This window comes from Henckelia pumila, chromosome 1 (assembly GCF_033568475.1).
Source record: "Henckelia pumila isolate YLH828 chromosome 1, ASM3356847v2, whole genome shotgun sequence".
Lineage (NCBI taxonomy): Eukaryota > Viridiplantae > Streptophyta > Magnoliopsida > Lamiales > Gesneriaceae > Henckelia > Henckelia pumila.
In genome coordinates, this window is record NC_133120.1 from 180,365,525 (window position 1) to 180,437,613 (window position 72,089).

The 72,089-nt window shown below is 38.5% G+C and overlaps 1 protein-coding gene across 2 annotated transcripts; it reads right to left on the reverse strand.

The window, feature by feature from the left end:
* Positions 1–8,296: 8,296 nt before the first annotated feature.
* On the reverse strand, positions 8,297–27,366 carry LOC140879210 (protein VACUOLELESS1). Of its 2 annotated transcripts, none has more exons than XM_073282885.1 (15): positions 26,461–27,366; positions 25,978–26,268; positions 24,977–25,116; positions 23,421–23,526; positions 23,249–23,341; positions 12,811–12,900; positions 12,223–12,336; positions 11,771–11,878; positions 11,583–11,656; positions 11,428–11,482; positions 11,068–11,249; positions 9,751–9,880; positions 9,452–9,554; positions 8,861–8,958; positions 8,297–8,748 (listed from the first exon to the last, which is right to left on the reverse strand). In XM_073282885.1, the coding sequence occupies exons 1-15, from the start codon at positions 27,235–27,237 to the stop codon at positions 8,584–8,586; spliced, it is 2,526 nt and encodes an 841-aa protein (XP_073138986.1). In that variant the 5' UTR covers positions 27,238–27,366; the 3' UTR covers positions 8,297–8,583. The 2 variants fall into 2 exon arrangements, with proteins under 2 accessions (XP_073138986.1, XP_073138989.1); XM_073282888.1 differs by having other exon boundaries at positions 25,978–26,264; positions 26,461–26,596.
* Positions 27,367–72,089: the final 44,723 nt, after the last annotated feature.

Here is a 72,089-nt window from a genome sequence, read left to right on the forward strand (position 1 = left end):
GTACTGAATAATGCCATCACTGACCGTAAAAAAAATATTGCCCTTAGCCACATCCCTCTGCACCAACCGCTGTAACTCCTCGTCTGTAGGTTGTCCATCTCTGATCCGATCTCGTAGAACTGGCTGCACCGTCAACACTGACAAGCTCGGTGCATGACCACTCGAGTAAAACTCCAAATCAAACCTCTGAATCTCGCTCTGCAGTGGTAACTGCACTGTCAAACACGATACCACTGTCGACTTCCGACTCAAAGCATCGGCCACTACATTAGCCTTACCTGGATGGTAGCTAATGTCGCAGTCGTAATCTTTCACTAACTCCAACCATCTCCGTTGCCTCATTTTTAACTCTTTCTGAGTGAAGAAGTACTTGAGACTCTTATGGTCAGTGAAAATCTTGCACTTCTCGCCATACAGATAGTGCCTCCAGATTTTCAAAGCGAAGATCACTGCTGCTAACTCCAAATCATGTGTCGGGTAGTTCTGCTCGTGAATCTTCAACTGCCTCGACGCATAAGCAATAACCTTACCACACTGCATAAGTACTGTGCCTAAACCTAGCTTAGACGCGTCGGTGTACACCACTAACTCCTCGTGTGGTACTGCCATCGCCAAAATCGATGCGATAGTGAGTGCTTCCTTCAGCTGATCGAAGCTCCTCTAACAGTCTGGACTCCAAATAAACTTCGCATTCTTCTTGGTTAAGGAAGTCAAGGGTACTGCAATAGAGGAAAAACCCTTGATGAACTTCCTATAATATCCTGCCAAACCCAAGAAACTGCGAATCTCCGAAGCATTCCTCGGAATACCCCATTTCTGCACTGCCTCAACCTTCGACTGATCCACTGCAATCCCATCTCTCAAAATAATGTGGCAAAGAAATGCCACCTGCTCAAGCCAAAACTCGCACTTGCTGAACTTGGCAAACAAATGATGCTCCCTCAAAGTCTGCAAGGCTGTCTGTAGATGCCGCCTATGCTCCTCAATGCTCCTAGAGTAGATCAAGATATCATCAATGAAGATTATGATGAACTGATCAAGATACGGCTGAAATACCCGGTTCATGAGATCCATGAAAACCGCTGGAGCATTGGTCATCCCAAATGGCATCACTAAGAACTCGTAATGCCCATAACGTGTCCGAAAAGCAGTCTTGGACACGTCTGCATCTCTAACTCGCAGCTGATGATAACCAGATCGCATATCGATCTTGGAGAACACTGAAGCTCCCTGCAATTGATCAAATAAGTCCTCTATCCTCGGCAGTGGGTACTTATTCTTCACCGTGACTCTGTTGAGCTCTCGATAATCGATGCACAGTCTCATACTGCCATCCTTCTTCTTCACAAATAACACTGGAGCTCCCCATGGAGAAAAGCTAGGACGAAGAAAACCTTTCTCTAATAACTCCTGAATCTGCTCCTTCAACTCTTTCATCTCGGTAGGAGCAAGTCTGTACGGTGCCTTTGAGATAGGCACAGTGTCTGGCAATAAGTCGATACTGAACTCTACCTCTCTCACTGGTGGAATCCCTGCAACATCCTCCAGAAAGACGTTCGGAAAATCACGAACCACCTCTATCTTTGATAATGATCTACTGGCTGGTTCTGAGGCCGTGACAACACTTGCTAGGAAACCTCGGCAACCCCGTTTCAACAGCTTCCTCGCCTGAATAAGAGATATCACCTGAGGAATATCACTGCTCTGAGATGCATGAAAAGTAAACGGGTCGCCTCCCGGCGGTTTCACTGACACTGTCCTCCGACGAAAATCAATCGAAGCTCCATTTTCTGTCAACCAGTCCATACCCAATATCAAATCAAATCCTCTCAACGGCAAAACCACTACATCTGCGCGAATGGAGTGCCCATGTAGCTCCAACTCTAGCTCTCGAATGATGCTAGAGGTAGTAATAATCTGTCCTGACGGCATAGTGACATCATAACCACTGTCGGCAATCTCAGGTGTGATGCCTATCCGTCTGATAAACTCTAGGGAGATAAACAAATGAGTAGCCCCTGAATCTAGCAACGCAAACGTGGAGTTGCCTCCAACTAGAATTCTCCCTGCATGCAGAAGAATCCCAACAACTTCATACCACTACTAAAATTTGCCCCAAAGATGAGTCACTAATAACCCTTAATTCTAATCACAAGTAAAACATGCTTTCTATTCTAACATGCAGATAGGTAACCCAAATAACAAATTACTCCACAAAGAAAAAAAATCAAAATTCTTAACCAAAGGAAGAAATCATAAAATACTAGGGGTAAGATATACCGGTGATCAAGGAGGTATCTGGGTCTGTCTCCTCAGCCTGCATCATGAACACTCTCCCTGTAGTGTTCTTATTCCTCGGGCAATTGGCCATCTGGTGTCCTGGCTCTTTACAATGAAAACAGACGTCTGCTCCTAGAAGACATGGTCCCGGATGCATCTTCTGGCACTTCGGGCAAGTAGGATGTCCTCCAGCATTAGGGGCCCCGCCCCTAGGCTGTTGTCTCTGCTGCTGTGGCTTCTGCTGGTTCGGGCCCTTAGATGGCCCAGTAAACTGCTTCTTCGCAGGAGGCTGCGAAGATGGTCGCTGATATCCAGACTGAAACTGCCTCTTACCCTGCTGCTCTCTGTGGATCTCTCTCCTACCATCCTCCGAACGCAAGGCTCTACTGACTGCCGTCTCATAAGTAAGGACGTCCGCCATACGAACTTCATGCTTGATCTCTGCCCTGAGCCCCTCAATAAACTGTCTCATCTTCTCAGGCGCACTGTCAGCAATCAGCGGCACAAGGTGACAGCCCCTCTCGAACTGTCGGATGTACTCTACAACTGTCTTGTCTCCCTATCAGAGACTCATGAAATCTCGAATCATGCTACTGCGCACGTCTTCAGTGAAATACTTGGAGAAAAACATCCTCCGGAAGTCTGTCCATCGCAAAGTAGTCAGATTCACTCCCCGTGATGCACTCTCCCACCATAAGTCTGCATCACCCTTCAGCATGTACACTGCGCACCTCACCTTGTCTGCATCAGTCAAACCCATGTAAGCAAAGATGCTCTCCAAAGAACGGATCCACCCCTCAGTAATGAGTGGATCTGTGGCACCTGCGAACTCCTTAGGTCCCTTCTTCTGGAACCTCTCCGCCACGTCCTCATCGTGGGACAGTCTCGGACGTGCTGCCTGCTGCTCCAACAGAGCAGTAATCCCGGCCATCATGTTTGCATTGGCCTGTTCCAATGCTGATAGAGGGTTTTGCGGAGGTGGGGATCCTCCACGCCTGTTCACTGGTCTCGGAGGCATTCTGCACCACCACATATTTCTTTACGTAAATCGACATGCATAACTAAGTACTTAAAAAATTTTCTGCTAACATAAATGATTAAGTCTTAAACATGATACTACTAAATCATACTAAAAGCAATTAAAAATTACAGACTGGTAGCGTGGATTTCTGAGCTCGCATAGCAGTGATGACCCCTCCAAGAACGCGGCTCTGATACCAATTGAAACGACCAAATATTCTAAAATAACGTATGCGAATTTTTTTTTTTTTTTATAATACTAAGTAAAATACATGTACATACATGCCCATACATATATGCACAAAATAAACAGATTTAAAAATAACATAAATAAAATGCAACATTTTTTACTTGAACATCTGAGTCAAACTTACTAAAAAGACCGTCAAAACAATTAACTTAGAAGTTTGCATGCAATAAAATTATTTAATGAAAATAATACTAAAATTCACCACTGAAAAGACCTAAAAGTAATAAATAAGAAACAGAGCTTAAAATTCTTGAAATATTCATGATGACTCAGACAACGGCCGCGGGGGATCAATGCATGTCTGCTCATACGTCCTCACCGCCGGTAGGCACTACATCATCCTCTACACACTCACCTGCACCATATAAGTGTAGTGAGCCTAGAGGCCCAACATGCTAACATAACAAGGATTTAAAATAATTTAAATCACTGGAATACTAATACATAACATATACATGAATGGGCATGCTTAAAAATCATGAATCATAACTCAAAATCTTGCTTAAACTTGATCTTAATTATAATCATATAATACATACATAAACAATGTTGAGCATAACTTTTTCTAACATCGCATGGTCATATCCATAGTGTAACCTTAAACTTAAATGGTTCGACTGATCAGTCTCTTAAAACCAACGTACGCGGCGGTGACGAATCACCTCTTACTGGTAGTAAACTACCCTTAACATATGGGGACTTGTCCCCCTTAAATTATCACACTACTTCAACTTCCAACATAAAATTATTTTCTGGCTCAACCTTAACATTAAATCATGCCATAAAAATTATTTCATGAATGCATGTACTTAAATAAAAAGTGTGTCCTTCATATATATTTAATTTAATTTTCATAATAAATAATAAGTACTTGAAATAACTTCCATGCATAAAATAATTAAATATATATTCAGGACACATGCTATTTTTTTTTTCATGGGATTGTACTGAACTGCTGGCCCTAAACACTCAAGCCCATTTACTTAAAAATCTGGCTCATTAACACTGAGACTGGCCCAATAACTCAACTTAACCCCATTAACTTACATTTAAGCCCAAATAATTAATTCAAGCCCAATAAAATATTTCTGGGTAGCCCACTTAATTTAATTACTTAATCAAGCCCAATTAAACACTTAAACTAAATAATAACTTAAAAATAAAAATACCCGAGCCCGACTAACTTAACTCGAACCCACTAGACATGACCCATGACTTATTGTACCCGACCCGTACTCAAGACCCGACCCGACCCGGACCCAACTTAAAAACCATAAACCCAAACCCTTACTTCCTTTTCCCAATTCTGTTCGGTCTTGCGCGCAGCAGCCTTCCATGGCTGTTGCCGCCGTGCTCCGGCCGCCCCTGGCCGGAGCACCACCCCATACACCTAGCCCACCTCAAGATGTTTCCAACAAGGTAAGAACCAGCCCAAACCGTTACCTACAGCCCTCACACGAAGCTCTACACCATGGCTATTCTCTATTCACGCGCAGGTAGGAGCAGTGGCAGAGTTTTCGATCGTGCCACTCACTCCGACCACCAAAAATCGTGAAACCACTTGCAAAACTTAGCCAACATCTAGGGGTTTCCAATGCAATAAACCTTACCCAAAACCATGCCCGGAGGAGGGAGAACGAAGCATTCTCCCACAGCCCCAGAACCTGCGCGAGCCACCCATGACAGAATTTGATTTGTTTCGTTCCAGCCCTTCTCCAACCTTAACCGATCGACTAGCCCAAGTCTAGGGACCCTAGGACATCCATGAATCTTGGCCTAGCAGCCATACACGCCCATGCTAAAATAAAAACGTGAGATGATAAAATAAAACCCAAGCAAACCATGCGCTTACAAACAAAAGTTCGAAAATTCAATCCATGTTTGTGCAAGAATTTGATCGAAAATTCTCCTGATGCAAACACACACATACAAATATACTTACTGAAAAGGTGCGAAATAAAGGAAGGAAACATGCCTTGCACCGTAGAATGAAAAGAAGAAGGCGTAGATGACGATTCTGGGACAACGGGGCGATGACAACCAACTTGGAGCTTGAAAAATCGTTCAACAATGGAGGCTTGGAGCTAAAACCGACTGAAGAAGATGAAGGAGAGGTGGGGTTGGCGGCTGGGAGTTTTGAGCGTAGGATTTTGGGGTAGGTTTAGGGTAATTAGAATAAAATAAGGTTTAGGATAATTAAATTAAATAGAAGATGTTATATATATAAAATATACAACTTAAAACTCCAAATAAAAGTTAAAAAAATCTGATAACTAATTAAAATCCCGAAATATTAATTTTAGGGAATTTTAAAGGTAATTAAAAGTCAATATTTTGGCTAAATTTGGATAAAAACGGACTTCTAAAAATATATAAAATTAAATACTGATAATTTTGAGGAAATAAAACTCAAAATAATATTTTCGGGCTCCTAAAAGACTCATAAAATAATTTGGGTAGAAAGTTGTCATCTCGTCCGTCCACGGTCCCGTCTACGCGATAAAATAATTAAATTTTCATAAATCATGAAAATCACTAATTATGGGTTAAATGCTTAAAAATAACTTAAAACATGCACAATTAATTTCACATAATTATTTAACCCATAATCTAAAATTCTAAATAAATAAAATCCCTAATTATGCATGCGAATTTACGTACTAAAAATATTGGGTGTTACAATAGTATTTTAAATCGAGTCATGACAAACATTTTAAAATTCCGCAATTCTTTATTTATTATTTAATTTTAGAGGGTTAGGGTCGTCTCAGTTGGTATCAGAGCACGGTCTTGGTTTGGGCTGTGCCTACTGCCAGTTGCCAAAACTCAAAGGATCTCCCCTCAAAGTTTGTAAGTTTTAATGAATTTTATATGGTAGTTGTAATTGATTTATTACTTTAAATGTTTTGATGTCACATTCTTTTTTTGAATATTTTCAAAACTAGATGTTTAATTTATTTAAGTGTATAGCTCTGTGTTTATTTTTGTTTAAAATTTTTTTTTAATAGTTTAAAGTGTATCATTCAAATGATTATTTTTATAGCATGCGGCTTCAAGTTAAACGGAATTGGTGTACCAATATTCCTTCCAGTTTTGGACAATACGTGAATGTTGTTTGAGTTATTAGGTAGTGTTAACATTTTTGATGAAATTGTAGGAGTTTGTTGGAAATATTAAACTTGCGTATTAGGAGACATTAATTGATGTGTCCTTGTAGTAATTTATTTTCTTATGGATGGATTTTAGTCGGATACAACTAAGTGTATAGTATGCTTAGAAATTTATAGACATATGTTTTGTCAGTTAAGTTAAGTGATTGAAACTCGTGTGAAGATTTGAGTTACGAACTTGGTTTTATATTATTATGGATAGTTTGAGTTTTTCTTTCGGCTATTTAGGCAAATGTGATTTTATGAAATAGTGAGTCGGTTACTTTGAACCTTTCAATTTTATGAACTATTATTCCGAACATAATTTCCTTATTTTTCATTATGCTTGTATCCATTGCAACATATACTTTTGAGTATCTGAAATTTCTTTACACATCCTTTGTTCATTTATGAATTCGTATGACATCAGTCAACATTGTATTCAACTACTTTGACACCGGTTGAACTTCTTAATAAAATCTTGCTTATATTTCACACTTTTTGAAATTTTTCTTCAGTTCTAGAGTCAAATGTTGATGTGAGTAAGATCCACCTCGACTTTCTTTTTGTGATCTACTTATGTTGTGGTTGACACCTGGATATGTCTTAGAACCGTTGTTTTCCTTGATTATTAACTTGTGTGAACTTCTCTCGACTGAAGTCACACTGACTGTGTTAATTGTGCTTTGATTGTTGAGCATGATTTCATTACCCATGGATGAATGATCACGATATTTGTATCTTGTTGGCTTATATTCATTATTCATGAAGCCTTCATTATTATTCATTCACCCCTAGAATTGAATTACGAGTTAGTTGTTTTCATTTATCTAGATTTTTATTTCCAACTCATTTTGTTAGTAATGCTTGCATCATTCCGTAGTAAGCAACATTACTTGTACGTTTGTTTTCTTTCATGATCCATCATGATGAGAGTATGTGTGGATCATAATTTCAATTATTATTCCAAATTCTTGTGTAAAAAATTGGCTCGTAGCCGCATAGTAAATGTTTAGGCCGATTGAATTTAGTATTATTACTAGATAAAATCCAAAGTTATTGTTGTGATCCTAGGAGTGGCGAATTATCAATTATATCTAATACTAGCGAGTAGACTGCTAGGTAGTAAATTAATTGAATGGGTTGTTTCGATTTTTTTAAAATAGGATCGTTAAGAGTAAACAGGAGATTTTGGTGAGCCAAATGGGTGAACAGTTACGAAATAGAAAATAGAGTTGTCCAAAGAATGCTTTCGAATACTTTACTTTTGCATTCTAAGATTTTGTGATTGTCGATCGGTAAGGCTATTGCACCAACTATAGGTACAAAATGATGAATAGAATATTCAGGTAGTTTTCTGGATAAGTTGTATATTTAGCCATTAGCGAAATACTAAGGTACTAGAGGAATACTGAGGAAGCTTATACAATCGGGTTACGAACTCAGCTAGATGTGTCCAATTGTATACTAAGTTCTTGAAATATATATTCAGATTGTACATATAATAAATTTGGGAATTCTTGGATTTTCAGACTTATTGTTATGTCTAACTAGGGATTTGAGGTATTTCGTCATACTATAGGCAAAAATTATTCGGTACTTGGAGAACTATGATATATGAAAGAAATGGGAAAAATGCATGGCCGAGCGTAGATACAACACAACAAATTTAGTCAATTACGAGATCAACTGCTCCCGTGTAAGGATGCAATGACCCAGAAAATACAAAGACGACGATGAGAAGAGCATAAGAAAGGCTTTTCGCAAATCATGTTACCTAACACGTTAACAAATTGCCCGAGACCCACCAGTTATTCTTTGCATTCTTGAGCACAACACCAACAAATACAACAATAATCGTATTACGGATGGATAGAGCAAACACTAAGAGATGCCTTGGAAGGATAACCGGTCTCTAAGAGTGTCGAAAATTGATGAAGCAGAGGTATTTTGAGAAAAAGTAAGTTTCAAACGGCCGAGCAGTTCGCTATCCTTTGTCTGGGATGCTGCATCTGCTGCTTCCTTGGCCATCCCAATTCTAGCATAAGCCTGTCCAGAATTTATGGAAAATTTAAGCATTTAAACAAGAAAAAAAACATTCCTGCCCACAGAAGATATGAAATAGATATAAATCCAGCAATCAAATAAATTGCTATTTTACCTCGGCTTTCTCTCTGGGATCAGCAAGTTTTGGAATATATTTAAGAGCTTCAGCTTTCTCACCTGCATCGGTACATGCTTCCACAAATGGCCGGTAACCTAAAGATGACAATATAATAGGTAAAAACATGGAAAAAGGAAAAACAATGAAATAATTCTCTCCATGAACTGTCAAAAGTATCTTATGCTCCTGTTTAGTAGAATTATCGCCTGTCCTTTTAAAACATTTAAGAAAAGAAAAATAGGAAGTAAAATAACCATAAACTGCCAAATTATAAGATGACCAAACAAATGGAACTTCAGAGGGCATCTATCATGGTTTCACGGTATGGTGCACAAACAATTCACTTAACAGACACATGGTTTACATGTCAACCCAAGTAAAAAGGTAAAAATGAGAGTCAAGGAAATATAGTAGATTCTGTGCTCGTCGATATATATACATCTCACTCGGATGTTTGGATCAGAAAAGGAAGTTTAAACAAATCAAATGATCATGTTTTCCTGATTTCCCATGTCCCTATGGGCAACTGAAATGTTACTGGAGACAACCAAGTACACAGAAACTTGTCCACAAATATTGAATACTCACCAATAGGAGGCCTTTTCTCTTTTGAAAACTTTTCAAGTGCCTCCCAATCACGGATTGTTGCCAAAGCAAAGACTTTAAGCCAATACCACCTCTTCTCCGAAACCTACTCACGTTCACAATAATTTAAAATTGATCATAAAAAAATGAAAATAGCATAAATCATTGAATAATAATAATAATAATAATAATAATAATAATAATAATAATAATAATAATAAATTTAAAGAATGGTTCGGAGAAACGTCATTCTACATATGTGAATATCTATCAAATAAAAGCAATACTGAAATTTTATGTACCTTAAATTCAGTTTTAACTTTCATGGCAGACCGATGATTTCCCAGGACAATACAAGTGCGAATCGTGTCACTAATACTTGAATCCACAAAAATTGCCTGTTTAGTAGTCACCTCTAATTCATGTTGAATCCTGCAATTGATTGCAAAGGGTCAGAATAGCAGCTAAATAAATGAGAGCACTAGATGCATATTTTATGATAACTCATATTACGTGCAGATTCAAGAAAACCATAACAATGGGATTCTAGGAGAGGGAGGGAGGGAGGGGACAGAGGAAAGAAGAAACAAGATAGAAACCTCACTCTCAAAACATTTTTCAGTAAAACACCAAAGAGAAAAACCATAAAGTATCCGGATTACTTTGAAAATGTGATGAAAATAAGCATACACTGCTGTCAAATAAGCGGTAGATTGGGATGACAGTTTCCAAAACTGTGACTGCTGCAAAGTAGCTACAAAATGGTAAGTAGATGATTTTTTACACTTCACATCTAATCTTTCAGTCATCACCGTAACCGTTCTCAGGAATTGCTAAGCATCCGAGTCCTCGTAGTGTTTGAGGCAGTATTTGGGGCAGTATTGGGCAAGTTAAACCGGTATCAATGTGGATAATGGGTATTCATTTTTCTACACATACGGGTTCGGAATGGGTAGCACGTCCTATAGGACTCCACGCAAATCCATCCTGTTTAACAATTATATTATATAACAAATATATTAATTATTAAGTATGGGTAAAAAATTTATCCATACCCATTCCACATGTAGGATAATAAATCAAACTATATCATTTTTAAAAAATTAAATAAATATTATCCTACATGTGGAATGGCTATGGATAAATTTTTTACCCATACTTAATATATATTTTTTTATCAAAATTAATTTAGTTGTGGTAAATTATTAAGAAAAGTGTCATTTATCAAATGGTCCTGTTGTATTTAATTAAAATGAAGAATCTTATTAAAAACATCAAAGGTCAAACAAAAGCTACTAGCTAGCTAGTTAATTTGATTATATCGGTTTTGTTACAAACAAAGCTTTAATTCAAACTTGATCTAATTCTTGTCATAAATATACCAGTAAAAGAATTTTAAAAAAAAAATTATCAAAAGATATTATAAATATAATTGGCAGAACTAACAAGTCGAAACCATTAAACTTCGAGTACAGATCAAGTGGGAGGTCTGGGTTTAGACTTAAACGGATCGGATGGGCATGTGTCCTTCATAATCTTAACGGATCAGGTAATAGCAATAGGTAAACAGACCATTAATCGAATATTCAATGCTAATAATTAATAGATACAATGAATACCTCAACAATTTTGCATGTTCCTCTGCTGCCTTAGACTCAAATGTGTGTTCCTTTGTTTCTGCAAAAAGATTTTGGGCCTTTTCAATTAATTTAATGCGTGGACCATGAAGAGGGGATCCCTTGCTCGCCATTGGGTTCTTTGCTAGTTCCCAAGACTCTTTCCATAATAGAAAAGCTACATCCTGCAAACTCAAAAACACATTCCGTAATAGTGAGAAGAGAGATGAGAATTTTGTGTATATTAATTTACTGGTTATTAATCCTTTTTTCAAGTAATTATCCAAGTAATATATCTGGAGCAGGCATTAGATATAACTAATACAGGATGAGATCTTATGAAAAAAGTCGATTTGAATTTACCTGGAGTTGCCCCGTGGAAAGAAAAAAATCCTTCAAGAATTCATGCTTATAAAACCTGGAAAAATTTGAGTTAGAACACATGCCACATTATCAAAGGTTATTTTGCAAAAGAACCCAGCATTTTACGTTTTTTGGGAAATGAGCATCATTCCTACCGTGCATAAGTCACGAACAAATCACGTGCAAGTGGTCTGGCTTGTATTGTTCCAAAAAACTCTAGCGGTAGTTTCTGAAAAATCACAAGTGTTAATCAATTATCTATCCTCGATATATTTCACATCAGCCTGCAAAAGATTTCTCTTCCTCAAAAGACTGCAATCATGTAGATTTCATCAACACATACCTTCTGCCACATATGAAACAGGACAAGATAAACAAGATCAGTATCACCACTATCAGTAGCCTTCGTGAGTGCATTATCTTCTTCTCCAATGCTGAGCAACAAAGGAATCTGAAGAGAACATTATTAATCGAACAAATTACTCAAAAAAGAGCCCAAAACTTGTATTACTTCAATTTCAAATAACATCATTAAAGGAATGGAAATCTATCTTATCTTAAAATATAAAAACAAAATGAACCAATGACCAATTCTTCCATACTCCATAGCCTTTCACCACTCAATATTAACCAATTTTATAATTAAATTTCCAATCAATATATAGCTACTAGCCTACTCAAAATTAGTTTGTTGTTTACTTCTCTCATAAAGATGTAACACGGAATACAAATAGCATTCTATTGTCATGCAACGATAAAAGCACAATGGGATGGGGTGAACAAACAAGATGATACCTGTTTGGATGAATGTGGCTCATCTTCAACTAGCATAGCAGCTAACTTTCTACGACCACTTTTGTCGGCATGTGCAGCAACAGCTGCATATGATATGCCTTTGCATATCTTGAGCTGAAATTCCAAAACTAATATCTCAGGTAGGAAGTTAATTATGAAACAGGTGCAAGTAGAAGAGTTTAACCAAGGGATTAATCTATTCACTGGAAATTTTTAACCCAACCAAAATCACAAATGTAATTAGCAGGGGGATTACACTCAGTGTCATCTACAAGAACGAGAATGAGAAATCATTTGATACTGGGATGCTGAAAACTGTAACTGAATGGGTTTTAAAGTGGCAAGCTATTCAAGGGTTAGTTAAAAAAATTCACGATACGTAGTCACTCCACAGTTCATGTCTAGAGACTTAATAGGGGAGATGAATTCTAACAGTATAACCTCTCAACTGATTCAAAAACGATGATATCTAATAACAAACAACAGTCTGGGAAAAATTCAAAACCCAGCAGACCTTACGTGGTCACCTGGAATTGAAATGATTTAAGAGTATGCACAAACCCCTACATGGGATCCATTAAAACTAACCTTGTCAAGTAATATTTGTAGGAGACTCGCATCAGATATCGGTAAAGATGCTGTTATCTTTGTACAGGCCCAATGCATCACAACGACCTCCTATACAGAGCCAGAACAATAACATGACTTCAGTGCAAAATAATGGCGGTAGCAATAAAACCAAGCAAAAAAGTACATGCATTTTCATACTGTTTTTTTATATTAAAGCACATAGAAGTTCAGGAACTGCATCAAATATTTTCATTGAAAAGAACTTAATCTCATTTCCTTCAAGATTATTATAAGCTTGAAAGGAACAGAACTACCTAGCAGCAAATAGAAGTAACATAAAGAACCGCAGCTCATTTTTTTATGAGAACAGACATCTTCCTTCACTATTATTCTACATTTTCTCTAAAATACATCACCCTAGCACTACAATTCCCATGAATAAATAGAGAATGTCAAGCTGCTTTAGGCAGAAGTATCCAGTTGATAACGGCAGCATACTGCACAACAGCAATTCAAAAAAACTTTTTTGAATGACTATGCAAAATATAAGCAGCAAATTGAGGGGGGTAAATCTCCCGCTTTTTAACTAAACATTTTTTTTATAGGAAACTCAAATAGCACTGATTATAAAAGAGAGAATTACAAGGGTGGACCCGAGTTCAAAAGAACAGAAAACGACCAAACACTAAGAACGTAAAAAGCTAACTCAAAATAAGACTCCCATCCCTATACACATCTGAAAACGAAAAAGATTTAAAGTCCGCAGACGACTGCCACGATGCCACCATGGCACCCTAAACTTAATCTTGTCCCATCAACCTTCCACCGAGTCATCTCGATCTTCAAAGATCCTCTTGTTTCTCTCCAACCAAACAGACCAACAAATGCAATGAGCTACTGTATTCCATAAAATCCTACTTTTCCTTCCCGTAACTTGTCCTAGATCCAAATCAAACAGATCCCAACTAGATTTAGGCACAATTCAAACTAGATCTAAATCTACCAAGACGTTGCTCCAAAGCGATCGGACGAAATGACAATGTAAAAGAAAATGAAATTCTACAATCATGCCAGCATAAAATACACCACCTAGGACCGAGGTAACACGAGGGGTTTCTCCTCTATATCACCTCCGAAGTCAGAAGTTTGCCAAGAACAACAATCCATGAGAACACTTTAACCTTAGGATGAATCAGCATATTCCAAATGACATGAAAAAGCGGAAAAGGGGGAAAAGAAGAAGCTGGGAAAAAAGACTCGAAAAGAGATTTTAACTGAAAAAGAACTGAAGAATACAACACCAAGATCTATAATCTGCAGCCCCTTGAACCAAAGAAACTCTCTCCAAGAAACCTAACAGCACGATCAGCTCATTTATTTCCTCGTACCTAAGAACCCTACGAAAATGCAAATCCCAATAAGATGGACCGGAAAACATAGCTGAAGAAACAAATGAAGAGATTGGCTTCTATGAGCCACCGAAATTTGTTATAAAGAACGGAAAAGGTTCTGAAAAAGAAAAAAACCCCACCAACAATCCTTCCATCTTTTTTAACTAAACATCAAATGACTTCCTTATCGAAAAGGAAACTTAGATTTCATCCTTTAGTACACATATGCAGGGTTAACATGCATAATAGACCTAACTCACCCCAAAAGCTAACTCAAGGGGGGAGTGTTGTCCTTGTCTATATAAGAAACTCCCAGGAACTCTATCCTAACGAAGTGAGACATATTTCAACACAACACACGCCCAGGAATGAACATCTGGAGCGTGGAGATATTAACGGGTGACCCAACTATGAGCAGACCAATTATGGGCGGTCCAACACCAAAAGGTGGGTCTGGGCTCTGATACCATGTTAAGAAATGGACTTTGGACCTAACTCAACCCCAAAAGCTAGCTCAAGGGAGGAGGGTTGTCCAAGACCACATATTGAACTCCCAGGAACTCTGCCCAACTGTGGGCAACCCAAATTACGGGCAGTCCAACACATAGGGCGGGTCTGGGCTCTGATACCATGTTAAGAAATTGACTTTGGACTTAACTCAACACCAAAAGCCAGCTCAAGGGAGGAGGGTTGTCCAAGACCATATATTAAACTCCCAGAAACTCTATCCTACCGATGTGAGACATATTTCAACATTATGAAAAGCACATGTATGTAACCTAAATAGAAGGAGATATCTAGCAAAAGAAGATTCGTGTAATCCCAGTCATCATTAGAAAATTTGACTAGTTGCAGCCAGTAGGCTGCACTCATAACCCAATTGCATTCTTCCTATTTTTGTTAGAATTTAAACAACTGGCTTGAGAAGACGAAAATTAATCAATAAATAACTGTCATTCCCCATTACAAGAATATCTTATGTGTCCACATGCTTTGTTATAGCCATTTATTGAACAATATTTTACCAATTTCTTGACAGAGTCATGAAAGCAAGAAGTACAGATCAGTACCTTTCTTTTTGTAAGAAACAAGATTTATTAATAATAATTAATAAATTAATAGAAAAACATAATTGGAATAGGGCATCTTTCAGACCAATGGCTGACAACCCAATTAGAAATGTAAAATTGAAGTGAAACAAACTTAGATTATGGCATACTCCCGACTTCTGGATCTGGTTATGGGGTAATGTGCGACTGAATCGCAACTTTTCTCTTTGTTTTTATGTTTCCTCCCTTGGCGACCTATAGCGTCTTTAGGACTGAGGCTCGAATTAATGAGAGAGCCTCGGATCTCTTTAACCACTTAGTTAGAAAAAATATATATATATATTGTGCTGCTGCCTTTGTTCATTCATATTAATTCTGCTTTATAAATAATGGAGCTTACAAAATTAAATCGAAATTTAAACCCAATCCAAGAGATTTGAATAATTCAAATCTTCTATTCATCTAAAATAAGGAAAACCATGAGCCCCTATAGAATTAGTATTTTGTTAAACTTTTCCGTAACATCTTTCCCTCGATGGTCTTGCTTGCCCAGTTGTCCTCTGTTATGGCTTGGTAAAGGATCTAGTTAAAGGCCGATGGTTTGATTGTTCAAAACGCTGATTTGTTTGTGGGTTTTTCCACCTTTCCACCTATTTTTGGATGAATTAAATTCAGAGGCTCGTTTTCTCAAGGGATCCTCACGATCTTGTTACTCAAGAATTTGGAATATTACTCTGATATTTTATTACACTTATTTTCTCTCTTGAATACAAATAGGATACTATTTCAATAAGGAAACCACGGCTAATCATTCTACAAAATAAGAGAGCACAAAAAATTAGGAAACTAGAATCCTATAGTTCTAAAGCTGATTGAAATTTTTATTCCTTAACTAAAGCTCGATGACGTCATTAATTGTTCCCTTGGTTATCCCTTGACTGAAGCTGGTTGATATCCTCATTGTCAGGCCTCCTTTGTTAGGCTGTCAGTTTGGGTTGTTATTGTGAGAAGTTATTTATGTATATAATTATGATATAATGAAGTTATTTATGTATATAATTATGATATAATTATTCATATATTCTAGTCATAGTCAATAGGTAAGTTTCTTTTTTTTTAGAGGATCTTAGAATCTCAGGGAATTATTATTGATTTCTATTGTTGTATATATATGTTGTCCTTGTGGCCTAATGACTTATTCAGAATTGTTGAGCATCAATTCTTTTATGGTGAGAAAAACGGTCATTCCACTGTAGCCTCAAGACAAGCTCTAGGAGACATGACTCCATCTCTAGTCATTACTACTAACAAGTTGCACGGATTGAATTTTCTGCAATGGTCTCAATCTGTGAAACTGTTTCCTCCAAGGCAAAGGAAAGTTCGGCTATCTTACAGGTGACAATCCGATGCCCGAACCCACTGCTGCTACGTTTAAGACATGGGAAGCCGAAAATTCAATGGTCATGGCTTGGCTTATTAACTCTATGGATCCAGCCATTATGAAATCCTATTTGTTTCTTCCATCTGCTCAAGATTTGTGGGACTCGGTCAAGGCGACATACTCCGATGTCGGGAACGCCTCACAGATGTTCGAACTAAAAACCCAGATCCGCCAGACGAAGCAGGGATCCCGATCTGTCACAGAGTTTTACAATCAGTTGGTGGGATTGTGGCACGAGAGTGATCTCTACGTTGACTTCGAATGGCACTTTGCTACTGACCAGCTCCACTTCCAGCAACTTCAGAATATTGAGCAGGTCTTCAACTTCCTTTCAGGCCTCTCTAAGGACCTCGATGATGTTAAAGGTCGTGTCCTTGGCCAATCTCCCATTCCAAACATTCGAGAGGTGTTTGCTGAAGTCCGTCGAGAGGAAAGCCGGAGAAAGATCATGTTAAACAATGTTGTTGCCCCTCACATTTCAGAAACATCTGCGTTGGTTTCCCGGTTTGAAGATCAGCCTCGTCGCGCTGGTCGGTCCTGGTGTGACCATTGCAAGCGTCCGGGTCATACCAAGGACACCTGCTGGAAATTGCATGGTCATCCTCTTGATCACAAAACATCTCGTCCTCCGAGAGACAGCAAAGCTCTCCACACCGTTGCTGCCTCCAGTCCCAGTAACGAATCATTGCCAAATGAATCTCCTCTCTCCAACAGAGAACTTCTGGAGCAAGTATACAAACTCCTGTCTGCCTCTCAGCCCATTAATCACTCCTCATCCACGTCCTGCGTACAACAAGGTAATCACCCGGTTGCTCTAAATGTCAATCAAGGAAATTTCAATCCTTGGATTATTGACTCTGGAGCTTCCGATCATATGACCTATGACTCCCATATGTTTTCAACCTATGTTCCTAGTTCGGGTAATCTTAGGGTCATCTTAGCCGATGGTACACCATCCACTATCGCAGGTAAAGGTTCCATAGTTATATCTCAATGTTTAACCCTACAATCTGTACTCCATGTTCCCAAATTATCCTGCAATCTCATTTTTGTAACCAAGCTAACAGCTGATCACAATTGTGTAGCTAAATTTCTTCCTAATCTGTGTGAAATTCAGGAACAGGGCTCGGGGAGGACGATTGGCAGTGCTGAAAGACATGGGGGACTTTATTACTTCAAGAGACCTAATCTTCTAGATGGACAAGCTTTGCAAATTAGTAGTTGCCCTTTTTCTTTCTCTTGTGACTCTGAAATAATGTTGTGGCATCAAAGATTAGGTCACCCGAGTTTTGGTTATTTAAAACACATGTTTCCCTCTATTTTAATTAATAAAAATTCATCTATGTTTCAATGCGAAGTGTGTCAAATGGCTAAACATCACCGATCTTCTTTTCCATCTCACGTGTATACCAAGCATCTAAGCCTTTTCTCACTCATACACAGTGATGTGTGGGACCATCTAAGGCTACTAATCTCACGGGAACTAGGTGGTTTATTACCTATATCGATGATCATTCACGATGTTGTTGGGTTTATTTATTAAAAGACATATCCGAGTCCATCCAAGTGTTCAAATATTTTCATACCATGGTTAAAATTCAATTCAACACCAATATCCAAACCTTACGAACGGATAATGGGGGTGAATTTTTTAGCCTAGTATTGGGTGACTATCTTTTAGAACACGGGATCATACATCATAGCTCTTGTACGCATAGTCCTCAGCAAAATGGTGTTGCCGAACGGAAAAATAGACATTTACTCGAGATTGCTCGAGCCTTAATGTTTAATTGTCACGTTCCTAAATACCTATGGGGCGATGCTGTTCTTACAGCAACATATTTGATCAATCGGATGCCCTCAAAAGTCCTTAAATATGCAGCCCTTCATCAAACACTCACCCAATCTTTCCCCGACAATCGGTCCTTTAGTCATCTACCTTCAAAAATATTCGGGTGTACTACCTTTGTTCATGTTCATCAACCAGGTCGGAGCAAACTTGATCCACGGACTGTTCGTTGTGTTTTTATCGGGTATTCAGCCACACAAAAAGGTTACAAATGCCTAGACCCCATCACAAAAAGAATCTATGTTAGTGCCGATGTCACTTTCTTTGAGAATCTACCGTATTATCCCAAATCTTCCCGTCAGGGAGAGACAAAATCCTATGAAGGTAATTTTTGGGAATACGGGGAGATAAACTCGAGTGTGTCTAATCCTAGGAGTCCATGTCTGCCAACCATAGATTTTGTCCAGGACAACATTCCTAATACACTTGAATTGGTTGATCCTCCTACTAAATCGCCGGAACTTCGTGTTTATTCTAGGAGAACAGGTACTCGAAGGGAGCCTCCTATAATCTCAGAGCTGCTATCATCCGATCCGGGTCTTCAACAAGGTAACCCTTCATCTCTTTCTCTTTGTGACAGTCCTAACACTCCTATTTCAGTACATCCAGCCCCTGAACTGCCCATTGCTCAAAGAAAAGGTACTAGGACTTGCACAAAAGTTCCTTTATATCCCCTTGCCAAGTTTGTGTCCTCATCCAACCTATCTGGAAAATTCAAAGCCTTCATATCTCAACTCACTGATGAACAGATTCCAGAAACAATACAGGAAGCTCTAGGTATCCCAAAGTGGAGAGAGGCAGTAATGGCAGAAATGACAGCTTTCAAGTAATGGTACTTGGGAAATTACTAATCTTCCCAAAGGAAAAACCAATGTTGGTTGTAGATGGATATTCAACATCAAATACAACTCAGATGGTACAATAGAGAGGTATAAAGCTCGTCTTGTAGCTAAGGGATACACACAGACTTTTGGAATTGATTATCAAGAGACCTTCGCACCCGTCGCTAAGTTAAATACCGTGAGAGTTCTTCTTTCAGTGGCTGCCAATTTAAACTGGCTGTTGCACCAGTTAGACGTGAAGAACGCTTTTCTCAACGGAGACTTAGAAGAAGAAGTTTTCATGGAGATTCCTCCGGGATTTAAGGAACAAAATGAAAATGGCAAAGTTTGTCGGTTGAAGAAAGCATTATACGGTCTCAAGCAATCACCTCGAGCATGGTTTGGGAGATTTGCAAAGTGTGTTACGAGGTTTGGGTACACTCAATCTCAATCTGATCATACCTTATTCTTCAAACACTCAACAACACACAAAGTCACAATTCTTATTGTCTATGTTGACGATATCATCTTAACCGGAGATGACCTTGATGAGATGAGAGATTTAAAGAATAAATTGGCAAGAGAATTTGAAATGAAGGACCTCGGGAATTTGAAGTTTTTTCTTGGCATGGAAGTGGCTCGGTCTGGAAAAGGAATTGTAATTTCTGAACAAAAATATATCCTTGATCTTCTTAGAGACACTGGATATCTTGGATGTAAGCCTGCTCCAACTCCCATGGATCCTTATAAAAAATTCAGCCAAAAGAAAGAAGAAGCTACTGTGGATAAAGAGAAATATCAACGGTTGGTTGGACGATTGATATATTTGGCTCATACTAGACCCGACATTGGACATGCTGTTGGAGTCGTTAGTCAATTTATGCACTCACCAAACCGAGAACATCATGAAGCAGTAATTCGGATTCTCCGATATCTCAAAGGATGTCCAGGAAATGGCATGATTTTCAGGAAGCAAAGCACTCGATCTCTCACTGCCTATACCGATGCGGATTGGGCAGGAACATCAATTGATCGAAGATCAACCTCTGGCTACTGTACTTATGTGTGGGGTAATTTGGTGACTTGGAGAAGCAAAAAACAAGGAGTTGTTGCACGAAGTAGTGCAGAGGCAGAATTTCGATCTATGGCACATGGGGTTTGTGAACTTCTTTGGCTTCGACGAATCATTCAAGAGTTGAAACTTCCTATGGACTCACCAATGAGGCTCTTGTGCGACAACAAAGCAGCCATTAGTATAGCCCATAATCCTGTCCAACATGATCGAACAAAACATGTAGAGATTGATCGACACTTCATTAAAGATAAGTTGGAGAATAATGAGATTTGCATGCCTTATGTCCCTTCAAAAGATCAGGTGGCAGACATTCTAACTACGAGTCTTCATCAGCCTACATTTTGAGAAATGGTTAGCAAGCTGGGAATGTTGAACATTTACTCTCCAGCTTGAGGGGGAGTGTGAGAAGTTATTTATGTATATAATTATGATATAATGAAGTTATTTATGTATATAATTATGATATAATTATTCATATATTCTCGTCATAGTCAATAGGTAAGTTTCTTTTTTTTTAGAGGATCTTAGAATCTCAGGGAATTATTATTGATTCCTATTGTTGTATATATATGATGTTCTTGTGGCCTAATGAATTATTCAGAATTGTTGAGCATCAATTCTTTTAGTTATTGCCCTAATTTGAGATTTTGTGCCCATTGCATCCTCAAACACGAATAATTGGTAATGTTTTAACCAGCGGTTACATCCTCCTTTTCCTCGTCCGGCACTATTTCTTCAACACCTTCAAACCAAAATAGTTACTTCCTATCGTGTAGACCTCATCATAATCACAGCCTAAACCCTTTTTTTATTCTTTCTTCCATTTCTCGTCCATTCAATTTCTTCACCCATGTTGGCTTTAGAGGGTCTGTTGTTATTTCTCTCATCATGCCTTGTTCGTTCATTCTCCTTTCACAGAGCCTTGCAAGGCTCATGCTGCGGGTCATGTCCTAGAGGTTTGGACCTCGACTTCGACTGAAATCTGTTATCGTAAGTAGCTAAGAAAGACCTGGACTTCTTGCTGCCTGGTGAGGGAGCTCTTGCTCTAGAAGCGAGTTGTTCGAATTGATGTTGATACTTGATATCCCTCAACCGTTCCTGTTTGGTGAAGTTTTGATAATTCTCCCAATACGTTGCTGCAGATTAGGGGTGTTATCGAGCCGAGCCGAGCCGAGCTCGAGTAACACACTACTCGAGCTCATATTTTACTACTCGAGCTCGAGCTCGATTGAGTAGTAAAATATGAGCTCGAGCTCGGTTGTAGTTCGAGTAATCGAGCTCAAACTCGAGCTTTTATATTATATATATATAAAAATTAAAAATATATAAATAAATAAATAAATAAAATATTATATTATATATATTACAAAATAAATATATATATAAATATAATAAATTAAATATTATAAATAAATATATAAATATTATAAATAAATTAATATATAAATATAATATTATATTATATATATTATATTTATATTTATATATATTTATATTATTTTTTAATATATATATGTGGCTTATCGAGTAGCTAATTTCAAAACTCGACTCGAGTTCGATTGTATGCTCGAGCTACTCGAGCTCGAGTCGAGCTTTGACAAAGCTACTCACGAGTAGCTCGGCTCGTTTACATCCCTACTGCAGATAGAGGGGCCATAACAAAGATTATATTGGGACTTCCATTTTAAGTCCGGTTGATCTCGATTTTAAGAACCACAATGAGTGTTGCCTTCCAAGTGAAAAGAAGCTGATTCCATCTTTTCATTTGCGGATGTGTGTTGGTGTTGGAAGAAGTGTTCATGCCAACTGGTCCACCTTAACGGGTCAATTTGAACATCACACGTTGGACAGTCCAACTTTGAATATATAAAAACATAGTCCCTGCAGTTGAGCAGACATCTCGTTCATCCTTTGTTCACTAGCGAGTTTATCTTCTTGATACACGGCCAAGAAGGCATCAAATTTCTGCTTAAATGCATTAGACACCCCCGGATTCTGTAACGGCTCGCTCTGATATCAATTTGTTATGGACCCAACTTCTGGATCTGGTTTTAGGATAATGTGTGGCTGAATCGAGGCTGTTTTCCTTATCTTTATGTTCCCTCTCTTGCCGACTCGTAGTGTCGTTAGGTCTGAGACACGGATTAACATGAGAACCTCTCATCTCCTAACTACTTATTAGGAAGAAAATATTTTGCCGATTTTATTTTCTTCTTAATTACGCCCTATAAATAATGGAGCTTAAAAGATCAAATCAAACTTTAAATCCCGAAGAATCCTAGAGATTCGGAACCTTTTTTCATTAAAAGGAAATATTATTATGATTTCTATAATAAAGAAAGAAGATAGTTCTGCATCCAAAAATAAGAAAAACCATGATTACCCAATCTAACCAATATTTTGTTTAAATGTTCCATAGCAGATTAATATACAATCAGAATTTCTCCACTCCTTGCAATCACAAGATAAATGGAGTCGAGAGTAGAGACAGCACTTAGCCACAACTCTGAGACAGAGTCCTTACAACATTGATGAAATTGTTGCAATGAACTCATTCATCTATGGACCATGATACATGTGCTTGAGCTAAGAAAGTCTGGTAACTTACAGAAGTTAAATTGCCCAACTTCTAACTTTGTTTGGCTGAAAGTAAATGTGCATCAATGCTGATGAATGAAGAAATATCATTGACAGATAAACTGAAAATCATCAGGAAAAGAAATTACTATATCCTAGGACCTTTCTACCAGATAAATGAGGAACATTTACAGGCCGTCAGGCATCTTATACTTCTTTTATAGAAGAAAGAAATGTCAGAAGACCAGCTTACTTGATTCAAACCAAGGTATTCTGAGATACGCAAAGCTAGAAGGTGTTTATGAGCGTTAATCAGACGGTTAATCAGAATTGTTGGAGAAAGCAACTGCAAAAAGTAGAGAACAATATCAACATGGTGAATCAGTGGTTGACACTTAAAAAATTAAGAGGTCGGAAGTTAAAACCTTGTATTGCTGAATACTAAGAGGAATACCAATCTCAACATGGCGCACAGCATTTAACACTCGCAGGATTTTACAAGTTTCTTGAATTCGGTCATGTTGAAAATGGCTGTCAAAGCCAACTGGATATCATTACCAGGAAAAATCAGAAAACAATGTTCTTTTGAGAATAGTTAAAATTTATTAAACTGCAGAACTGGAGATGTCAAACAATTTTACACAGAAAATTATGTACAAGTTGAATTTCATGTGCAAAAGAAATGCTGCAGCAGCCCATGTTCCAAGATAAAATCAGGCGGCTAAGTTACTCATCCTCTCACTCATTAGCAATTTGTTAGCATAGGATGATAAGCAAAACGATTTCAAAGAATCTCATCTATCATAATCTATCACTCCGAGTACCGCAACTGGGGAAAGTGATCCATGAAAGCTGTTATCGTGCACAAAATGTAGTTTCTGAGTGGAAGCTTTCATTATATTACAACTGCCAATGAACTTATAAAAAAGAGCTTGTTGCTCATGCTGTACATTTAGATAGAAGAATACTTGTATTCGAAGTTACAATACCCAGGAAAATTAGAAGCATAAAATTCATGGGATCATAAATTTTCCAGTGCAAAATGTTTTCCGTATAGAAGTCATGGTGGAGAAGCCACATAAATGAAGCACGGGTCACCAACCATAGCATTTAAATAATTAAACTGCTAAATGTATAGACAATCATACAATTCTGAAATTCATTAAACTGCTAAATGTATAGACAATCATACAATTATGAGATTCATAAGGTACAGCAAATCCCAGTAATTTTTAATCCAATCTGAAACAGAGAAAATACACTACACAAGGAAAATGAACTGGGACGATTCAACTTTTACCTAAAAATAAACATCGCATAGATGATAAAATCTGAAAAAGAATCAGCCAAAGTAAGATTAAAATGAAAGTGATAAGTGTTTATCAAAGATCGTGCAGAACCTATAATTCCGGAATGAGATGGTGTTTTGATTTTTATTATGATTTGATTGAATATTTGCCTCCACTAACAACACACATGTTGCAACTGTCTTATGGTGGTTATTAGGTCAATGACCTTACATAAATTCAAATTTTAAAAAACGACCTCGGCCTACATTTTTTGAAAAAGCATTGTGCAATGCGTGGCATCATGTGTTCTTAGTCAACAAAGTTCATTGCTTTAAATAAATGTGGAGAGAATGTTATAACATTAAAGGACCTTCTCCAACGTTCTTACATTTATAAAAAGTGACAATTCTATCTCAATATCAAGATAGAACATTAAGAGACTGAGCTTTAGCCTTTCTATTCGTAGATCTTACTAGTAAAAATTTAAAATGTCTCCGGTCTTAAACATGCCTGCGATAACAATTAAACTGCAAGCAAAATATTTATTCGGAAACAATGAAATGCCATTAAACTGTTATTCAGAAAAATTGTTGTGCCTGACTCCGGTATGTGAGTCTGTGACCATGTATTCGTCATGATATGGTTCAATACTTCATGTTCACCACCTCAATCAAAGAACATAATATACAAACCTGCAAAAAGCTTGCCCATAGCTCGCAGCTCTAAGTAGCGTCCGCTGTTGAGATATATCAAATTCATAACCAGCAGCATCAATACAAGCCTCAACAGCTTCCGGCAGAGAAGAGCGGATCAATCTTAAATTTTCATCGGCCTGCCATATTATTGAACATCACTACTCAGTATTCTCGTAATAACATTAAATTCAAAGACCTTTCACTAATTTATTTCATCAACTTCTCTATAACCATTAATTCCTCACACCTACTAGCTCAACATTTAATTACTTATAAATTAAATGCCTATGATCATCCCGAAATTTCAAGATGATGACAAGGCTCCTCGAGGATCTCAAATATATGTCATTGACAGAATTCCTATGGAAACGCCTTCGTATATGGAATAAATAGTTCACATAAAAGCCGTCAACCATGTCTGTAAAGTGAGCAGTGTGCGAAGATGACGAAACCAATTAAAGCTATGGTCTACGCATTACACAGGAGTAAATGGTAAAAGCTGAAACATAAAGTAAATATGCTGCATGATGGGAATCTTTAGGATGTTATTAGAAAGTATCTCCAGACCCATTGCTGTAATTACCATGAATTAGGGGCAAACTTCACAAATCTATTCAATGAAAAGTGATGAAAGAACAGATACCACATTGCATTACATGTTTTCTGCTTTACACAAAACCCATGAACAAATATCCTTAGTAAATTTCAAAAGAAATATGCATCTCTACATAAGGGTCACACACACAGTGACATTGTTGAGTGTTTATGCACTACATTTAGGTCCCAAAAATAAGTTTCATTTACCATGCTGAATAAGCTGAAACTAAAAGGTAGATAATGCCTAGCATGTGATACTGAACAAATAAGAGATGCAACAGAATAGAGGTAAAACTAAAGATGCAGCTCGCCGACCATAATATCAGGACAACATAATGACATGTATCCAGATTACACCAGGAGAAATAATATTTTAAGGCACATGATTAGAAGTAGACTACCTTGGCACTTCTCCTGTCAAAATGATCCAGAGCATCATATAACAAAGCAGAGGGTAAGGTACTCCCAATCTGAAAAATAGACACCGTAGAGTCTGGGACTCGATGCAGAAACTCCATACTAGTATTAGAAAGTATTCGCACACCATCACACTCTGGGATCAAAATTATTGGCTCATCATAGATGTAGCGTACTGGATCGCCATAAGGGCCCACCATCAATAACATGTCATCCCAGCAAAGCAAGACACTGTCCATTCCACACCAAGCTAGTTGGTCAGGAGGAAGCGCTGACTATGCACAAGATATACACAAAAATTTTAGAAGACAGATCATGCAGTTTGAAGTTCCCAAGAAGAGCTAAAAGATGCAACTCAAATGGAGTATTAAATCATTTCACCACCATTATCTATCAAGCATAAAATCGATCCAAGTAACAGCTTACAAATTCTAAATGGACAATTTTTAGTAGTAACAAGCCTTTACCTCACAAGCGTATTCAATAATTACATTAGAAAAATCGGAGGACATAACCAGAAGCCTTCCATCATGCGTGAACGAAGCTACAAACTCCCCTTTTCTGGACACCACCATCTTCTGCAATGGCCCCACTCCTGCTCCCAATTCCTGCACTCCATCCTCTTCCACGGACAACACGTGATCCCCGACTCCCAACAGCACCTCCACATCACCCGAATTTCTATACTGCGGCTCGATAACAGCCATGCAATGCGGAAGCTCCTCCAAACCACAATCTGCCAATTTGACCACAGTTGTCGGGGTCTTAAAATCCGGCACTGCAAAAATGTCGAAGGCCTCATTAATACACACCACCCCGTTTCCCCAAAACACACAATCAACGACGCTGTTGTCGAAACACTCCTTTCCTAAGGAGGAAGTACTGAGTAACTCGGCGTGGATGTTGTAAGAGTAGACGGTGCCGTCTTGCGTGATGCAAATCAGGGTTAGGTCATCGGTCCAGGATATGCCGATAAGACGACCACCGGGGTTTTTCCAGATGGTTTCCGAGATGAGAATGCCCGAAGAGGTATAAATTCGGAGCTTGCGCAGGGCGGACTCCGCGTAGAGCTGCACGATCTTGGCGTCGTCTCGGATGGTCGCGATTGGGCCGCCGAAAGGGGCGCAGGCGATTTTATTGCGCGTGAGGTCGACATGCTTCCATTGCATCTGGTAGAGCTCCGGCTTGCGATAGTAGCGGTTGTAGAGAAGCTGCCACTCAGCCGCCACCGCGACGCCGGCCATGGTGTAAAGATAATACACAATATAAATAAATCGATTGGTTCGAAAACAAAGGAGCTTGAAAGGTAGAAAAGAAAAAAAAAATTGGAGTTCAGAAAAAACGAGAAAGAAGGATAAAGAAAGGCGAGAAGTGAGAAATAGTAATAATGAAGGGCAACTATTTTTTTTTTCCAAAAAGACGATGCATTAAACCGATTCAACCAAAATTAAATTCGAAATAAAGGAAGGTGAAGGAGTAAGTATTATTTAGGCAATGTTTGGGAATATTTGGTATTTTTTTTCACATGAATTTTAAGATCAAAAGTGTTTCGTGTAAACTCTCATAAATATTATTTTATTAGGGTGATTTTGGTTGGTAAAAAAAATAAAAATAGTGCTAATAAAAAAACAATAAAAATAAAATATTAATAAAGTTTTATTTATTATACTATTTAATTAAAAATCTAAGGTATCCGTTTCATAAATTTGACGAGAGTTTTTGTGCATTTTGTTCATTATGTATATTTTTTAAATTATGTTTTTTTAAAAATTAATTATATTATTTTAAAAAAATGCATATAAGTTTTAAATTACGATATATGGATCGAGTTGGAGGACATATTTTGATCGTTTGGAGTACATGGTTTGAACGAAATCTGGTGATATTTAATGGACACACACCGAAGATATATTGGATTGAACATATAGAACTGGAGTACTTTTCAGAAACGTGCCTCACGACATCATTCAAGATGAAATTAAAAAAATCAGAGGATCACAATGGCTACCACCTCCACCAGATATTTTAAAAGTTAACATGGATGTTGTAGTTTTCAAGGATGATCCTTTTGGAATAGGCATTGTGGACAGGGATAATGATGGTCACCTTCATTTTGCGGAAGTTAGAATTATGGTTGGCCAAATCACTACACATCAAGCTGAATTGGTAGCAATTCATGAAGGAATTGTGTAGTAACTCAGATTTCATTTTAAGATAATAATATGTTAAACATGATTAAGGGTTGGTAATTAACCAATTCCAGGGCTTAATCAGACTTCAAAATTAAGAATTGGGCTTCCAATGTTTGGGCCAGTTCGGACGGTCCGAAGAGGACTTCGGGCGATTTGAACTCAGTAGTCCGGGGGCTCCGAAGATGGTAACGCTAAGTCGTGTCACGTCCAAATTACCCAACTCAAATCAGATAACAACATATGCAGTAGTGTGAGTAGGGATCGTTCCCACAAGAAAAGTGAAATTTAAATAGTGTTCTTAAAATACTGAAAATAATAAAAGGGGTTTTTTTTATTTGAAATTAACTACTGTGCAAGAATTAAATAAGAAAGATCAATAAACTAACGAGACTTGGTATCGGTCAACTACACCCTTGAAATTATTCATTCGATCATCGATTCCCTAAAAATAATTAATTCACATTGAATATTCATCATTGGAAATTTAATTCCTGTTTCACCTTAATTTTAGTTAACTAGACTCCAGCCTTCTAAGTTAACCCTTACCCCATAAGTTAACCCAATACCAGCGATTAGATTAAAATCCACGGTAGCATTCAAATGAGTAAAACTGACGAATCTAGACAACACAATACCACCGATTGTATTTAATCTAGTCAATTGTTGTTTCTACGATTTAACAAATTCAACAGCAGAAAATATTAATCATAGTTGTTTCACAAATCAGATGATTCAAACAATTACGGATTTGAGTTCTAATTTAGCAATAGATTGTATAGCAAAATCCCAAGGTGATCAATCCTAAAATTTCACATACAAGCATGACAATCAATCCAAAACAACTCTTGATACGCAATTTGAAATTAAACAATAGAAAACTGAATCTCACAAATAAAATAACTCAAGGGTTCCTCTTCCTCAACCAAGTACTAAAACTTAGCCAACAATATTCAAGAATTTTGTAGAAAAATTCATGAAAGAAAATTAAATCTAATAAAAGAGAAGAAACCTAACCGCCAAGAGAGTTTTTCAAGCTTTCTACCGTCCAAAGATGATCTATTTTTGAGTTCTAGATGATATTTAAAGTATAGAGTCCTTCCCAAGAAAGTTTCCTATTTAAAATATAAATTCCCGACTTTTCGTCTCGCCCGATCGATCGGTTGAAGTTGACGGATCGAGCGAGCATAAAACTATCCACTTTCTATCCATATTTTGTTTCTGCTCCCGATCGATCGGTTAAACTTTGCGGATCGAGCGAGCAGTTTTTTTTCCAGTGAGCAGCGATATTGAAAAATTCATATCCGGAGATCTAGCCGTCGGATTGAGCTAAAATTTAGACAGCTGCTTTAAAACATCTTGATCTGCATTCTGAACGGTGAAGATCGGATTTGAATTTCTGTAAAATTAAAATGATTTTTTGACCATTGCTGCTTCGTAATTCTTCTCTTATCTTGCTCTTTCCTTCCATCTTTAGCTCCATTTATTCTCTTTTCCTATATCAAATCACATACAATGATTAGGAACTATAACATGAATTTAATCAATCAAAACACTCCTAATCCTCACAATTTAACTCAATCAAACATAGGAAAATACCATCACATCAAACTCCCCCTATTTAATCTCTGCTCGCCCTCGAGCAACACAAAACCAATAATAAGTTCGATCTCATAATCCATAACAAAAATAACCCTGATCTTCACATTTGTGTCTCAAGAATAAACTCAATGCATGATCAAGAAAGACGCTAAAATGCTAACAACGGAACAAGTTTAATATCCACACATTTCAACTAGAGATATAGCCCCGAACGTGTGCGTGTGTTTGGTCATTAGCAAGTGTCATGCACACTTCACAGATCCATTCAATGTAAAACCCCACAATAGCTCAAGTTACACAACAACAATTCAAATTAAACCATTGAGAAATTTTATAGTCTTTTCACTTGTCCAAGTAATTGCACCCGGTTATCCTCAACTCCATACATTCTCCTCCATATTTAGCTCTTGGAATTTATAAGACTAGAATTTCAATCTTCATTCCAATGCATCCCCTCACCATACTAACTCCATTCTTTACTCTTTTTCTTTTTCTTTTTCTTTTTCTTTTTTTGATTAAGATCAAAAGGGAGGTTGATAGGCTAGCGACTTTTTAAGACTATCACAAGGCTCACACGACCTTCACTATGTCATATACAATTCACAAGTCATGACTCATGCGTGCTTAAAAAAAATCAACAACCATATCAAAGTCTAATTTGCATTGGAGATCAAAGTGTTCCAAGGTTAGCAAATCATCTATTTTCAAAAGCATGCATGTCATCAATTAGATATCATCATGGGCTAGTGATTTTCAACAGTCAAATTCATCACAAACTATGAGCTCTAAATTTTTTTTTTCCAAAAACGCCTAAATTCTCTCAATGACTGGCTAAGTCCTATCCCCCATACTTAAAATCTTACATGTAAGAGTGGGTGCCCAGTGAGCCAACTGTGTGGCTATGGGCTTTGATGACTCTTTGTATAAACAATCTTTTGTTTAATATTATTTACACTTTTATGGCAATGACTTTATATTACTTCATATTGTTATATTGTGATATACTATTGTTGTTTTGATAAAGACCTTGAATATACTATAGTGTATGTTAGATGTGGTAGAACATGGAGATGCCTATCATGAAATACATCTTATAGTCACTGTATATTCTAAAACCGTTCCTAGTCGATTGAGCCGTCCGATAATAAGGATAAGGATCGCTCGAGTTTGAGACTAGCATTTGCGATGCGGAGTACCACGTTTCATTGGTAGGGAACATGGAGATGTTCGAAGCATGCAAATGGATATTCATAGGATGAATAATCGAACTACCCTATCCGGACTTTCCAAGTGGTTATCACTTATCGAGTGGATAAAGTCCGCGGTTTTGGTTGTACACCATTAGTCCTTACGACTTGAAACATCATGGAGACTCTATATGCTAGTGCTGTGCTTTGACTCGTTTACCGACTCTATGGGGGTCATCAGGTGTCGAGATTGGGTACAGTTACGACACATATAGGAGTCAATGCATTGTTGTCAAGGATTCACCACATACTTGCGAGTGTGGATATCCTATGCGATCTGAGGAGATATTAGTGTGACAAATCTCTGGCCAGAGTACTTGATGTGATTTAAGAAATGGTTTCTTAGTAGCACATGCGATGTCACTAATTTGATCTTCAAGATGTATTGCATAGTTATCGAATCTTGAGCGACTCTCGATATACCAATGGTTGTTGATTCGATCGGGATATATGGATGAAGGGACCGTACTGTACGCTAACCAAAATCTACTGGTTCTTGTAGGCACTATCAGTGATACCTAGGGAATCATGGGGCGATGTTGCTAGGCGCTTTACCATGATTCGTTGGGCAAGTCGGAAAGTGTTGTTCCGAGTCACAAGGAGTTGTGAGCCCACGGCTAGCTGTATCCCTGAACCATTGAGGGTCACACAGTGTAATGGAGTTTTAATCCCCGTTGAGATAGTTAAATTTAAAGAGTTAAATTTAATGAACTAAGGAGTTGGACTTCTTAAATAAGAGTAAGGGAGTAGGATTTCCTAAAATGACATAGGGATGGACATTTTTGGAAACCACTGAATTCGGATTCAGGAAAATTTATTTTGACTTTAAAATGTGCAGAAATGGTTTCTGTACACATTGGTGAAATCAGTTCATCAATCGGAGTCACGATGAATTTTATATTAATTTCTGAACGAGCGGGCTTTGCTTGTCGGGCCCCAGCTTATGACTAATGGGCCCTAAGGTGTTAGTGGCCTGCATTATAAATAAGTTATTTCAGTACAGAAATTACACAGAACAGCTCATAATTTTTGAGAAGCAAAAATCGAACCCTAGCCTCTCAAAAGTTTCGGCCGTCCCCTCCCTGTCCTCTGCCCGAGAAAATTCCGGTCTGTGATTTTGAATCGCAGTAAGGAATAGCGAATCAGATTCGTTTATTCTCTTCGCAGAAAACTTCTGATAGATTTTCTAGTGCAATCTATCAGAGGGATTAAACCTCTGTTCGTGGACCTGATTGAAGGAGTTCATCGGTTCCAGGGAGAGACAACAAGAGCAGATAAAATCTGTTGGTGTCCAATAATCTCGTTGCGAGATTTAAGGTAAAATTTAATAATTGTTATTTGAATTTTACACACACAATAATTTAATCGTTGAATGGTTGATACCCACACCATGGAATTGTTCCATGATAAAAATTTTAAACTTCCGCTGCACCGGGTATCAATCGTGATTGATCTGAGAGCCGAGTTTTCCAACAGTGGTATCAGAGCCAGGTTGCTCAGATCAAACGATTAAATTAATCAATTGTACAAAATTTTTGAGTCTCGGTTTTTGAAACAAAATAAATAAATAAAAATTTTTTTTTCGGGGCAAAACCCGGGCAGCGATTGGATCGCTGCCCGGTGGGGCAGCAATTGTTGCTGCCCCGGGCGGCGCACGGCGCCGCCCAAAGGGGGCGCACGGCGCCGCCCAAGGCGGCGACCGTCGCCGCCCAGGGCGGCGCACGGCGCCGCCCAGCGCAGCGCTGGGCGCTGCGCAGGGCGCTGCGCAGGGCGGCGCTCGGCGTCGCCCAGGGCAGCGCACGGCGCCGCCCAGGGGCGGCGCCAGGCGCTGCCCTAAGGGGGCAGCCGGGCTGCCCCCGGCCCGCGCCCCGGGTGCGGGCCGGCCCGGGAGTGTCCCGGGCGGCCCGCGGGAAAAATTATATTTTTATTTAAAAATTAATTTTAATATTTAAAATTTTATTTTTGGTCCGGTCAAAAATTGTTTTTGATTGGTTCACGAGATTTCGGATCGAATTGTTCGAGTCCGTAAATTTTAAAATTGATTTTGGATAAATTTGAATTTTTGGAAAATTTTAATATTTTATCCGTAAATTGAATTTTGAAATCAATTATTTTGGTACAATTGATGATAAGATATGATCTTATGATATATTAAGTAAAATATGATTTTATTTGTAAAATTGGATTTTATAGATAAAATATGATTTTATTTGATATAGAGATAAAATATGATTTTATATGTGAAATGAGATTTTATATATAAAATATGATTTTATCTTGTTTAAATTTGAATTGCCACAGCATGTTATCCAATAAATTAATTTTGAATTAAATGTTATTGGATAAGGATGATCGATTGCCATGACCAATTTTGTAGGTGTATGTTAGGAATTTACATTTTGTTTTTATTGTTGTTGGTTTTATTAATGGGCCTGGTTTATGGCCCGATATGAATGTCATATGTAATAAAAGTGGGCTTGGTTTATAGCCCGTTCCCACCCCCTAAAAATGTATCCCCTACTTGTCATTGTTATTTACTGTAAATACATTAGATTTAGTGGGAGATCAAGATTTGAAGATGGTGGGCCCAGCAGACAATGAAGACTGAAGAAATGTAAATTGGAAGCATATGTAATAGGATTGCATTTGCATACTGCATATTACCTAGGATTGGACTAAGACCCGTGATTGGCAACCACGGGTCAATTAGAAATGGAATCGATCATCCTATATAATATGTGATATTATGATTGTATGCATGTTTAGACATAAATTGCGTGAATCCGGCAATGCATGCAATAAATTAAATATGATGAGACAAATTTTTATAAATAAAATCCCTCATTTTAATATGATTTAAAATTTATATCAAGATTAATAAAGGAAATTTAAATATTGTTTAAATGTTCCTACCTTCCATCAACGGTCAATGTATGTGATGCTACCCGCGGATACGGTCCGGCTCATATTATTGGGGGGGCCCGTCCGTCGGAAAGCTGTACATTGGATCGACAAATGTTTGTAAGTTGGGTGGAACTCCCATGGGATCGGCTCATATTATTGGGGGATCCACATGGCGACCGTCCATCACAACTTAATATTGATGGGTCATCTTGACATGTCACTTTAAACGGCGTCATATTATTGGGCCCTTATTGGACATGAGGTAAACACATGGGGGTTGCTTTGGAAGCAATTGGGCTCTACCTTTTGAGAATTATGGTTGGCTGATATTATTCGGGACCATAAGTTTTGTCAATTGGACTCCATGTTCTCACTAAGGAAAAAGTTTCCCGTTTTCACTAGAGGGTGGTGAAATCGTTAAAATAGTGGGAGTGAGATTCATAAAATAAAATTCGCCAATTTTATGTCTTAGTAAATTATTTAAACAATCATCGATAATTGTCTGTTTTATCTCAGTAATCCACATTTTTCTGTTCTCCAACAAAACAAACTTATTGACGCAAACAATACAGAATGATTCCATAAGTTAAGATTGTCCTAAGTTCGGAAAAAGATTTTCTAAGTGTTAGAAAAGGCTTCTCCGAAAACAGCCCCGGCTGATGTAACTGCCGAAAGGTTGGCCGAATTAGAGAAATGGTTGGACCATGATCTCAAGGTCAAATGTTACATGCAAAATTGGACAAGTCTAAACAAGTTTGCCATCACTGCAAGAAACCCGGTAATTGGAAACGTAACTGCAAGGAATACCCCAAGCAGTTGCGAACTGCAAAGGGTATGTTTTACATTGAAATAAATGTTTTTCTTAATACTACTTCTTGGGTATTGGATACCAGATGTAGATCTCATATTTGCAATGAGTTGCAAATGATAACAAGAATAGGATAAGGATGGGTGAGACCCAGTCAAGGCTCGGGAATGGTTCCAGAGTTAAATCCATAGCTATGGGAAATATTTATTTTTGCAGAACGGTTTTTAGTTACTTTTGATAGATGTTTTATTTGTTCCAGATTTAATTAAAACATTATTTCTGTTTCTATGCTAGATAGAGATGGTTTATCTTGCAATTTTGTGAATGAGATTTGCAATATTTACAAGAATGAATGTTTAATTGGAAATGGACAATTTGAAAACGATCTATACAACTTAAAACTAAAAGACGTTCCAATGAATTATGTTGATAAACCGGCTACAACAAACAAAAGGAAAAATGATAGTCAAAACCCGGCAAACCTATGGCACGCTAGGCTAGGTCATATTTTCTCAAGAAGGATGAACAAGCTAGTGGGAGAGGGCATGTTTGATATGTCTGATATTAATTCTCTACCTACTTGTGAATCCTGCCTAAAAGGAAAAATGACTAAATCTCCTTTTAAGGGGAAACCTGAGCGTAGTCAAAATCTGTTGGATTTGATCCATACAGATGTTTGTGGTCCATTTAGAGTAGGGACTCAACATGGCCACACCTACTTCATTACCTTTACTGATGATTATTCAAGATATGGGTATTTATATTTAATGAAATATAAGTCTGAAGCATTTGAAAAGTTCAAAGAATTCAAGGCTGAAGTAGAAAACAAGCTAGGTAAAAGTATTAAGGCACTTCGATCGGATCGAGGTGGAGAATACTTGAGTACCGAGTTTTTGGACTATCTGAAAGAGAATGGGATTCTCTCTCAGTGGACTCCTCCTATGACACCACAGCTTAATGGTGTATCGGAGCGTCGTAATCGAACTTTGTTGGACATGGTTCGATCTATGATGAGCTTCACTGAGCTTCCACCTTCGTTTTGGGGCTATGCGCTTGAAACGGCGGTATTGTTGTTGAACAACGTCCACACTAAAGCAGTGGACAAAACACCATACGAGTTATGGAATGGCAAAACTCCTAAGTATTCGTACTTGAGGATTTGGGGATGTCCTGCTTACGTGAAGCGGACAGTGGGAGATAAGTTGGATAGTCGATCCAGCTTATGTTATTTTGTAGGGTATCCGAAGAATTCAATCGGATATTATTTCTATTATCCTGCTGAAACAAAGGTGTTTGTTTCTAGGAATGCCACCTTCTTGGAGAAGGAGTTCTTATTGGATAAGAAAGGCGAGATGATGGAACTCGAAGAAGTTCGAGAAGAACCCGAAATACAAAATAACGATCCTACACCTCAGGAACCATTGCTGGACACGCCTGCACCTAGAAGATCCGAAAGGACTTCTAGACCTCCAGTTCGATATGGTCTTCTTCTTGAAGGGGATCAAGATGAACCCGACATTGGATGTGATCCAAGAAACTTCAAGGAAGCAATTTCTGATGCGGATTCGAATTTATGGCTTGAAGCTATGCAGTCAGAATTGGATTCGATGCATACAAACCAAGTTTGGTCTTTAGTAGATCCTCCCGATGGAATTGTTCCAATAGGGTGTAAATGGATCTACAAAAGAAAGATTGGGCCTGATGGTAAGGTATTGACCTACAAGGCGCGATTGGTGGCGAAAGGTTATACTCAAAGGCAAGGAGTTGACTATGATGAAACCTTTTCACCAGTTGCTATGTTCAAGTCCATAAGAATCCTTATTGCCATAGCTGCATGGTATGACTATGAGATATGGCAAATGGATGTGAAGACTGCTTTTCTTAATGGAGACATTAAGGAAGAAATCTATATGAAGCAGCCAGAGGGGTTCACATCCATGGGAAGCGAGCATAAGGTATGCAAACTTCAGAGATCAATTTATGGTCTAAAACAAGCATCAAGAAGTTGGAACCAGAAATTTGATGAAACAATAAAAGATTTTGGTTTCATCAAGAACCCGGAGGAACCATGCGTGTACAAGAAAGTAGTTAAGGATGCTGTGACATTCTTAGTACTTTATGTTGATGACATCCTACTCATTGGGAATGATGTAGGGATGTTGCAGTCAACAAAGATATGGTTATCAGGTAGATTCTCGATGAAGGATTTGGGTGAGGCATCCTACATTCTTGGGATACAGATCTATAGAGATAGATCTAAGAGAATGATAGGACTCACACAATCAACCTACATCGACACCATATTGAAACGGTTTTCAATGGATGGGTCCAAGAGAGGACATCTACCCATGTGTCATGGAGTTTCTCTATCCAAGTCTATGTGTCCCAAGACTGATGCAGAGATAGAGAATATGACACATGTACCATATGCGTCAGCTATAGGTAGTATCATGTATGGGATGATATCTACTAGACCGGATGTAGCATTTGCTCTGAGTGTCACGAGCAGATATCAGTCTAATCCTGGTCAAATGCATTGGAAAGCCGTGAAGGACATTCTTAAGTACTTGCGAAGGACTAAGAATATGTTCATGGTTTATGGAGGACGAGAACTCAAATTGGAAGGCTATACCGACTCTAGCTTCCAAGTGACGTGGATGACTCGAAGTCAACCTCTGGATTTGTGTTCATGCTCAATGGCGGTGCTGTCTCTTGGAAGAGTTCCAAGCAGGACACCACAGCGGATTCCACCACTGAGGCTGAATACATTGCAGCATCAGCTGCTGCTAAAGAGGCCGTTTGGATGAGGAATTTCGTCCAAGAGTTGGGCGTCATTCCTGAATTTGTTGGTCCAGTCCCGGTGTACTGCGACAACACGGGTGCCGTTGCTCAAGCAAAGGAACCAAGGTCTCATCAAAGATCCAAACACGTACTGAGGAAATACCACATCATCCGGAGATTGTGGAAAGAGGAGACATCACTGTCGAACGAGTGGCCTCTGCAGACAATATCGCTGATCCACTTACTAAGCCCTTGCCAGGACCATTGTTTGACAAACATCGCGAAGCAATGGGTCTACGTAGTATGACTAGTTGGCTATAGGGCAAGTGGGAGATTGTAAGAGTGGGTGCCCAGTGAGCCAACTGTGTGGCTATGGGCTTTGATGACTCTTTGTATATAACAATCTTTTGTTTAATATTATTTACACTTTTATGGCAATGACTTTATATTACTTCATATTGTTATATTGTGATATACTATTGTTGTTTTGATAAAGACCTTGAATATACTATAGTGTATGTTAGATGTGGTAGAACATGGAGATGCCTATCATGAAATATCTTATAGTCACTGTATATTCTAAAACCGTTCCTAGTCGATTGAGCCGTCGATAATAAGGATAAGGATCGCTCGAGTTTGAGACTAGCATTTGCGATGCGGAGTACCACGTTTCATTGGTAGGGAACATGGAGATGTTCGAAGCATGCAAATGGATATTCATAGGATGAATAATCGAACTACCCTATCCGGACTTTCCAAGTGGTTATCACTTATCGAGTGGATAAAGTCCGCGGTTTTGGTTGTACACCATTAGTCCTTACGACTTGAAACATCATGGAGACTCTATATGCTAGTGCTGTGCTTTGACTCGTTTACCGACTCTATGGGGGTCATCAGGTGTCGAGATTGGGTACAGTTACGACACATATAGGAGTCAATGCATTGTTGTCAAGGATTCACCACATACTTGCGAGTGTGGATATCCTATGCGATCTGAGGAGATATTAGTGTGACAAATCTCTGGCCAGAGTACTTGATGTGATTTAAGAAATGGTTTCTTAGTAGCACATGCGATGTCACTAATTTGATCTTCAAGATGTATTGCATAGTTATCGAATCTTGAGCGACTCTCGATATACCAATGGTTGTTGATTCGATCGGGATATATGGATGAAGGGACCGTACTGTACGCTAACCAAAATCTACTGGTTCTTGTAGGCACTATCAGTGATACCTAGGGAATCATGGGGCGATGTTGCTAGGCGCTTTACCATGATTCGTTGGGCAAGTCGGAAAGTGTTGTTCCGAGTCACAAGGAGTTGTGAGCCCACGGCTAGCTGTATCCCTGAACCATTGAGGGTCACACAGTGTAATGGAGTTTTAATCCCCGTTGAGATAGTTAAATTTAAAGAGTTAAATTTAATGAACTAAGGAGTTGGACTTCTTAAATAAGAGTAAGGGAGTAGGATTTCCTAAAATGACATAGGGATGGACATTTTTGGAAACCACTGAATTCGGATTCAGGAAAATTTATTTTGACTTTAAAATGTGCAGAAATGGTTTCTGTACACATTGGTGAAATCGTTTCATCAATCGGAGTCACGATGAATTTTATATTAATTTCTGAACGAGCGGGCTTTGCTTGTCAGGCCCCAGCTTATGACTAATGGGCCCTAAGGTGTTAGTGGCCTGCATTATAAATAAGTTATTTCAGTACAGAAATTACACAGAATAGCTCATAATTTTTGAGACAGCAAAAATCGAACCCTAGCCTCTCTCTCGTTTCGGCCGTCCCCTCCCCCTCTGCCCGAGAAAATTCCGGTCTGTGATTTTGAATCGCAGTAAGGAATAGCGAATCAGATTCGTTTATTCTCTTCGCAGAAAACTTCTGATAGATTTTCTAGTGCAATCTATCAGAGGGATTAAACCTCTGTTCGTGGACCTGATTGAAGGAGTTCATCGGTTCCAGGGAGAGACAACAAGAGCAGATAAAATCTGTTGGTGTCCAATAATCTCGTTGCGAGATTTAAGGTAAAATTTAATAATTGTTATTTGAATTTTACACACACAATAATTTAATCGTTGAATGGTTGATACCCACACCATGGAATTGTTCCATAACCAAATTTTAAACTTCCGCTGCACACGGTATCAATCGTGATTGATCTGACCGCCAGTTTTCCAACACGAGCGAGATGCGGGAAATTTTAATCTGCAAAAGGAAATTATGTATTATTGGAGGATTCTATTTTTGTCTTTAATACTTTCCATCTTGAAAATTACCTATCTGGGATCAGTTTTTGGTACGGCTGAACGCGAGAGAAAACCTCTTGGCGGCTAAGTTTTTCTTCTCCTTGAATCTTGAGATTTATTTTTATTTTCTTCATTTTTTCTTTAGGATTTCATGAATATTAGTGGCTAAGTTTTAGTTCTTGGTAGAGAAAGACAAACGCCTTGAAGTTTTTTTATCTCGTGAGATTTTGGATTTTCATTTTTTAATTTTTATTTGTAGTATCAAGAGTTGTCTGGAATTTGATTGATATTCTCGCGCTTTGTGTGTTTAATTAGTTGGCTGACTATCTAATAATTGTTTTATACATACAATATAAAGCTAAATTAGGAAATTAAATCCGTATATATTTGATCAATCTAATTTGGGAAGCAACTATGATTAAATATTTTCCGCTTGTAACTTGGTTAAATTCATAGGAAACAACAATTGGACTAGATAAAAATGCAACCGCTTGAGTTTAGTCTTTGTTTAGCTTCATCAATTTCACTAGTTTTTGAATGCTACCGTTGGGTTCTAAAACCTAATCTCTTGTATTTTGGGTATTTAAATTTCATTGGTAAGGGTTGATTTAGAACACTTGTGTCTAATTAACTACAAATTAAGGTGAGATAGGAATTAAATTTCCATTGATGAATATTCAATGAGAATTAATTATTTTTAGAGAATTCGAATGATCGAGTGAATAACTTCAAGAGTGTAGTCGACCGATAACCAGACTTGTTTATTTCATTGATTTCCATACTTTTCAATTCTTGTCTGCTAGTTGGTAAAATTTATTTTAATTTGCTTATTAATTTTATTTAGTTTAATTTTCCAAAATCTGAAAAAACCCCTTTTTTAAAATTATTTTTAGTATTTTTTAAGAACACAAATTAAATTTCACTTTTCTCGTGGAAACGATCTCTACTCTCCTCTAACTAACATATTTATTTATTGCGTTTAGGTTGGGTTAATTTGGGCGCGATACGACCTAAGCGCTACCAAATTTTTGCGCCGCTGTCGGGGAAAGGAGTTTAAATTATTTGTGTTTTATTTGTATTTTTCGTAATATAATATTTATATATTTTCTCTAGTGCTTCTTCTGGTTTGTTAATGCTTACAGGAGAATATTCTGAAGAAGAATTTCCCTAAGATTCAGAGATAGAGAGAACATTCCCAAGAAGAAAGAATGAAGCTCGAAGAAGATTAGAAGAGAAAGAAGAATTTTGAATTGAAGATTCTAGAGAAGAGATGAACTGCAAAACAAATCTATAATTTGAGGAAGCTTGTAACCCCCGCTCAGAATCAACAACCCTTATGCATAACTTTTACCTGCTCTAGATGCTAATCATACATTTTGAGTTAAAATCTGGGCTAATACATTTATAGCCTTATTTTTCATGGTCTTGCAGGTGAGGACCCTCACAAACATCTGAATGGTTTTCATTTGGTCTGTACAAGTATGAAACCATCTGGAGTAAACAGAGGAACAAATACCAGCTGAGAGCCTTTATGTTTTCTCTAGAAGAATGCTGCCCAAGGATTGAACTATAATTACCTACCTCATGGATCCATCACAAATTGGACAGAGATGAAGAGGATTTTTTCTAGAAAAAATATTTTCCAGCTTCGAGGGAAGCTAACATCAGAATGGAATCTACGGCATCAAGCAACAAAATGGGGGAATCACTGCATGAATACTGGGAACGGTTCAAGAAACTCTGTGCTAGTAGACCGCAACATCAGATAAGTGAAAACCTTTTGATTCAAAATTGCTATGAAGGTATTGTTGCCTCATGACCGGAGTATGGTAGACGCTGGGCCAGTGGAGGAGATTTTGTGGACAAGAAAACTAGGAACCTAATAGAGAATATGGCTGCCAATTCTCAAACAATTTGGCACCAACAGAAGTGAATCCCAACACCCAGAAGGAATAACGAGGTAAATGTTTCTTCCACTCTTGAACACAAACTTATTGATCTAACGTCTCTTGTGCATCAAATTACTATAGGAAATGGAAAGAATGTAAAGATATGTGAAAATTTGCACTACAAGGGAACATGAAACTGACAAGTGTCCCACACTTCAAGAGGAAACGATCGAGAAATTTAATGCCACAGGAGGACTTTCCAAGGGCCCCCACAAGAGAAATTATGATTCCTTTACTCGAATACGTACAATCCAGGTTAGAAAGATCATCCAAACTTCAGATATGTAAAATCCTGCAATGAAACCAGCCTATAACTCACGTGCAACAAAATAATCAAGCATATAGGCTGCCAATATCCTCCACAATCGCAGCGTCCTCAAGTTCCAACGTCGGGTGAGTTTTTAGAAAATATTGTTAAGGATCTTGCCACTAATACTTTGAATTTTCAGGAGGAAACGAGAGCAAGTATCCAAAACTTGAACACACAGGTGGGGCAGTTGGCAACCACAATTAACAGGTTGGAAGCACAACATTCCAGCAGTCTACCATCTCAGACAGTGCCTAAATGTGAGTGAAATAACTATAAAGAGTGAAGGGAGTGGAAGGTTCATGAAAAAGTGCTGCAAGCACTAGTACAGAACGAAGATGAGGAGAAATCCAAGGTAGAGGAGAATGATCCTATTAAAAAATATGCACCAAAAGGTAAGTTTCCTCCCCTTTCTAAGTAAGAAACCTGTAGCCCCTTTTTCCTTAGCATTGAAAGAGTCTAGGAAGGATGAAAGTACAAAGGGGTTGTATGATACTTTTCGTAGATGTGAGATAAATATTCCATTGTTAGATGCTATCAAACAAGTAAACTCGCTATGCTAAATTTTTAAAAGAATTGTGTACTGCGTAAAGAAAACAAAAGTTGAAGGGATGCCAGAAATTAGAACTAGGAGAACAGGTTTCTGCTGTGATTCAGAGAAAGACACCCAAAAAATGCAAGGATCCAGGTATGTTTTCGATTCCTTGTAAAATAGGAAATGTTCAGCTTGATACGGCCATGTTAGATTTAGGAGCATCGATTAATGTCATGCCATATTCTACTTATGCTTCCTTAAAACTAAGGCCCTTGAATGAAACTACCAATTTTAATCTAGATGGCTGATAGGTTTACTATTTATCCTAGGGGTGTGATAGAGGATGTTCTTGTGCAAGTCGGTAATTTGTTTTTTCCTGCTGATATTTATGTGCTTGACATGAAAACTAATGATTTGAATAGAACAATTTTGCTAGGAAGACTATTTTTGAAAACTTCAAATTCCATCATAGATGTTAATAATGGTACTCTCACTATGGAATTTGATGGGGAGATTGTTAAGTTTAATATTTTTGATACCCTAAAAATTCCTATTTGTGAAGATGCTGTTAACACTCTTGATATCAACGATCACTTGTCACAAGAAAATAAGAAATTGATGAATGAGGATAAAATGAAGAATATTGTTGCAAAACCTGCTAAGAATTCTAATGGTAAAAATTTTATCTTTATGATTTGTAGGCACCTAAAGCTTAGCCAAAACTTCTTCCAGATCGAGCAAAAGAAATACCCATGGAAAAGGAGAAAAATCATCAAGAGACTAGGATTCTCTAGGAAATTAAAGAAAAGACCGATCTTGAATACAAAACTGCTCATGTGGGTGAAGGTGGACAAGGGAACCAAATATGAACCACCATGAGTAACTGAAGCATGCAGTCAGGCCAATGACAGTAAACAAAGGCGCTGCTTGGAAGAAAACCCAAGGGGAGTATTTTCTTTTCAATTTTAGTATTTATTTTTGTTTTGAATTTATTTTACTTACATTGAGGACAATGTATGATTTTAAGTATGGGGGAGAGGACTTAGCCAATCATTGAGAGGATTCAGCAGGTTTTTGAAAGAAATTTTTTTTAAGAGCTCATAGTAAGTAGGATGATGATTGATAGCATATGATGATATGAAGTTGGAAAAATTAATTTTTTAAAAAAAAAAAATTTTACTCTTGATTGGATATGAGAAACCGTAGGTTGAGTAGTGAATATTTGAAGCACACAAGTTTGACCAGTGAAATGTAGCAATGTATTGAATAATGTTTGTGTCTGTTGGATCATTGCACGACAATAGGTGTTTGTGGAGCCTGATAGTGTTTTTGAATCATAATGATTTTTTTTGACATTGCATATACGATATTGGGCACACCTGTTAAAATATGTTTTTATGAAAATTTTGTGAAAATGAAATTAACTCCATCAGGGTTATGAGAAATAGATTGAAATCCTAATCATCTTGTTCTTGACTAAGTATGCGGATTAAATGGGGTTAAAAATTTAAAATTTTTGGAAATCAATAATAATTTCATCCGGGTCTGGAAAGCGATTGAAATTCTAATCACTTTTCCATGGCTAAGTTTGTGGGTTCAATGGGATTGATGGTCTATCCGGGCTATAGACGAGGGGATTGAAATTCTAATCCTATCACAGTTATAGATAATTTTGCGGGTAATGGGGCTTAAGAAAACCGGGTGTAAAATCGGGAGGTGCGTAATAGATCTAAAGAAAGTCGTGTTTTTGTTTACAGATTGTTGGGAGGAAGGAGCCCTTGATTTTGATACTCACACTGATTTGTCATAGGTCGTTAATCAGTCGTAAAACGGATTCTTTTGAAGTTGCATGTAGCTGGTATTGTTGGAACACGGTCCGTTCTCCGGATCGAAAAAGAAAGTGATACCCGTTGCAGCGGAAGTTTTAAAATTTTATATGGAACGATTCCATATAGGTATCAAATTCCTACGATTAAAATTGATAAAATAAAATTTAAAAAATGTAAATTTTACCTTAAAATCTCGAAGCGAGATTATGGACACCAACAGATTAAACTGTTCTTGTTGTATATCCCAGGAACTGATGAACGAACGTTTCTTCAATCAGGTCCATGAACAGAAGTTTAATCCCTCTGATAGACTGCACTAGAAAGTCTATCAGAAGTTTCTACGAAGAGAAATAACAGATTTGATCTGCTAATTCAGACTGCAAATTCAAAATTTGCAGACTGAAATTCTTGAACACAGTAGGGGAGGGGGGCGGCCGAATTCTCTAGAGAGAGAGCTCTAGGGTTTCGAATTTTATGCCTTGTGTTGTGTGTAATTTCTGCACTGCAATAACTTATTTATAATATGGGCTGCTAACAGCTTAGGGCCCATTAGTCATAAGTTCAAGCCTGACAAGCAAAGCCCGCATGTTCAGAAATTAATATAAAATTCATCGTGACTCAGATTGATAAACCAATTTCACCAATGCGTACAGAAACCATTTCTGCATCTTTTAAAGTCAAGATAAATTTTCTGAATTCGAATTCAGTGATTTCCAAAAATGTACATCACTATGTCATTTTAGAAAATCTTACTCCCTCTACTCTTAAATAAGAAGTCCCACTTCTTTATTCACTAAATTTAACTCTTTAAATTTAATTATCTCAACGGGGATTAAAAATCCATTACTTGTGTAACCCTCAATGGTTCAGGGATATAGCTAGCCGTGGGCTCACAACTCCTTGTGACTCGCAACAACAATTTCCGACTTACCCAACGAATCATGGTAAGAGTGCCTAGCAACATCGCCCCATGATTCCCTAGGTATCACTGATAGTGCCTGCAAGAACCAATAGATTTTGGTTAGCGTACAGTACGGTCCCTTCATCCATATATCCCGATCGAATCAACAACCATTGGTAAATCGAGAGTCGTTCGAGATTCGATAACTATGCATTACATCTTGGAGATCAAATAGTGATATCGCATGTGTTACTAGGAATACCAAGTAACCTAAAATACATCATGTACTCTGGACAGAGATTCGTGACACTAATATCTCCTCATATTGCATAGGATATCCACACTCGCAAGTGTGCGGTGAATCCTTGACAACAAAGCATCGACTCCTATATGTGTCATAACTGTATCCAATCCCAACACCTGATGACCCTAATAAAGTCGGTAAACGAGTTAAAGCACAGTACTAACATATAGAGTCTTAATGATGTTTCAAGTAATAAGGACTAATGGTGTACAACCAAAACCGCTGACTATATCCACTCGATAAGTGATAACCACTTGGAAAGTCCGAATAGGGTAGTTCGATCATTCATCATATTAATATCCATTTTCATGCTTCGAACATCTCTATGTTCCATACCAATGAAACGTGGTACTAGGCATCGCAAATGCTAGTCTCAATCTCGAGCGATCCTTATCCTTATATGCGGACGGCTCAATCGACTAGGAACTGTTTAGAATATACAGTGAACATAAGATGTGTGTTTTCATGATATCCATCCCCATGTGCTACCACATCTTACTTTAGTATATTCAAGATCTTTATCAAAATAGCAATAGTATATCATTATATAATAATAAGATAAAGTGAACGCCATTTAAAGAACGTATATTATATTAAACAAAGATTGTTTACAAAAAAAGAGACTCTCAAAGCCCTTAGCCACAAGTTGGCTAGCAGGGCATCAACTCTTTCAATTTCCACTTACCCAATGAATAATGGTAAGAGAGCCTAGCAAACATCGCCCCAAGATTCCCTAGGTATCACTGATAGTGCCTGCAAGAACCAATAGATTTTGGTTAGCGTACAGTACGGTCTCTTCATCCATATATCCGATCGAATCAACAACCATTGGTAAATCGAGATTCGTTCGAGATTCGATAATTATGCATTACATCTTGGAGATCAAATAGTGACATCGCATGTTTTACTAGGAACACCAAGTAACCTAAAACACATCATGTACTCTGGCCAGAGATTCGTCACACTAATATCTCCTCAGATTGCATAGGATATCCACACTCGCAAGTGTGCGGTGAATCCTTGACAACAAAGCATCGACTCCTATATGTATCGTAACTGTACCCAATCCCGACACCTGATGGCCCTAATAGAGTCGGTAAACGAGTCAAAGCACAGTACTAGCATATAGAGTCTCAATGATGTTTCAAGTAATAAGGACTAATGGTGTACAACCAAAACCGCGGACTATATCCACTCGATAAGTGATAACCACTTGGAAAGTGCGAATAGGTTAGTTCGATCATTCATCATATGAATATCCATTTGCATGCTTCGAACATCTCTATGTTCCATACCAATGAAACGTGGTACTAGGCATCGCAAATGCTAGTCTCAATCTCAAGCAATCCTTATCCTTATTTGCGGACGGCTCAATCGACTAGGAACTGTTTAGAATATACAGTGACCATAAGATGTGTTTCATGATAGCCATCCCCATGTGCTACCACATCTTACTTTAGTATATTCAAGGTCTTTATCAAAATAGCAATACTATATCATTATATAATAATAAGATAAAGTGAACGCCATTTAAAGAACGTATATTATATTAAAAAAAGATTGTTTACAAAAAAAGAGACTCTCAAAGCCCTTAGCCACAAGTTGGCTAGCGGGGCATCAACTCTTTCAATCTCCCACTTGCCCTAAAGCCAACTAGTCATACTACGTAGTCCCATTGCTTCGTGATGTTTGTCAAATAATGGTCCTGTCAAGGGCTTAGTAAGTGGATCAACGATATTGTCTGCAGAGGCCACTCTCTAGACAGTGATGTCTCCTCTTTCCACGATCTCCTGGATGATGTGGTATTTCCTCAGTACGTGTTTGGATCTTTGATGAGACCTTGGTTCTTAGTTCTTCTCAAGTACTTAAGAATATCCTTCACGGCTTTCCAATGCATTTGATCGGGATTGGCTTGATATCTGCTCGTGACACTTAGAGCAAATGCCACATCCGGTCTGGTAGATATCATCCCATACATGATACTCCCTATGGCTGACGCATATGGTATGTGTGTCATTTTCTCTATCTCTTCGTCAGTCTTGGGATACATAGACTTGGATAGAGAGACTCCATGACACATAGGTAGATGTCCTCTCTTGGACTCATCCATTGAAAACCTTTTCAATATAGTGTCGATGTAGGTAGCTTGAGTAAGTCCTATCATTCTCTTAGATCTATCTCTATAGATCTGTATCCCTAGAATATAGGACGCCTCACCCAAATCCTTCATCGAGAATCTACCTGACAACCATATCTTTGTTGACTGCAACATCCCTACATCATTCCCAATGAGTAAGATGTCATCAACATAAAGTACTAAGAATGTCACAGCATCCTTAACTACTTTCTTGTACACGCACGGTTCCTCCGGGTTTTTGATGAAACCAAAATCCTTTATTGTTTTATCGAATTTCTGGTTCCAACTTCTTGATGCTTGTTTGAGACCATAAATTAATCTCTGAAGCTTGCATACCTTATGCTCGCTTCCCATGGATGTGTATCCCTCAGGCTGCATCATATAGATATCTTCCTTAATGTTTCCATTAAAAAATGCAGTCTTCACATCCATTTGTCATATCTCATAGTCATACCATGCAGCAATGGCAATAAGGATTCTTATGGACTTGAACATTGCGACTGATGAAAAAGTTTCATCATAGTCAACTCCTTGTCTTTGAGTATAACCTTTTGCCACCAATCGTGCCTTGTAGGTCAGTACCTTTCCATCAGGCCCAAGTTTTCTCTTGTAGATCCATTTACACCCTATTGGAATAATTCCATCGGGAGGATCTACTAAAGACCAAACTTGGTTTGTATGCATCGAATCTATTTCCGACTGCATAGCTTCAAGCCATAAATTCGAATCCGCATCAGAAATTTCTTCCTTGAAGTTTCTTGGATCACATCTAATGTCGGGTTCACTTTGATCCCCTTCAAGAAGAAGACCATATCTAATAGGATGCCTAGAAGTCCTCTCGGATCTTCTAGTAATAGGCGTGTCTTGTGATGATTCTTGAGGTATAGGATCGTTATTTTGTATCTTGGGTTCTTCTCGAATTTCTTCGAGTTCCATCATCTTGCCTTTCTTATCCAATAAGAACTCCTTCTCCAAGAAGATGGTATTCCTTGAAACAAACACTTTTGTTTCAATAGGATGATAGAAATAATATCCGATTGAATTCTTCGGATACCCTACAAAATAACATAAGGTGGATCGACTATCCAACTTATCTCCTACTGTCTGCTTCACGTAAGCAGGACATCCCCAAATCCTCAAGTACGAATACTTAGGAGCTTTGCCATTCCATAACTCGTATGGTGTTTTGTCCACTGCTTTAGTGTGGACGTTGTTCAACAACAATACCGCCGTTTCAAGAGCATAGCCCCAAAACGAAGGTGGGAGCTCAGTGAAGCTCATCATAGATCGAACCATGTCCAACAAGGTTCGATTGAGACGCTTCGAAACACCATTCAGCTGAGGTGTCATAGGAGAAGTCCACTGAGAGAGAATCTCATTCTCTTTTAGATAGTTCAAAAACTCGGTACTCAAGTATTCTCCACCTCGATCCGATCGAAGTGCTTTAATACTTCTACCTAGTTTGTTTTCTACTTCAGCCTTGAATTATTTGAACTTTTCAAATGACTCAGACTTATATTTCATTAAATATAAATACACATACCTAGAATAATCATCAGTAAATGTAATGAAGTAGGTGTGTCCAAATTTAGTACCGATACTAAATGGTCCACCAACATCTGTATGGATCAAATCCAACAGATTTTGACTACGCTCAGGCTTCTCTTTGAAAGGAGATTTAGTCATTTTTTCTTTTAGGCAGAACTCATAAGTAGGTAGAGAGTTAATATCAGACATATCAAACATTCCCTCTCCCACTAGCTTGTTCATCCTCCTTGAGGAAATATGACCTAGCCTAGCATGCCAAAGGTTTGCCGGGTTTTGACTATCGTTTTTCCTTTTATTTGTTGTTACCGGCTTATCAACATAATTAAATGGAACGTCTTTTAATTTTAAGTTATATAGATCGTTTTCAAGTTGTCCATTTCCAATCAAACATTCATTCTTGTAAATATTGCAAATTCCATTCACAAAATTACAAGAAAAATCATTTCTATCAAGCATAGAAATAGAAATAATGTTTTTAATCGAATCTGGCACAAATAAAACGTCTTTCAAAAATAACTTAAAATCGTTCTGCAAAACTAAATAAATGTCTCCTATAGCTTGGGCTTCAACTCTAGAACCATTTCCGAGTCTTAGTTGGGTCTCACCCTTCCTAAGCTTATTACTTCTTGTCATCATTTGCAACTCATTGCAAATGTGAGATCTACATCTGGTATCCAATACCCAAGAAGTAGTATTAAGTAAAATATTTATTTCAATGTAAAACATACCCTTTTCTGTTACGTTTACAATGACCGGGTTTCTTGTAGTGATGGCAAACTTGTTTAGACTTGTCCAATTTTGCATGTAACATTTTTCCTTGAGATCATGGTCCAACCATTTCTCTAGTTCCATCAGCCGGGGCTATTTTCGGAGAAGCCTTTTCTAACACTTAGAAAATCTTTTCCGAACTCTGGACAATCTTAACTTATTGAACCATTCCGTATAGTTGCGCCAGAAAGTTTTTTTTGTTCGAGAATTGAAACATGTGGATTACAAAGATTCATCATAATGATATACTGAGATGAAACAGACAATAATCGATGATTGTTTAATTAATTTACTAAGACATAAAATAAGGCAAAATTTATTTTATGAATCTCACTCCCACTATTTTAAACGATTTCACTACCCTCTAGTGAAAACGAGAAACATTTTCTTTAGTGGGAACATGGAGTCCAATTGACAAACTATAGACCCGAATAATATCAGTCAACCATAATTTTCAAATGGTAGAGCCCAATTGCTTCCAAAGCAACCTCCATGTTTTTACCTCATGTCCAATAAGGGCCCAATAATATGACGCCGTTTATTGTGACACGTCAAGATGACCCATCAATATTAAGTTGTGATGGACGGTCGCCATGTGGATCCCCAATAATATGAGCCAATCCCATGGGAGTTCCATCCAACTTACAACATGTGTCGATCCAATGTACAGCTTTCCAACGAACGGGCCCCCCCAATAATATGAGCCGGACCGTATCCGCGGGTAGCATCTCATACATTGATCGTTGATGGAAGGTAGGAACATTTAAACAATATTTAAATGCCCTTTTGTTTATCTTGATATCAATTTTAAATCATACTTAAAATGAGGGATTTTAATTTCAAAAATTTGACTCATCGTTTAAAATTTGTATGCTTGCGGGATTCATACAATTTAGTCTAAACATGCATACAACAATAATATCATATATTATTTTAGGATGATCGATTCCATTACTAATCGACCCGTGGTTGCCAATCACGAGTCTAAGTCCAATCCTAGGTAATATGCAAGTATGAAATGCAATCCTATTACATTGAGCTTCCAATTTACATTTCTTCGGTCTTTATTGTCTGCTGGGCCCACCTTTGACTTCAAATCTTCATCTCCCACTAAGTCTAAAATTTACAATAAATTTCGATGACGAGCAGGGGATACATATTTAAGGGGTGGGAACGGGCCATAAACCAGACCCACTTTTATTACATATGACAATTCATATTGGGCCATAAACCAGGCCCATTAATAAATCCAACAACAATAATTAAAACCAAATGTAAACAACCTAACATACACCTATAACATTGGTCAAGGCAATCGATCATCCTTATCCAATAATATTTAATTCAAAAATTAATTTATTGGATATCATGCAATGGCAATAAAATTTAAATAGATAAAATCATATTTCATACATAAAATCTTATTTTATATATAAAATCATATTTTATCTAGTTTATCCATAAAATCATATTTTACATATAAAATCCAATTTTATACATAAAATCATATTTTATTATCAATTGTACCAAAATTAATAATTAAAGATTTAATTTATTGGATTAAATTTATAAATTTCCAAAATTCAAAATTTATCCAAAAATTAATTTTCTTAAAAATTTTGGGCTCAAACAATTTTGACCCATTTCCTCGTGGACCAACTGAAACAATTTTCAATCGGGCCAAAAACTGGGCCCGATAATAATTAACGGGCTGAAATTCAAAATTTCAAAAAAAATAAAATTTTAATTTTTCTGGGCTGCCCGGGACGATCCCGGGCAGTCCCCGACAATCGGGCCGGGGGCCAGCCCTTCGCTGGGCCGCTGGGCACGGCCCACGCTGCGCGCAGACACTCTGCGCGCAGGGCATCGGCCGCCGGCTGCCTTTTCAGGCAGCGGGCAGCCCCCCGAAAACCTAAAAAAAAAAAAATCGTTTTATTTTTCTGAAAAATTGAGGCTTGTACAATTGAACAATATTTTAATCGTAAAATCCGAGAACAACCTGGCTCTGATACCACTGTTGGAACACGGTCGTTCTCCGGATCGAAAAAGAAAGTGATACCCGTTGCAGCGGAAGTTTTAAAATTTTATATGAAACGATTCCATATAGGTATCAAATTCCTACGATTAAAATTGATAACATAAAATTTAAAAAATGTAAATTTTACCTTAAAATCTCGAAGCGAGATTATGGACACCAACAGATTAAACTGCTCTTGTTGTATATCCCAAGAACTGATGAATGAACGTTTCTTCAATCAGGTCCACGAACAGAAGTTTAATCCCTCTGATAGACTGCACTAGAAAGTCTATCAGAAGTTTCTACGAAGAGAAATAACAGATTTGATTTGCTAATTTAGACTGCAAATTCGAAATTTGCAGACTGAAATTCTCGAACACAGTAGGGGAGGGGGCGGCCAAATTCTCTAGAGAGAGAGCTCTAGGGTTTCGAATTTTATGCCTTGTGTTGTGTGTAATTTCTGCACTGCAATAACTTATTTATAATATGGGCTGCTAACAGCTTAGGGCCCATTAGTCATAAGTTCAAGCCTGACAAGCAAAGCCCGCATGTTCAAAAATTAATATAAAATTCATCGTGACTCAGATTGATAAACCAATTTCACCAATGTGTACAGAAACCATTTCTGCATCTTTTAAAGTTAAGATAAATTTTCTCAATCCGAATTCAGTGATTTTAAAAAATGTACATCACTATGTCATTTTAGGAAATCTTACTCCCTCTACTCTTAAATAAGAAGTCCCACTTCTTTATTCACTAAATTTAACTCTTTAAATTTAATTATCTCAACGGGGAATAAAAATCCATTACTTGTGTAACCCTCAATGGTTCAGGGATACATCTAGCCGTAGGCTCACAAATTCTTGTGACTCGGAACAACAATTTCCGACTTACCCAATGAATCATGGTAAGAGCGCCTAGCAACATCGCCCCATGATTCCCTAGGTATCACTGATAGTGCCTACAAGAACCAATAGATTTTTGTTAGCGTACAGTACGGTCCCTTCATCCATATATCCCGATCGAATCAACAACCATTGGTAAATCGAGAGTCGTTCGAGATTCGATAACTATGCATTACATCTTGGAGATCAAATAGTGACATCGCATGTGTTACTAGGAACACCAAGTAACCTAAAAACACATCATGTACTCTGGCCAGAGATTCGTCACACTAATATCTCCTCAGATTGCAGAGGATATCCACACTCGCAAGTGTGCGGTGAATCCTTGACAACAAAGCATCGACTCATATATGTGTCGTAACTGTACCCAATCCCGACACCTGATGACCCTAATAGAGTCGGTAAACGAGTCAAAGCACAGTACTAGCATATAGAGTCTCAATGATGTTTCAAGTAATAAGGACTAATGGTGTACAACCAAAACCGCGAACTATATCCACTCGATAAGTGATAACCACTTGGAAAGTCCGAATAGGGTAGTTTCGATCATTCATCATATGAATATCCATTTGCATGCTTCGAACATCTCTATGTTCCATACCAATGAAACGTGGTACTAGGCATCGCAAATGCTAGTCTCAATATCGAGCGATCCTTATCCTTATTTGCGGACGGCTCAATCGACTAGGAACTGTTAGAATATACAGTGAACATAAGATGTGTTTCATGATAGCCATCCCCAAGTACTACCACATCTTACTTTAGTATATTCAAGGTCTTTATCAAAATAGCAATAGTATATCATTATATAATAATAAGATAAAGTGAACGCCATTTAAAGAACGTATATTATATTAAACAAAGATTGTTTACAAAAAAAGAGACTCTCAAAGCCCTTAGCCACAAGTTGGCTAGCGGGGCATCAACTCTTTCAGGTATAACATGACACACACGCACGTTCACACTTGACTGAAGGTGTATTGTGGAAAATCAAGATTATTCGTAAGCTTTTTTTTGTAAGTTGGAATTCTCTGAGGCTATGATATTCATGATTCGTCCTTGCTTATGTTTTTTTCTTATGTTTGCATTTTGTTTTTGATTTTGTGTTGCTCGAGGACGAGCAAGGTTGAAGTATGGGGGAGTTTGATGTGGTTATGTTTTTCGATATTTATTTGTGTTAATTTGTATGATTAGGAGAATTTGAGTTGATTAAATTTATTTATAGTTTTTAACCATTATTTGTGATTGATATAGGAAAATAGAAAATTGGAGCAAAATAAGTGAAGAAAAGAAGCAAAGAAAGAAGATGAATGAAGTAGAGCTATTCGTTAGAGCTACAAACAAACAGCCTTTGAGAAGTGCTATCGCTCCAATGAACAGCTCTACCCAAAGATTGAGAAGCGCGTTAGCGCTTGTGAAGGGCTCTTGGGACTTGTGAAGGGCGCTTTGGAAAGATTGTGTGACGCGCTAATGAAGAGTTACTCGGTCAGAAAATGTTCCGCTCGATCGGTAGCTTTTTACTGATCGAGCGGGAGAAGAGAAAGGAAAATGATGCGGACCAGAGGATGTCTCGATCGATTTGCATGTTTTTACCAATCGAGCAAGATGCGGGAAATTTTATCTGAAAAAGGAAATTTGTTTTTGGAGGATTCTAGTTTTTATTTAATATTTCCATCTCGAAAAATACCTATCTGGGATCAGTTTTGGACCGCTGAACGCGAGAGAAAACATCTTGGCGGCTAGGTTTTTCTTCTCTTGTTCTTAGATTTATTTTATTTCTTCAATTTTTCTTTAGGATTTCATGAATATTAGTGGCTAAGTTTTAGTTCTTGGTAGAGGAAGACAAACCCTTGAAGTTTTATTTATCTCGTGAGATTTTGATTTTCATTGTTTAATTTTTATTTGAGTATCAAGAGTTGTTTGGAATTGATTGATATGCTTGTGTGTTTAATTATTGGCTGACTATCTAATAATTTTTTCATACAATCTAAAGCTGGAATTGTTACTTGCTCATTCCTGAAATATCCAAGTCTAAATGACCTGCAAAATGTGGTGAGGTTAAGTTTTCTTTTAATGATTCCTATACCTATGAGATAGAGTAACGCATGATACTCTTGATAGGAGATCACCTATATAAGTGCAAAGTATTGGCCGCTTTGATTGCAACACTTATGAATCTAAGATATGGTCCAGGGCCGAAATGGACACAACGTGAGAACAAAATATGTTAGAGTATTGTTATGTAAGTACTATTGTCTTGGTTTACATCAACGGCTGACTAGTTCAAGACATCGCGTCACTATGCAACTAGTAAATCCGATAGTATTTTACTACGGTAGGTTCAAATCCACAAGCTACCTATCCTGATGTAACAATAACTCAAAATGATTTTTTAGTGAGAATGCTAATATACGTGAAATTCATTAATGTGGGGGATTGTTGGAAATTGTTATTGAATGAATTGTGGAAATAATGGGCTTGAAAAGCTTGTCCCAAATGACTTGAAAAGTTTGTCCCAAGTGTTACAAATAATTTGAATTTGGTGAAATAAATTAGAGGGAAATGGGAAATTGGTTGTCCCACATTGGAACAACTCCAATTTGTTGTTCACCTTATATAATCCAACTTTGAATTATGAGATTGAGCCCTTAGGGCACCGGATGTTTTGTAAAATTGCAAGACGCTAATCGATGCAACAAACACACACGCACGCGCGCGGGGCTGGCCGGCGAGGCGAGGTCTTATGTGTAGCACCCAGTATTTTTAGTACGTAAATTCGCATGCATAATTAGGGATTTTATTTATTTAGAATTTTAGATTATGGATTAAATAATTATGTGAAATTATTCGTGCATGTTTTAAGTTATTTTTACGCATTTAACCCATAATTAAAGATTTTTCATGATTTATGGAAATTTAGTTATTTTATCGCGTAGACGGGACCGTGGACGGATGAGATGATAACTTTCTACCCAAATTATTTTATGAGTCTTTTTAGAGCCCAAAAATATTATTTTGAGTTTTATGCCCTCAAAATTATCAGTATTTAATTTTATATAACTTTAGGAGTCCGTTTTTACCCAAATTAAGCCATGTTATTGACTTTTTATTATCTTTAAAAATCCCCAATTTAATATTTCGAGATTTGTGATATTTTATTTAAGTTATCAATATTTTAAAAACTTAGGAACCTTTGTAATTATGTTATTATCTCCTAGATTATCTATTTTTTCCAAAATTATTATCCTAAACTACCCAAACCATCGCCCAAATCCCCTATCACATGCTCATTCCATCTTCTACTCACCCTAAGCGCCCACAGCCGCCTCCATCACCTTCCCAATCGGCCAGCAGGCCCTAAGTCACCATAGCCGATTTTTGTTGAAGCTTCTAGTGGTTGTCGTCGTCCCGGAATCGTCGCCTACGCATTCTAGCTCTCATCGTCGGTGATAGGCATGTTTTCTTCCTCTTTTTCACACTATATCAGTGATTATTATGTGTGTGTTGTGTATGCATCGATTTGTTCATAGATTTTCAGAAAAAATGAGACGGTTTTGTTCTTGATGCTCGTTCATGTGCTTTCTTCATTCAAGCTCACGTTTTTCTCCCTCCATGGTAGTATAGCTGCTGGTCAGGGGTCTCTAAGTTGTGTGAGGGTGGTCTGGATTCGAGTGGCTTGAATGGTTTGAGCCAAACGAGCCCAGGTAGGTGCTGGTGCAGGATCGGGCTTGGGGCGCAGGTTTAGGGTTTGATGGAAGGGGGTTCGGTGCTCTATGCGTGGGCTGCATGGGGTCGGGGCCTTGGTCAGGTTAGGACCGCCCAGACGTGGGCCACATCTTGGCGGCAGAGCTCCGGCCAGGGGCGGTCGGAGCTGGGCGGCAGCAGCCCTAGAAGGCTGCTGCTCGCGGCCGCATGAAAAGGGAAGTAGGGATCGGGTTTAGGGTTTTGAGTGGGTCCGGGTCGGGTTGTTGGGTCCGGGTCGGGTCTGGATAGTCATGGGTTATGTTAGTTGGGTCCGGGTCCGGGTTAAGTGAGTCGGGCTCGGGTATTTTTATTTTTAAGTTTTAAGTTTAATTAAGGGTTAAATGGGCCTAATTAAATCCAAAAATTTAATTGGGTTTCATTTAATTATTTGGGTTGAATTTAATTGTTATTGGGCTTAATTAAATTAAATTAAGTTAGCCCGATAATTTTTATGGGCTTGGGAGCCCATGAAAGTTATTGGGCCAGTCTTTGGGCTTTTGGGCCCATTGGGCCAGATTAAGTTGTTATTGGGCCAAGTATGTGCTAATGGGCTTTAATTGATTTATTGGGCTTAGAAATGTGTTAATGGGCTTAAGCATGTTAATGGGCCAGTTTCAGTGTTAATGGGCCAGTCTCAGTGTTAATGGGCCAGAATTTAAGAAAATGGACTTGAGTGTTAGAGCCAGCAGTTCAGTACAAACCATGAGAAATTGCATTTGTCCTAATTATATATTTAATTATTTTATGCATGAAAGTTATTTTAGTATATATATGTTAGTATAAAAATTAAATTAAATATATATGAAGGACACACATTTATATTTTAGTATATGCATTCATGAAATAATTTTATGGCATGATTTAATGTTTAAAGTTGAGCAAAAAAAATAATTTTATGTTGGAAGTGGAAGTAGTGTGACAATTTAAGGGGGACAAGCCCCCACATGTTAAGGGCAGTTTACTGTCAATTTAATGGTAGTTTACTACCAGCAAGAGGTGATTCGTCACCGCCGCGTACGTTGGTTTTAAGAGACTGATCAGTCGAACCTTTTAAGTTTAAGGTTACACTATGGATATGACCATGCGATGTTAGAAAAATGTTATGCTCAACAATGTTTATGTATGTATTATATGATTATATTTAAGATCAAGTTTAAGTAAGATTTTAAGTTATGATTCATGATTTTTAAGCATGCCCATTCATGTATATGTTATATTAGTACTTCAGTGATTTAAATTATTTTAAATCCTTGTTATGTTAGCATGTTGGCCTCTAGGCTCACTACACTTATATGGTGCAGGTGAGTACGTAGAGAAAGATGTAGTACCTACCGGCGGCGAGGACGTATGAGCAGACAGGCAGTGATCCCCCGCAGCCATCGTTTGAGTCATTATGAATATTTTTAAGAATTTTTAAACCCTGTTATTTATTTATTTCTTTTAAGTCATTTCAGTGGCGAATTTTAATACTATTTTTATTAAGTAATTTATTGCATGCAAACTTTTAAGTTAATTGTTTTGACAGTATTTTATTTAAGTTTGACTCAGATATTTAAGTATAAAATGTTGCATTTTATTTAAAGTTATTTTTAAATCTGTTTATTGTTGTGCATATATGTATGGGCATGTACGTACATTTATTTTACTTATGATAAAAAAAAAAAAAATTCCGCATATGTTATTTTAGAAAATTTGGTTGTTTCAATTGGTATCAGAGACGCGTTCTTGGTGGGGTCATCACTGCTATGCGAGCTCAGAAATCCACGCTACCGGTCTGTATGTTTTAATTGCTTTTAGTATGATTTAGTAGTAGCATGTTTAAGACTTAAGTATTTATGTTAGCAAAAAATTTTTTTTAAGTACTTAGTTATGCATGGCGATTTACGTAAAGAAATATGTGGTGGTGCAGAATGCCTCCGAGACCAGTTAACAGGCGTGAGGGATCCCCACCACCGCAGAACCCTCTTTCAGCATTGGAGCAAGCCAATGCAAACATGATGGCTGGTATTACTGCTCTGTTGGAGCAGCAGGCGGCGCGTCCGAGACTTTCCCATGATGAGGACGTGGCGGAGAGGTTCCAGAAGAAGGGACTGAAGGAGTTCACAGGTGCCACAGATCCACTCGTTGCTGAGGGGTGGATCCGTTCTTTGGAGAGCATCTTTGCTTATATGGGGTTGACTGATGCGGACAAGGTGAGGTGCGCAGTGTACATGCTGAAGGGTGATGCAGACTTATGGTGGGAGAGTGCATCACGAGGAGTGAATCTGACTACTATGCTTTGGCAGACTTTCGGAGGATGTTTTACTCCAAGTATTTCACTGAGGACGTGCGCAGCCGCATGATTCGAGAGTTCATGAGTCTCCGACAGGGGTACAAGACCGTTGTGGAGTACATCCGATAGTTCGAGAGGGGCTGTCACCTTGTGCCATTGATTGCTGACAGTGCACCTGAGAAGATGAGACAGTTTATTGAGGGGCTCAGGGCAAAAATCAAGCATGACGTTCGCATGGCGGACGTCCCTACTTATGAGGCTGCAGTCAGTAGAGCCTTGCGTTCTGAGGAGGGTAGGAGAGAGATCCAGAGGGAGCAGCAGAGTAAGAGACAGTTTCAGTCTGGGTATCAGCGACCATCTTCGCAGCCTCCTACGAAGAAGCAGTTTACTGGGATGTCTAAGGGCCCGAACCAGTAGAAGCCACAGCAGCAGAGACAGCAGCCTAGGGGTGGGGCCCCTAATACTGAAGGACATCCTACTTGCCCGAAGTGACAGAAGATGCATCCGGGACCATGTCTTCTAGGAGCAGGCGTCTGTTTTCATTGTAAAGAGCCAGGGCACCAGATGGCCAATTGCCCGAGGAAGAAGAACACTACAAGGAGAGTGTTCGTGATGCAAGCTGAGGAGGCAGACCCAGATACCTCCTTGATCACCGGTATATCTTACCCCTAGCATTTTATGATTTCTTCTTTTGGGTAATATTTTTTTTCGATTTTTGTTGTGGAATAATTTGTTATTTGGGTTACCTATCTGCATGTTAGAATAAGAAGCATGTTTTACTTGTGATTAGAATTAAGGGTTATTAGTGACTCATCTTTGGGGGAAAGTTTAGTAGTGGTATGAAATTGTTGGGATTCTTCTGCGTGCAGGGAGAATTCTAGTTGGAGGCAACTCCACGTTTGCGTTGCTAGATTCAGGGGCTACGCATTCGTTTATCTCCCTGGAGTTTATCAGACGGATAGACATTTCCCCTGAGATTGCCGACAATGGTTATGATGTCACTATGCCGTCAGGACAGATTATTACTACCTCTAGTGTCATCTGAGAGCTGGAGTTGGAGCTGCAGGGGCACTCCATTCGTGCAGATGTTGTGGTTTTGCCGTTGAGCGGATTTGATTTGATATTGGGTATGGACTGGTTGACAGTCAATGGAGCTTCGATTGATTTTCGTCGGAGAACAGTGTCAGTGAAACCGTTGGAAGGCGACCTGTTTACTTTCCATGCATCTCAGAGCAGTGATATTCCTCAGGTGATATCTTATATTCAGACGAGGAAGCTGTTGAGATGGGGTTGCCGAGGTTTTCTAGCGAGTATTGTCACGGCCTCAGAACCATCTAGCAGATCATTATCAGAGATAGAAGTGGTTCATGACTTTCCGGACGTCTTTCCGGAGGATGTTGCAGGAATTCCACCAGTGAGAGATGTGGAGTTCAGTATCGACTTAGTGCCAGACACCGTGCCTATCTCAAAGGCACCATACCGACTTGCTCCTACCGAGATGAAAGAGTTGAAGGAACAGATTCAGGAGTTATTAGAGAAAGGCTTTGTTCATCCTAGCTTTTCTCCATGGGGAGCTCCAGTGTTATTTGTGAAGAAGAAGGATGGCAGTATGAGACTATGCATCGATTATCGAGAGCTCAACAGGGTCACAGTGAAGAATAAGTACCCACTGCAGAGGATAGAGGACTTATTTGATCAGTTGCAGGGAGCTTCGGTGTTCTTCAAGATCGACCTGCGATCTGGATATCATCAGCTGCGAGTTAGGGATGCAGATGTGTCCAAGACTGCTTTCCGGACACGTATGGGCATTACGAGTTCTTAGTAATGCCATTTGGGCTGACCAATGCTCCAGCGGTTTTCATGGATCTCATGAACCGGATATTTTAGCCGTATCTTGATTAGTTCATCATAGTCTTCATTGATGATATCTTCATCTACTCTAGAAGCATTGAGGAGAATATGCAGCATCTACAGACAGCCTTGCAGACTTTGAGGGAGCAGCGTTTGTATGCCAAGTTCAGCAAGTGCAAGTTTTGGATTAAGCAAGTGGCATTTCTTAGCCACATTATTTCGAGAGATGGGATTGCAGTGAATCAGTCGAAGGTTGAGGCAGTGCAGAAATGGGGTATTCCGAGGAATGCTTCGGAGATTCGCAGTTTCTTGGGTTTGGCAGGATATTATAAGAAGTTCATCAAGAGTTTTTCCTCTATTGCAGTACCCTTGACTTCCTTAACCAAGAAGAATGCGAAGTTTATTTGGAGTTCAGACTGTCAGAGGAGCTTCGATCAGCTGAAGGAAGCACTCACTACCGCACCGGTTTTAGCGATGACAGTACCACACGAGGAGTTAGTGGTATACACCGACGCGTCTAAGCTAGGGTTAGGCGCAGTACTTATGCAGTGTGGTAAGGTTATTGCTTATGCGTCGAGGCAGTTGAAGATTCATGAGCAGAACTACCCGACACATGACTTGGAGTTAGCAGCAGTGGTCTTCGCTTTGAAAATCAGGAGGCACTATCTGTATGGCGAGAAGTGCAAGATTTTCATTGATCATAAGAGCCTCAAGTACTTCTTCACTCAGAAGGAGTTGAACATGAGGCAACGGAGATGGTTGGATTTGGTGAAGGATTACGACTGTGACATTAGCTACCATCCAGGTAAAGCTAATGTAGTGGCCGATGCTTTGAGTCGGAAGTCGTCAATAGCATCGTGTTTGACAGTGCAGTTACCACTGCAGAGCGAGATTCAGAGGTTTGATTTGGAGTTTTACTCGAGTGGTCATGCACCGAGCTTGTCAGTGTTGACGGTGCAGCCGATTCTACGAGATCGGATCAGAGATGGACAGCCTACTGATGAGGAGTTACAGCGTTGGAGGCAGAGAGATGAGGCCAAGGGTGGTCTTCTTTATACAGTTATGGATGGAATTGTTCAGTACCGTGGTAGGATGTGGGTACCGAACGTCGATCAGTTGAGAGCTGAGATTTTAGCAGAGGCTCACACATCTCCGTACTCCATTCACCCCGGAAGTACGAAGATGTACCGAGATTTACAGCTATTGTATTGGTGGCCTGGGATGAAGAGAGACATCGGGAGAGTTGTGTCAGAGTGCTTGACTTGTCAGCAGGTCAAGGCAGAGCATCAGCGTCCAGCAGGACTTCTTAGACCTCTTCCTATTCCGGAATGGAAATGGGAGAACATTACGATGGACTTTGTAGTTGGTTTACCGAGGAGTGCCAGAGGTTGCACGGCTATTTGGGTGATCGTGGATAGACTCACCAAGTCATCACATTTCTTGCCAGTGAGGACTACTTACTCATTGACACAGTATGCGGAGCTTTACATCAAGGAGATTATTAGACTGCATGGCATACCAGTGTCGATTGTGTCAGACAGAGATCCGAGATTTACGTCTGCGTTCTGGAAGAGTCTACATACATCATTGGGGACTCGACTACTGTTCAGCACAACTTTTCATCCCCAGACAGATGGTCAGTCTGAGAGGGTGATACAGATTCTTGAGGACTTACTGAGAGCCTGTGTCATCGATTTTCAAGGCTCATGGGAGACGAGATTGCCATTAGTGGAGTTTACCAATAACAACAGATTTCAGGCATCTATAGGTATGGCTCCTTATGCAGCTTTGTATGGGAGGAGATGCAGATCTCCTATTCATTGGGATGAGGTTGGAGAGAGGATTCTATTGGGTCCCGAGATTGTACAGCAGACTGCAGACATTGTGATTCAGATTCGGAATCGTATGAGGACAGCTCAGAGTCGTCAAAAGAGTTATGCTGATACTTGGCGACGAGATCTTGAGTTTGCAGTGGGTGATCATGTGTTTCTGAAAGTATCACCTATGAAAGGGGTGATGAGATTTGGACGCAGAGGCAAGTTGAATCCGAGATATATTGGGCCATTTGAGATCTTAGAGAGAGTTGGCACGTTGGCCTACCGTTTGGCTTTGCCACCAGGGCTTGCGGCAGTGCACAACGTTTTCCATGTATCCATGCTACGGAGATACGTCTCGAATCCGGCGCATGTACTAGATTTCGAACCTCTGCAGTTAGCACCAGATCTAGTATTTGAGGAGACCTGTTCGGATCTTAGCCAGAGAGGAGCGGAGATTGAGGACGCGGGTCATACCGATGGTCAAAGTCCAGTGGCAGAATCATTCCGAGGAGGAAGCCACTTGTGAGACCGAGGCAGACATGAAGACTCGCTACCCGGAGTTATTCGAGTAAGTACTCTAATTTCGAGGACGAAATTCAAATTAAGGGGGGAGAATTGTAGCACCCAGTATTTTTAGTACGTAAATTGCATGCATAATTAGGGATTTTATTTATTTAGAATTTTAGATTATGGGTTAAATAATTATGTGAAATTATTCGTGCATGTTTTAAGTTATTTTTAAGCATTTAACCCATAATTAGAGATTTTTCATGATTTATGGAAATTTAGTTATTTTATCGCGTAGACGGGACCGTGGACGGACGAGATGACAACTTTCTACCCAAATTATTTTATGAGTCTTTTTAGAGCCCAAAAATATTATTTTGAGTTTTATGCCCTTAAAATTATCAGTATTTAATTTTATATAACTTTAGGAGTCCGTTTTTACCCAAATTAAGCCATGTTATTGACTTTTTATTATCTTTAAAAATCCCCTAATTTAATATTTCGAGATTTGTGATATTTTATTTAAGTTATCAATATTTTAAAAACTTAGGAACCTTTGTAATTATGTTATTATCTCCTAGATTATCTATTTTTCCAAAATTATTATCCTAAACTACCCAAACCATCGCCCAAATCCCCTATCACACGCTCATTCCATCTTCTACTCACCCTAAGTGCCCACAGCCGCCTCCATCACCTTCCCAATCGGCCAGCAGGCCCTAAGTCACCATAGCCGATTTTTGTTGAAGCTTCTAGTGGTTGTCGTCGTCCCGTCGTCCCGAAATCGTCGCCTACGCATTCTAGCTCTCATCGTCGGTGATAGGCATGTTTTCTTCCTCTTTTTCGCACTATATCAGTGATTATTATGTGTGTGTTGTGTATGCATCGATTTGTTCATAGATTTTCAGAAAAATGAGATGGTTTTGTTCTTGATGCTCGTTCATGTGCTTTCTTCATTCAAGCTCACGTTTTTCTCCCTCCATGGTAGTATAGCTGTTGGTCAGGGGTCCCTAAGTTGTGTGAGGGTGGTCTGGACTCGAGTGGCTCGAGTGGTTCGAGCCAAACGAGCCCAGGTAGGTGCTGGTGCAGGATCGGGCTTGGGGGCGTAGGTTTAGGGTTTGATGGAAGGGGGTTCGGTGCTCTGTGCGTGGGCTGCATGGGGTCGGGGCCTTGGTCAGGTTAGGATCGCCCAGACGTGGGCGGCAGAGCTTCGGCCTGGGCGGCAGCAGCCCTAGAAAGGCTGCTGCTCGCGGCCGCATGAAAAGGGAAGTAGGGATCGGGTTTAGGGTTTTGAGTGGGTCCGGGTCGGGTCTGGATAGTCATGGGTTATGTTAGTTGGGTTCGGGTTCGGGTTAAGTGAGTCGGGCTCGGGTATTTTTATTTTTAAGTTTTAAGTTTAATTAAGGGTTAAATGGGCCTAATTAAATCCAAAAATTTAATTGGGTTTCATTTAATTATTTGGGTTGAATTTAATTGTTATTGGACTTAATTAAATTAAATTAAGTTAGCCCGATAATTTTATGGGCTTGGGAGCCCATGGAAGTTATTGGGCCAGTCTTTGGGCTTTTGGGCCCATTGGACCAGATTAAGTTGTTATTGGGCCAAGTATGTGCTAATGGGCTTTAATTGATTTATTGGGCTTAAAAATGTGTTAATGGGCTTAAGTATGTTAATGGGCCAGTCTCAGTGTTAATGGGCCAGAATTTAAGAAAATGGGCTTGAGTGTTAGAGCCAGCAGTTCAGTACAAACCATGAGAAATTGCATGTGTCATAATTATATATTTAATTATTTTATGCATGAAAGTTATTTTAGTATATATATGTTAGTATAAAAATTAAATTAAATATATATGAAGGACACACATTTATATTTTAGTACATGTATTCATGAAATAATTTTATGGCATGATTTAATGTTTAAGGTTGAGAAAGAAAAATAATTTTATGTTGGAAGTGGAAGTAGTGTGACAATTTAAGGGGGACAAGCCCCACATGTTAAGGGCAGTTTACTGTCAATTTAAGGGTAGTTTACTACCAGCAAGAGGTGATTCGTCACCGCCGCGTACGTTGGTTTTTAAGAGACTGATCAGTCGAACCTTTTAAGTTTAAGGTTACACTATGGATATGACCATGCGATGTTAGAAAAATGTTATGCTCAACAATGTTTATGTATGTATTATATGATTATATTTAAGATCAAGTTTAAGTAAGATTTAAGTTATGATTCATGATTTTTAAGCATGCCCATTCATGTATATGTTATGTATTAGTACTTCAGTGATTTAAATTATTTTAAATCCTTGTTATGTTAGCATGTTGGGCCTCTAGGCTCACTACACTTATGTTGGAAAACTGGCGGTCGGATCAATTATGATTGATACCCGGTGCAGCGGAAGTTTAAAAATTTTATTATGGAACAATTCCATAGTGTGAGTATCAACCGTTCAACGATTAAATTATAAGTGTGTGTAAAATTAAATAACAATTATTAAATTTTACCTTCAATCTCGAAGCGAGATTATTGGACACCACACAGATTTCTCTGCGCTTCTTGTATCTCCCAGGAACTGATGAACTCCTTCTATCAGGTCCACGAATGGAGGTTTAATCCCTCTGATAGATTGCACTAGAAAATCTATCAGAAGTTTTCTACGAAGAGAATAAACGAATTTGATTCGCTATTCCAGACTGCAATTCAAAATCACAGACCGGAATTTCTCACGCAGAGAAGGGAGGGGGGCGGCCGATTTGTTTTGAGAGAGAGGCTAGGGTTTCGAAATTTTTCTCTCAAAATTTATGACCAGTTGTGTCTAATTTCTGTACTGCAATAACTTATTTATAATGCAGGCCACTAACAGCTTAGGGCCCATTAGTCATAAGTTGAGGCCCGACAAGCAAAGCCCGCACGTTCAGAAATTAATATAAAATTCATCGTGACTCCGATTGATGAACCGATTTCACCAATGTGCACAGAAACCATTTCTGCACATTTTAAAGTCTAGAAAAATTTTCCTGAATCCGAATTCAGTGGTTTCCAAAAATGTCCATCCCTATGTCATTTTAGGAAATCCTACTCCCTTACTCTTATTTAAGAAGTCCAACTTCTTTATTCATTAAATTTAACTCTTTAAATTTAACTATCTCAACGGGGATTAAAACTCCATTACACTGTGTGACCCTCAATGGTTCAGGGATACAGCTAGCCGTGGGCTCACAACTCCTTGTGACTCGGAACAACGATTTCCGACTTGCCCAACGAATCATGGTAAAGCGCCTAGCAACATCGCCCATGATTCCCTAGGTATCACTGATAGTGCCTACAAGAACCAGTAGATTTTGGTTAGCGTACAGTACGGTCCCTTCATCCATATATCCCGATCGAATCAACAACCATTGGTATATCGAGAGTCGCTCAAGATTCGATAACTATGCAATACATCTTGAAGATCAAATTAGTGACATCGCATGTGCTACTAAGAAACCATTTCTTAAATCACATCAAGTACTCTGGCCAGAGATTCGTCACACTAATATCTCCTCAGATCGCATAGGATATCCACACTCGCAAGTATGTGGTGAATCCTTGACAACAATTCATCGACTCCTATATGTGTTGTAACTGTACCCAATCCCGACACCTGATGACCCCCATAGAGTCGATAAACGAGTCAAAGCACAGTACTAGCATATAGAGTCTCCATGATGTTTCAAGTAGTAAGGACTAATGGTGTACAACCAAAACCGCGGACTTTATCCACTCGATAAGTGATAACCACTTGGAAAGTCCGGATAGGGTAGTTCGATTATTCATCCTAGGAATATCCATTTGCATGCTTCGAACATCTCCATGTTCCCTACCAATGAAACGTGGTACTCCGCATCGCAAATGCTAGTCTCAAACTCGAGCGATCCTTATCCTTATTATCGGACGGCTCAATCGACTAGGAACAGTTTAGAATATACAGTGACTATAAGATGTATTTCATGATAGACATCCCCATGTTCTACCACATCTTACATACACTATAGTATATTCAAGGTCTTTATCAAAACAACAACAGTATATCATAATATAACAATATGAAGAAAGATAAAGTCATTGCCATTAATAAAAGTGTAAATTACATTAAACAAAAGATCGTTTGTAACAAAGAGTCATCAAAGCCATAGCCACAAGTTGGCTCACTGGGCACCCACTCTTTCAATCTCCACTTGCCCTATAGCCAACTAGTCATACAACGTAGACCCATTGCTTCGCGATGTTTATCAAACAATGGTCCTGGCAAGGGCTTAGTAAGCGGATCAGCGATATTGTCTGCAGAGGCCACTCGTTCGACAGTGATGTCTCCTCTTTCCACAATCTCCCGGATGATGTGGTATTTTCTCAGTACGTGTTTGGATCTTTGATGAGACCTTGGTTCCTTTGCTTGAGCAACGGCAACCCGTTTTGTCACAGTACACCGGGACTGGACCAACAAATTCAGGAATGACGCCCAACTCTTGGACGAACTTCCTCATCCAAACGGCCTCTTTAGCAGCAGCTGATGCTGCAATGTATTCAGCCTCAGTGGTGGAATCCGCTGTGGTGTCCTGCTTGGAACTCTTTCAAGAGACAACACCGCCATTGAGCATGAACACAAATCCAGAGGTTGACTTCGAGTCATCCACGTCACTTTGGAAGCTAGAGTCGGTATAGCCTTCCAATTTCAGTTCTCGTCCTCCATATACCATGAACATATTCTTAGTCCTTCGTAAGTACTTAAGAATGTCCTTCACGGCTTTCCAATGCATTTGACCGGGATTAGCTTGATATCTGCTCATGACACTTAGAGCAAATGCTACATCCGGTCTGGTAGATATCATCCCATACATGATACTACCTATAGCTGACGCATATGGTACATGTGTCATATTCTCTATCTCTGCATCAGTCTTGGGACACATAGACTTGGATAAAGAAACTCCATGACACATGGGTAGATTGTCCTCTCTTGGACCCATCCATTGAAAACCGTTTCAATATGGTATCGATGTAGGTTGATTGTGTGAGTCCTATCATTCTCTTAGATCTATCCCTATAGATCTGTATCCCAAGAATGTAGGATGCCTCACCCAAATCCTTCATCGAGAATCTACCTGATAACCATATCTTTGTTGACTGCAACATCCCTACGTCATTCCCAATGAGTAGGATGTCATCAACATAAAGTACTAAGAATGTCACAGCATCCTTAACTACTTTCTTGTACACGCATGGTTCCTCCGGGTTCTTGATGAAACCAAAATCTTTTATTGTTTCATCAAATTTCTGGTTCCAACTTCTTGATGCTTGTTTTAGACCATAAATTGATCTCTGAAGCTTGCATACCTTATGCTCGCTTCCCATGGATGTGAACCCCTCAGACTGCTTCATATAGATTTTTTCCTTAATGTCTCCATTAAGAAAAGCAGTCTTCACATCCATTTGCCATATCTCATAGTCATACCATGCAGCTATGGCAATAAGGATTCTTATGGACTTGAACATTGCAACTGGTGAAAAGGTTTCATCATAGTCAACTCCTTGCCTTTGAGTATAACCTTTTGCCACCAATCATGCCTTGTAGGTCAATACCTTACCATCAGGCCCAAGCTTTCTCTTGTAGATCCATTTACACCCTATTGGAACAATTCCATCAGGAGGATCTACTAAAGACCAAACTTGGTTTGTATGCATCGAATCCAATTCAGACTGCATAGCTTCAAGCCATAAATTTGAATCCGCATCAGAAATTGCTTCCTTGAAGTTTCTTGGATCACATCCAATGTCGGGTTTATCTTGATCCCCTTCAAGAAGAAGACCATATCGAACAGGAGGTCTAGAAGTCCTCTCGGATCTTCTAGGTTCAGGCGTTGTCCAGCAATGATTCCTGAGGTGTAGGATCGTTATTTTGTATTTCGGGTTCTTCTCGAACTTCTTCGAGTTCCATCATCTCGCCTTTCTTATCCAATAAGAACTCCATCTCCATGAAGGTGGCATTCCTAGAAACAAACACATTTGTTTCAGCAGGATAATAGAAATAATATCCGATTGAATTCTTCGGATACCCCACAAAATAACATAAGCTGGATCGACTATCCAACTTGTCTCCCACTGTTTGCTTCACGTAAGCAGGACATCCCCAAATCCTCAAGTACGAATACTTAGGAGCTTTGCCATTCCATAACTCGTATGGTGTTTTGTCCACTGCTTTAGTGTGGACGTTGTTCAACAACAATACCGCCGTTTTCAAGCGCATAGCCCCAAAACGAAGGTGGAAGTTCAGTGAAGCTCATCATGGATCGAACCATGTCCAACAAAGTTCGATTACGACGCTCCGATACACCATTAAGTTGTGGTGTCATAGGAGGAGTCCACTGAGAGAGAATCCCATTCTCTTTTAGATAGTCCAAAAAATCGGTACTTAAGTATTCTCCACCTCGATCCGATCGAAGTGCTTTAATACTTTTACCTAGCTTATTTTCTACTTCAGCCTTGAATTCTTTGAACTTTTCAAATGCTTCATACTTATATTTCATTAAATATAAATACCCATACCTTGAATAATCATCAGTAAAGGTAATGAAGTAGGTGTGGCCATGTTGAGTCCCAACTCTAAATGGACCACAATCATCTGTATGGATCAAATCCAACAGATTTTGACTACGCTCAGGTTTCCCCTTAAAAGGAGATTTAGTCATTTTCCCTTTTAGGCAGGATTCACAAGTAGGTAGAGAGTTAATATCAGACATATCAAACATGCCCTCTCCCACTAGCTTGTTCATCCTCCTTGAGGAAATATGACCTAGTTAGCATGCCAAAGGTTTGCCGGGTTTTGGCTATCGATTTTCCTTTTGTTTGTTGTTGCCGGTTTATCAACATAATTTATTGGAACGTCTTTTAGTTTTAAGTTGTATAGATCGTTTTCAAGTTGTCCATTTCCAATTAAACATTCATTCTTGTAAATATTGCAAATCCCATTCACAAAATTGCAAGAATAACCATCTCTATCTAGCATAGAAACAGAAATAATGTTTTTAATCAAATCCGGAACAAATAAAACATCTCTTAAAAGTAACTTAAAACCGTTTTGCAAAATTTAAATAAATATTTCCCATAGCTATGGATTTAACTCTGGAACCATTTCCGAGCCTTGACTGGGTCTCACCCATCCTTAGCCTATTACTTCTTATCATCATTTGCAACTCATTGCAAATATGAGATCTACATCTGGTATCCAATACCCAAGAAGTAGTAAAAAATATTTATTTCAATGTATAACATACCCTTTGCAGTTCGCAACTGCTCGAGGTATTCCTTGCAGTTACGTTTCCAATAACCGGGTTTCTTGCAGTGATGGCAAACTTGTTTAGACTTGTCCAATTTTGTATGTAACATTTTGCCTTGAGATCATGGTCCAACCATTTCTCTAGTTACATCAGCCGGGGCTGTTTTCGGAGAAGCCTTTTCTAACACTTAGAAAATCTTTTCCGAACTTAGGACAATCTTAACTTATGGAATCATTCTGTATTTGTTTGCGCCAATAAGTTTGTTTTGTTGGAGAACAGAAATATGTGGATTACTGAGATGAAACAGACAAATATCAATGATTGTTTAAGCAATTTACTAAGACATAAAATAGGCGAATTTAATTTTATGAATCTCACTCCCACTATTTTAACGATTTCACCACCCTCTAGTGAAAACGGGAAACCTTTTCCTTTGTGAGAACATGGAATCCAATTGACAAACTTATGGTCCCGAATAATATCAGCCAACCATAATTCTCAAAGGTAGAGCCCAATTGCTTCCAAAGCAACCCCCATGTATTTACCTCATGTCCAATAAGGGCCCAATAATATGACGCCGTTTAAAGTGACATGTCAAGATGACCCATCAATATTAAGTTGTGATGGACGGTCGCCATGTGGATCCCCAATAATATGAGCCGATCCCATGGAAGTTCCACCCAACTTACAACATTTGTCGATCCAATGTACAGCTTTCCGACGGACGGGCCCCCCCAATAATATGAGCCGGACCGTATCTGCGGGTAGCATCACATACATTGACGTTGATGGAAGGTAGGAACATTTAAACAAATTTAAATTTCCTTTATTTATCTTGATATCAATTTTAAATCATATTTAAAATGAGGGATTTGTAATTATAAAAATTTGTCTCATCTTAATCATTTTATTGCATGCTTTCCGGATTCACGCAATTATGTCTAAACATGCATACAATCATAATATCATATATTATATAGGATGATCGATTCCATTTCTAATTGACCCGTGGTTGCCAATCACGAGTCTTTGTCCAATCCTAGGTAATATGCAGTATGCAATGCAATCCTATTACATGTGCTTCCAATTTACATTTCTTCAGTCTTTATTGTCTCTGGGCCCACCATCTTCAAATCTTGATCTCCCACTAAATCTAATGTATTTACAATAAATAACAATGACAAGTAGGGGATACATTTTTAGGGGTGGGAACGGGCCATAAACCAAGCCCACTTTTATTACATATGACATTCATACTGGGCCATAAACCAGGCCCATTAATAAAACCAACAACAATAAAAACAAAATGTAAATTCCTAACATACACCTACAAAATTGGTCATGGCAATCGATCATCCTTATCCAATACCATTTAATTCAAAATTAATTTATTGGATAACATGCAGTGGCAATTCAAAATTAAACAGGATAAAATCATATTTTATATATAAATCTCATTTTACATATAAAATCATATTTTATCTCTTTATCAAATAAAATCATATTTTATCTACAAAATCCAATTTTATAGATAAAATCATATTTTACTTAATATATCCATAAGATCAAATCTTATCATCAATTGTACCAAAAATAATTGATTTCAAAATTCA

Coding starts and splice junctions, on each gene's coding strand:
- LOC140879210 (XM_073282885.1), bottom strand. CDS start 27,237: ATGGCCGGCGTCGCGGTGGCGGCTGAGTGGCAGCTTCTCTACAACCGC. Junction 23,527..24,976: donor TATGGGCAAGCTTTTTGCAG/GTTTGTATATTA, acceptor TGGCTTTGACAG/CCATTTTCAACATGACCGAA. Junction 11,483..11,582: donor TTGTTCGTGACTTATGCACG/GTAGGAATGATG, acceptor AAATTTTTCCAG/GTTTTATAAGCATGAATTCT.